A 72,089-nucleotide genomic window follows, 5' to 3' on the forward strand; every position below is an offset into this window, starting at 1 on the left:
GGAATCACATTCCTTATTTTAGAAAACTGCATTTTCAATGATTAATCTTGGACCTAAACCAGACTAGATCTGAAACCAAAAGGGAGTGGAAGGTTATACCTGATACGAAGTAACAATAACCTCCAATGAAGGTGTTCACGCCCAAGGAAAGATCGAAAGACTGCTTCCACTGACGATGATACGGTGCAGGATGAAGCAGAATTAGCAGGATGGCTCTTTAGCAAGAACCTGATTCTTCGGCATGAATCTGATGGAGGGCTAGTGAGAACGAATTCTGATTACCTTTTCTGCCAAAAAGTAATATCAAGAATACTTCTTGATTGCTCCCACAGGTGGAGATCGAACTGGTATGGCGGTAGGAATAGGAGAGAGCAAGAGCAGAAGACAAAAACAGTCAAACTGTATGTTGTCCTCTCTTTTAAATCAGTAGACTGATGAATGAACTGGAGATTCACCATGTTCCTCTATTTATAGCCTTAAAGAGAGGTTCTCCTAATCACATTAGGAGTTTCCTAATCCAAATATTGTATTTGGATCTGGACTCTCTTTAAGAGATAAGGATAATCCATTATCTTATCTACAGATAAAGATCAACCCTCTTAATCTAATTAGGAGTTTCCTGATCCAACTCTCTATTTGGATCTGGACTCTCTGAGTGGATAGGGACAATCCCTTATCCTATTTGTTGATCTAAATCCCAGAATCGCCCATCTTTAATTAATATTATTAAGATAGTTTGAATTAGGCTTTAGGCCCATTAAGTCTATGTGCTCACTTACCCTCCAAACTGTTGCCCAGTTGGATATCCTTGTATTGCATGGGACCCAAACATGGATCTACACATCAGCCACATGGGTTTAGCCCAACCTCTGTTACAAGGCCTGGCAGAATTCACTATAGGAGACAGTGAACCCCTGAGTCCATCACCATGGACTCTTAATGGGCCCAACATTTACACTAAATGGTCATTGGGTCAAGTCACCTTATAAAAACCCAAGGACTGTGGGTAGATGCAAGATTAGCCCATCAGGTATTACCCTTAATGGTCTTACACTTAACCTCTCAGCCCATAATGATCAAACACTGCCCGACAAGAGAGGACCTCTCCCTCGGCTGCAAAGTACAGTGTTGCACTCTCTACTCACATGGATCCCGGGAATTAAAACCTTTTGCAAACTTTTCTTCCTAGATTCTAAGTGTAAAACTTTTCTTCCTAGATGAAGAAACGAATGGATAAAATTTGCAAACTGAAACATTTTAGCTATTATTTGCATTTGGGAAGAGTGCAAATACAAATATGATTGGTGCAAAACCTTTTAAATGGCATTTCTAAATCTTATATTTGCCCTATACATATTTATATTTGCACTCTTCCTTAGAATCAGTTTGGGAAGAGTACAAATATAAATATGAATAGTGTAAATAGAAGGTTTAGAAATATAATACACAAGGTTTTGCATTGTACATATTTGTATTTATACTCTTCCAAACAAAGCCTTATACTCAACACTTTGTTTTTCTACAGCCTTTTAATTCATGTTTAACAAATAGAACCTGATAATAAAACAGTGTAACAAGCCGGTGGTCACTTCTGTTCAACTAAGGGCTCATTTGGGAGGGTTGAGCTGAAGATTCAACTACGATGGTTTGGCTACTTTGAAGCACTCCAGATGAACTATTTAAAGAGGCTGAACTCTGAAGCCTGATAGCCCTTCAAAGTTCAAATGACTGGTTTTCCGTGAATTTGAACTCACTGGGTTTTTTCACCAAATATAGCTTATAGGCTGTCCTAGCAGTTGCAGGGCCACCATGGAATGCCAGAAGTTGCTGCGCTTCACCCTGCCAAATGGGCACCAAATAAAAAATACATTCATCCACAAATACGCCTGAAGTCCAAAAACTCAATTCAACATCCAATCCTGCTACTCATTATCTGAACACATTTGCACATTTCTATTGCACTGATATTGCATTTTGATATTTCCTTAAAGACAGAAAGTATATAAATACATTGAAAGGATGGCATCCAATTGTACATTAGAAACATCTCCTCATGAATTTAATTTACATTATACAAGTACGGTTTGTAAGAGAGGTAGGTAGTAGCTAGTAGCTAGGTTGTATAGTAATCCGAAGGTCCTGAAGGACTAAGGTGGTGATTGTCTTAATGTTTCAAAATGAATCCCCTGAGGTTTATATAACAGTTGGCCTTTAGGGCCTCCGGATTGGTTATTCGATCATACCAGCTCATCATTTCTGAATAGATCACGTTCTCGCACAAATGCTACACGCGTGAAGTGTGCTTCTCAGGCCTAGAATCCATCCTCATCCCTTATTAGAGGTGCAAATTGGATCATGCCTCCCGTGGCCTAGCATGATGGAACACAGGCCGTGCCAGGCATACACGATTGTATGGGTTGTGCCAGGCCTGGGGGTTCAGGTACATGGGCCGGCACAGCACAGCCTGGTCAAGTTTATCAGAAAACTAATTTTGTTTTACGCTAGGGAAATAACCGTGTACATTGTCTATTTATACTGATAAAATTGAAAATAAAATTTTGAAGGATTTCAAACTCCCACCATGTGTATTATCAACCATTGATTGAAGTAAAAATCTCACCCAAAACCTGAAGATAATTTCTTTTCAATTAGGAAGAATGGTGTAGGATGCAAAGAAATTAGCATTTATCTTAATATCACGCAATAACTAATAGTAGTAGCTGAAAGGGTTTATATCAAAAACATACCATGTGGCTTATAGCTTCTTTTTTTTCTGATATTTGGCTTAGAAATAGAGCAAGGATAGAAATTAGGAATGTTTCAAAAATTAGCAAAATGGAAAGAAGCTCAGTAAGATGATAAATGGGATGGTTAGAAGTTTAGAAGGGTGATAAGAACTAGAAAACATAAAAAAGTGTTGGTTTTATTGGTTTTGACTTTTAAAAAGACTCGTATCTTAATATAAAAAGAAAATAGATATGAAGGAAAAATGAGAATGAGGGGAATGGAATATCACCATCTTGTCAATATGAGATTTCACCATCTCATCAAACATTGGCCTCTTTTATTATCCAAAAAGGAGAGAGAGTGTTTGGGGAAACATCCATGATTTCTCATACCATTCATTTCACAGTTTGAAACCAAAAGTGACTAGCTACACTTCGCAATCTCATTTGATGCCTATTCCATTCTTGAAAGATGATGATATTCAAAATCAAAATAAACAGAATGATACATCCGTGTATCCACAAGTAAGAAACTTAAGGCAAAATTGCTTATTTCTTTTTACACTCTACAAAACACATGGGAGACATGCCCATGGAACCTGAATCGTCCAGTAATATTCAGCTTATCAGAAACTGATTGTTACAGTTGAAAATTCTAAATTCGATAGCCATAGATAGAAGATTCTAGCATACCAAAATTATGTTGGTTATAATGAAGAACAACAACAGTTTTTGTACCACCATGAGAATGTACATCATTTCTTCAATAGGGCCCGTGAGAAAATCCTCTTGCAATATGGGCTGGTGCGTAGGATGGATGCATGTGGCCGAATTGCATCAACTAATGAAGCATGGAGAGGACCCTAGTTTTAAAAAGAAGAATCAGTGAAAATATATAAATAGAAGAAATATGCATCTCAATCCAAACAATAATTAGTAAAAATTATGTCAATTGCAGGTGGTGCACATACCTTGCTAACAAGTAGTGCAGATTGAATGACATAGTTTGCAAATGGATCTTGTAGCAAGTGCTCAAATTGAGGTGATGAGAGCAATTCATGAATAATACGGGACCTATTCTCCTCTCCAAATACCTTAAGACATTTTTCTACCACATTACTGCTGAACTTTTGTGTAGAGAGGTGAACATAATTCCCTTCAAACTGAGAAATCAAATTGGTGGTAGCAGATGGGATCTTTAGCTCTAAGACATACTGAACAACATAATTTCTGAAACACAAAAAGTTCAAAGTTGATAAGTAAGATCAAACTGTTTCTAGACAACAGGAAAGTAGATATATGGGATGCAAAATGATTGCAAAAGCCCAGTTTTATCTTTTCAGCAACAGTGAATAACAAGGTGACAAAAAAGGAAGAACACCATCATTCCAGAAAGGCAAATGCATTGTTTTATATTTTTATATATTTGGGGAAGGGATAAAAAATTCCAGTTTCGGAGATTGAAAGTTTGAACATATTACATATTGTAGTCAATAGAGCCCTAGCACCATTTGAGAAGGGCTGGATGACAGAAAAGCTTAACTTTGATAGGAGAATGATGGGGTTAGTAAAAGGTAATGAAGAAGTAATGATGAAAAGGGTGCAAAGAACACTATGATCTGTAATAGCTATTGTTGACTGCTGAGTGCTGTTAACATAGCCAAGATAAATGAATTATTTATAGGCTTCAATTTCAAGAATGAATCTAAAGTAGATTGCATTCAGAGACGATTCTTCTGGTGCCATTTTCAACTCTGAGGAAATGGAAAATGGGGGTTGACTAAGGTTTAAGATACCAAAGATCTATCTGATAATCTTGTTATTTGCAGCACAAGTACAAATAGCTCTTGTCTGTACATGAACTCTTAAATGGAGCCATAATTCTCTCTTTTCATTATTTATTTTTCTTTGTTGCCAAAATAGAACCGAACTGTAAAAACTCTTTACTCATATTTATTCAATAGGAAACATTGCAACATTCATGGAAACAAAACAAAAGAATATTAAAATATAATTTAAGATGATGCCTACAAATTTAAACAGAAGTGACATGACACTGAGTGAAGAAAAATTATTTGGTAATATTTCTGAACTATATATTGTCCATCTATAGGATGTAGAATTTCAGATTAGGGGTGATCATTTACAGCCTAGCCCGCAAAACCTGGCCTAGCCTGGCCCAGCCCACATTTATTAATATATATATATAATATTCATACATATTTATCTATATGTTTTATGTTATATTGTATGTTTTATATATTAAATATTATAATATGACATATATAGTTCATATTTTAAATCATATAATTCTACACATACTATATGCATATAATATAAAATATTATATATTTAATGTCTTTATAGATAAAAGTTATAGGCCTGGAATCAGGCCTGGCCCGACTTGGGCCTGTACAGTCCCAGGTTACAGCCCTTATCACAGGTGCAAAGACCGGCCTGGGCTCGGCCCAGCCCACAATCACTTCTAATGTGTATGTGAAAAAAAAAAAACGTTTGAAAAAAGGAAATCATGTTTGAGTGGTTTTTGTTTTTAATTTTTAAATCAGTGATTACCCAACTTCAGATTTCATTACCCAAACTTGTAATCTATTTTGAAACACATCACAGAAAAGAAGTTGACTGATAAAACTTTGATAGAAAGCCTTTGATCCATTTAAACAGACCATAATCCTGTTTGTGTGGTCTTTGTTTTTAATTTTTAAGTCAGTGATTCTCCAACGTCAGAATTCACTACACAAGCTTATAATTAATTTTGATAGACATCACAGAAAAGAAGTTGACTGATAAAACTTTGAATAGTAATACTTTGATCATTTAAACAGACCATACTCGTGTAAAAGGAAAAAGCCAATATAGATCAGCATTCAAAAAAAAGAACGACATTTCACATTGATTTTTTTTTCAAATTATTACCCAAAAGCATCCTGTGCAAGAAGTAGTCCATTGGCAGAAATTCCTGCAACCAACTTCTCTCGGTGTTCTCCAGTTGAATGAGCAATGCATCGTTGCAGAACACAACAGCCATGTCGATGAGTTGCAATATCAACACAAAAATTTGCAGCAGCATCAAAAATGAACTGCCAAAGTAATTAGTGGTTGAAAAAAGAAATCTTAGATAGCTGTTCTAAATACAATAAAGCAGACTACAGTGCATAAACATTGACAAGAACCAAGAAGCTTGGTACAGAATCTACCATCCAAAATAATACTTTGGCACTTGCATATTTCTTCATTAAAAGTACTGCACTAGTTAGAACTTTGTAATTGGCTTATTCACTTTAACATTCCAGAGAAATTTGATGGGCCAAAAGAACACAACAACCATGTTGATGAGTTGCAATATCAGCACAACTTTGCAGCAGCATTGAAAATGAACTGGCAAAGTAATTAGTGATTGAAAAAGGAAATCTTAGATAGCTGTTCTAAAATACAATAAAGCAGACTAACGTACATAAACATTGACAAGAACCAGGAAGCTTGGTACAGAATATCCATCATACAAAATGAGATACTTTGGCACTTGCATATTTTTACGTTCTTTACAAGTATATGCCTTCATTAAAAATACTGCATTTTGAAGGCTCTTTTGCAAGTTAGAACTTTGTAAATGACTTGTTCACTTTAACTGTTAGAATGTTAGAGTTATGTTCGGCTGATAAGTGTTCTTATTAGCCCATTCTTATGTTTAACTTATCTTGTAACTGGGCTTGTGTTAATGGGCCTAATCCTGTTTAATGATTTAAGTCATCTGGGTGTCCCATCACTAATCAGGGGCATCCCAGTAATTTCTTGTACCTTGTACTATATTCATCTATAAATAAAGAACTGGTCGACTGGCTAGTACAGTTCGACATTCTATTCTTTTCTGTCATTCTCTTTTCTTTCTTGCTACTTCGAGTATAGCACTTCAGATTACATGGTATCAGAGCATTAGCTCCTTCCTGGTTTCAGCAGGCGCACTCTCTTCTCTTGCTGTCTTTTCATCTTCTCTCTTCCTTTTCTGGGTTGTTGCAGTGAAGACCTAGGAATGTAAGAGAGTAAAGCAAGTTCGAACCTAGGGTTTCTCTTGGTTGTAGGACTCAAGAGAAGTAAGACCCAGAAGTAGATGTCCTACTAGATTATCTCCAGCAAAGAGTAGCTATTGGGCTACTAAGAGAGGTCTGTATAGGACAGACCTAGTTGAGGACTGATTTCAGCAGTCCTAGCACTAGCCGAAAGAGGGAGAGCTTCCTCTACAGTTGCAGCTTCGTGCTCCAGCAAGACTTGCACAGAACAAGTGGTAAAGACTTAGCCTTCTCTACAGTTGCAGCTTCGTGCCCCAGCAAGACTTGGGCAGAACTGTGGTAACTTCAGTTACAGATTCTCTTCAGGTTGGTTATCAGTCCTACTTTGTGAACTTCAGTTACTGCACTGCACAGTTACTTCAAGTTGCACAACAAGCCCTAACTGAAGTAACTTCAGTTACTAGCACTGTGAACTGGTTCAGCTACAGCCCTGTACTTGCTACTTCGGCCAGTCCTAAACAGCACTGTGAATTGGTTCAGTTAGCAGCCCTGTACTTGCTACTTCGGTTATCAGTACTGAACTGGTTCAGTACCCGAACTGTGAACACTTCTACCAGCACGGTGAACACTGTAACCACTTCGGCCAGTCCTAAACAGAATCAACTACAGCACTGTGAACAACTCCTGGACTGAAGTCAAGATGTCCTCACTATCCGGTGAAGTTTCCTCTAGAGATAACAGACCTGTTACAAGGTCCTCAAACCTGGAAAACCCTAATCTGCACAGCTTGCAGATTACAAGTGTGCTGCTAGATGAGTATAACTTCAGAGAGTGGTCTGTCTCAGCAATGTTGTTCATTACCTCTCGTGACCTCACAGGCTATTTGGATGGAGACAAGAAACAACCAGAAATTGGCAGTCCTGAATACACCGTGTGGCGTAAGGAAAATGCCACAGTCATGTCTTGGTTGCTGGCCTCTATGACTCCTAGGGTGGCCAAAACTGTTCATCACTTCCCCACAGCTGCTAAAATTTGGGAGAAAGTATCTAAGACATATGGCCAGAAAAAGAACAATGCTAGAATTTACAGGCTGAACTAAGACATTGCAGCCCTAAGGCAAGGAGACATGTCCGTGGCAACCTACTTTAAAACATTGGAAGGCCTCTGGGAAGAGCTTGACCACCATTTGATTTTGGATTGGGAAAATGCTAATGATAAGGAGAGGCATGATAAGCAGATTGAGGAGGGCAGAGCCTTCAAGTTTCTGGCGGGTCTTGACCCTGTATATGAAGGTATAAGGTCACAGATTCTAGGGAGAGATGAATTACCTGAGCTTCACCATGTCTACTACCTAGTGAGGAATGAAGAAGTAAGGAGAAAGGAGATGCAAGTTGACTCCCAGACACAGTCAACAGAACAACCTGGAGAACATTCAGCCTTAGTCTCCACTAAGGGGAATAGATTTTCAGACAAGAAGTCCCTCAAGTGTACACATTGTGGTGGTGAGAAACACACAAAGGAGAAATGTTGGGTCCTGTACCCTCATCTGAAGCCAGCTGCTCTGAGAAAGGACAAAAGGCAACAGAAGGGCCACACAACAAGTGGGAATCTTGCCACCAACAACAGTAGTGACAACTCACAGAGTATTCAGACAGTGTCATCTTCCACCGCAAAGCAGGCTGCCGACTCCTCTGGACCAAGTACTTTGGGCTTCACAGCTAGTGAGGTAGAGGTTCTCAGTCGGGCATTAGCCCGTCTGAAGAACAATTCTTTAGCTTCCACCTCTCTTGCCAAATCAGGTACAGCCTCTGCATTTAGTGCATCTAGTTCCATTAGTTCTACCTCTTGGGTGATTGATTACGGAGCCACTGACCATATGACACATATGTCCTCCTTATTCTCCACATATCATTTGTTGTCTGGCCAGGATAAGATGAGAGTAGCTGATGGGTCCCTCTCCACCATCTCTGGAAAGGGGGTGGTTGACCTAAGCAAGGATCTCTCTCTTAAATCAGTCCTACATGTTCCTAGTCTTACCTCAAATCTGTTGTCTGTTTCAAAGCTTACAAAAAACTTGAACTGCAGTATAACTTTCTTTCCTTCTCATTGTGTCTTCCAGGACAGATTGACGAGGAAAACGATTGGGAGTGGTCATGAGTATGGGGGCCTCTACTACTTTGATGAAGATGTCAGCTCAGCCATGCAAGCTTCTACTACTAGTCCGGAGAGTGTGGAGTCAATAGCTAGGCTGCACTTGTGGCATGCTAGGCTAGGTCATTTGTCCTTTTCTTCCTTAGCAATGTTGTTTCCCGAATTATGTAAGGGCATTTCGAGTCAGAGTTTAATTTGTGATGTGTGTCAAATGTCAAAACAATGTAGATCAATGTATCCAATTTCTAGTAATGAAATTCAAGCCCCTTTTGACTTGGTTCATTCTGATGTTTGGGGTCCTTCACCCATTGTTTCCATTGATGGCTTCCGTTACTTCATCAGTTTTATTGACCATTATTCTCGGTGCACTTGGATTTATCTGTTGAAAGGACGTGAAGAAGTTCCCCGGATAACTATGATGTTTTGCAAGATAGTTGAAACACAATTTGATAAAAAGATCAAGCAATTCCGTTCAGACAATGCAGCTGAATACTTTGAAAGATCCCTGAACTCATTCATGGAAGATGCAGGCATGTTACATCAATCATCGTGTGCTTACACCCCTCAGCAAAATGGGGTCGCTGAGCGCAAGAACAGACATCTATTGGAGACAGCTCGAGCCCTTCTTTTCCAGCACAATGTGCCCAAGCAATATTGGTCTTAAGCTGTTCTCACTGCATCATACCTAATAAATCGGATGCCATCTAAGGTACTGGGTATGAAGACCCCTTTCTCTGTTTTGTGTCCCACTCTTCCAGAATTTCCTCTTCCCCCGCGGGTTTTTGGTTGTACATGCTTCATACATGTGAAAGATCCAAAGAAGACCAAGCTGGATCCTAAGGCTACAAAGGGAATATTTTTGGGGTACTCTCCTACGCAGAAGGGGTATAAGTGTTATGATCCTGTCTCCAAGAAAAAATATGTCACCAGGGATGTAGCCTTTTTTGAGTCTCAATCCTATTTCGGGTCTTCTCAGAATCCTCTTCAGGGGGAGAGTAGTGGGTTGGAAGAGGATTCTCATTCTCCCTTCTTTTTTGTTCCCATTTCAGCACCTTCCACTACTACTAGCTATAACATTCCAGGTCAACCTAGTGAGACTTCCACTGTGCCAGTTGCTTCTCCAGATTCGGCTGATACTTCTGAAGGTTCCAGTAAACAAGAGAAAGAGATACTTACATACAGTAGAAGGAAGAAGGCCCCTCAACCTCATGATTGCAACCAGTTGAACTCAGATCAATCTGTCTCTGCAATCCAAGGTAATTCTGATTCACTCAATTCAGATTTGGATCTTCCTATTGCTCTCCGTAAGCCTGTTCGTTCTTGTACCACTCGGCATCCCATAGCCGATTATGTTTTTTACTCACACTTATCCCCTGCCTATCAGTCCTTTGTGTCTGCTCTTTCCTCTGTATGTGTCCCTTCCAGGTATTCAGAGGCGGCATCTGATCCAAGGTGGAAAGAAGCCATGAATGAGGAGATGAAAGCCCTAATGAAAGCAAGGACATGGGAATTGGTGGACCTGCCAGAAGGGAAAGGCACTGTTGGGTGCAAGTGGGTATTCACAGTAAAGCACAGGGAAGATGGGTTAGTTGAGAGGTACAAGGCCAGACTCGTGGCAAAGGGGTTTACACAAAAGGAAGGAATTGACTACAAGGAAACCTTTGCCCCAGTAGCAAAGCTCAACACAATCAGGGTTCTACTGTCACTAGCAGCAAAATTCTCTTGGGAACTTCATCAGCTGGATGTGAAGAATGCCTTCCTAAATGGTGATCTTCATGAAGAGGTGTTCATGGAACCCCCACCTGGATATGATGTTGGAAAGAAGGTATGTAAACTAAGGAAAGCATTATATGGTTTGAAGCAATCTCCCCGGGCATGGTTTGAGAGACTTTGTTTGGCCATGAAGAAAGTAGGGTACACTCAAAGCAGTGCAGATCATACATTGTTTACAAGGAGACAGGATGACAAACTTACAGCACTCATTGTGTATGTGGATGATATGGTGATTACTGGAAATGATGTGAGAGAGATGAAGAGGCTGAAGGAGTTCTTAGCTTCAGAATTTGAGATCAAAGACCTGGGAAATCTGAGATACTTTCTTGGAATTGAAGTTGCTAGATCAAGAGAAGGAATCTACATATGTCAAAGAAAGTATGTGCTAGATCTCCTAGAGGAAACAGGCATGATGGGGTGCAGGCCAGCAGACACTCCAATAGAACCAAGCCATGGATTACAAGAATCAATGGGTGAGGAATACTGTGATAAGGAAAGGTACCAAAAATTGGTAGGAAAACTGATATACTTATCCCTTACTCGGCCAGACATTGCCTATGCAGTACATGTTGTCAGTCAATTCATGCACTCACCAAAGACCCCTCATATGAGAGCAGTGGAAAGAATCCTCAGATACTTGAAGACTTGCCCAGGGAAAGGAATTTTATTCAGAAAAAACAGCAGACTTGAAATTGAAGCCTACACTGATGCTGATTGGGCTGGGTCTGTTGGAGACAGAAAATCAACCTCAGGTTACTGTACATTCTTGGGAGGAAACCTAGTCACATGGCGCAGTAAGAAGCAGAATGTTGTGGCTAGATCAAGTGCAGAAGCAGAATACCGAGCTATGGCACACGGGGTTGCTGAACTCTTATGGCTCAAGACTCTCCTTAATGAGCTTGGTATCAAGACAGATAGTCCTCTCAAGTTGTACTGTGATAATAAAGCTGCTATCAACATTGCCAACAATCCTGTGCAGCATGACAGGACAAAACATATTGAAATTGATCGACACTTTGTCAGAGAGAGAATTATTTCAGGAGAACTCTGTGTGCCTTATACTCCATCAGAGATGCAGATTGCAGATGTATTAACTAAAGGGCTGGCATCAACGAAGTTCAGGGACATACTTGGCAAGCTAAACATGATTGATATCTATGCTTAGCTTGAAGGGGAGTGTTAGAATGTTAGAGTTATGTTCGGCTGATAAGTGTTCTTATTAGCCCATTCTTATGTTTAACTTATCTTGTAACTGGGCTTGTGTTAATGGGCCTAATCCTATTTAATGATTTAAGTCATCTGGGTGTCCCATCACTAATCAGGGGCATCCCAGTAATTTCTTGTACCTTGTACTATATTCATCTATAAATAAAGAACTGGTCGACTGGCTAGTACAGTTCGACATTCTATTCTTTTCTGTCATTCTCTTTTCTTTCTTGCTACTTCGAGTATAGCACTTCAGATTACATTAACATTCCAGAGAAATTTGATGGGCCAAAAGAACACAACCGAAGATACCCCTTTGAGAAAAAAAAGGGAAAAAAGAACTTCACTAGACTGCTAAAACACCTTATAACTAGATGATTGAATGCAAAATTGCATATTTTGACCACTGTGACCAGGCTTCATTGGACCTCCAAGTGGTTCATCCAACCCCCCCCCCCCCCGAAACACACATATACACGCATAGGGATGTCAGTGGGTTGAGTTGACCTGACTGACCCTATTGCACAGAACTCCTGCCTGCATTTCGAGTCCCAATTATAATAGTTGGGACTGGTTTTACCCAGACCAATTATGTATACACATATACATACCTACATTATATATATATATGCTAAGTTCCAAACATATTAGACCCAGACTAGTTTTATATATGTTTCCCATGGCTTACCTGTAATGATTTTCATATGATCTTTCAATATTGTCCTTTTATCAGGGATATATAAGATCTTTTTTAGAAAAGAGAGAAAGAGAATTAGCAAACAAACCAATTAAATAATAGTGCTGGTTCTGAGTCTATTACTTAGACCTTGTAGGGCCTGGATCAGAACCGAGTCTAGGTATATTTTTATCAGTTTGGGACGAGGTCAATCTTGACTTTGACCAAACCCAATCTGTTGACAGCCCTACAGCAATACACACATGAAATAGATAAATAATAAACAAATAAATTTGATCCCTTGTATTTTAAATGTGGGTTTGAATCTGAGCAGCAACTTTGTGCAAAAGTTGCCAGAGATTGTGGAAATCAACACTCTGGATATCCTTTAGACAAGTAGACCTAATTGGTGGTTATCCCATTAGTGCACTCTCTGCAAAGCTAGTGGTGAAACTTGTTACCATTTGTTAATCTCCTGTCCCATTGGTTAGTTTTTCTCCTTGTTTGGTTGTGGATGTAACCAACCCTTTGATGTACTAGCTTGTTTGCATCCTCAACCTATTTTTGGCCAAAGAAAAGGGAAAGAATGGAGATGCACAATGGCAGCAGTTATTTGGGAAATTTGGGAGGAATGGAATGGTAGAATCTTCAAGGAACAGTAGAGAAGCAAGGAGGACTTAAGTTTGATGGTGGTAGTATGGCCAATCCGGGGCCCTCTGGAGTGGGGGGTATTTTTAGGAATGAAAGAGTTGTAGTAAGAGCCTTAGGGGCTGTTTGGCAAGTCTTTTTGGGAAGATCTTCTAGTAGCTCTGACAGTCAAAAGACACATTGAGTTCTTGTATTAAAATCTGAACAGCCTGAAGCCCATTTGATTAAGGTGTGTCTTTTCGCGCGAAGACGAATAGAAAAAAAAAAAAAAAAAATGCAAAAGCTCCATTTGGAGATTCCCGAAAATCGCCCGTTTGAGCTTCTCGTGCCTTTTTGGCGCACCAGATTTTGGCAGTTAGATCTACTGCGAACCAAACAGGAAAAGACCGAATCGTGGTCTGCCAGGCTTGTAAATAGCCGACAGACCGTGCGGAAAGACGCGCCAAACAGGGCCTTATTCTCCAGCCCAATAGGAGCTGGAAACCCTATTAGAGCTGAATTGTTGGCAATACAAGGAATGGAGCTGGCAAGAAACTTTATAGATGAAGGGGATTCTAAGATGGTATTATGCTGGGTGAAAAATGAAGGAATCTTGTGGTCTTTCAAGAATTAATTGACCAGATTCAAATAGCTTATGAGGGACATTCAAGTAAAAGTTCATTGGCTGCCAAGATCAGAAAATGGCATGGCTAATATACTAGAAAAACAAGGGGTTAATAGGGAAGAACTATTGTGGGCTGAGTTGTAATTGGCTTTAAATTTTTTTTCTATTTGCCATAAAGTGGGACCAACTCTTGAGTGTGGAGTCTATTGTAAACCTTGTTTGATTTACTTATGAATTCTGATTTACTTAATAAAAGAAATTGCTGGAGGTTGGGTACATATCTGGTCCACCCCTCCCAACACCACTGATAGTGAGGACCAGCAGAGGTGATGAACTTTATTTATATTTTAAATATGTTAGTAAAGTTTTATCCATAGTCATCTAATATCCATTTACACTTTTACATCATTATTCACTAAAACTTCACACAATATTTTGTTTTTATTTTTTGAAAATAAACTAAGTTGTATTCCTTTCTTGCTTTGTAATATCTAACAGAATCACTCCAAAAGCACGATTAAGGTGACCTAGAGATAGCTCCATTATGATGCTGACAGCTAGTGCATCTATGCTTATTATTACTATTCAATCTGTTGAAATCAATTATTTGAACTTCAACAGGAAAATTGGGCCCAACCAAAACAAATGCATGAAAACAAAGATCAAATTTTGGTCCACAGCACGTTAGCTTTACTCTGTGGTTCTATTTTGTTGTCAGCATTGTGATAAGACAACTCCACAAGGCAATAAACAGTGAAAAATCAGATAATTTGAACTGGTGCAACAGAGAAAAATAATAGCACTGGTGAGAGGGTGTTTAGATCTAATTTAAGGCCTTAACTGGATATTGAAGGCTGACAATATAGTCAGCTATGATGCATAGATACATGGACACAGATATGGGAAACAGGTTTATGAGCCTCCATTTCCTAGAATCTTGGATATACGGATATAGGTTTGGATATCCTACGAAATATGCTTATACCATATCTTTATATCTAGTTTTTGAAGCTAAATGTCACTTTTCAAGACTTGTGCCTTGCCAAATTTAATTAAATTTCTAACACGTGTAGATCTTTTTATACCATAATTTGTTAAAACATATCATTTTACATAATTTAAAAGTGACTATGTTATAAAGTTCACCTAGAAGTATCATGCAGTATCCAGTATCATATCCAACAATGGAAGACTAGGAATGTACAGTTATCTGGTTATCATAAATGGTTAGTGGGGTATCCAGGTGCATGTAGAAGCATCTATTGACTCATATCAAGTTGTTTGATTGGAAGCAGATAAAGCACTCACTAGAAGCTTCTGATGATATAAGTGGTTCACAAAGAAAGACAAAGATCTGAAAAACAAGCATCCTTTATGGTTGATCAAATTTTTAAATAAAACACTCAATAATCACTTATGCCATTTCTTGGAACCTCCTAATACCAAATGAGTGTATAATGGAGAGAGGCTTTGAAGAGAAAGCAAAATGGAGGTCAGCCCTGAGGGTAGAGGCTAAAGATCTCCTCTTTGAAGAAATATGGATCAAAGGAAGACTGAGTCTGAAAATAAGAGAACAGAAGATGGTCGCAATTCTTGTGGAAGGCTCAGAGATGATTGACTGGGTGAAAAAGTTTGTCCCTGATACAGCAGCTAAAGGGAAGCAGATAAAATGGAAAGAAAACTTCTCAGAGACAGGTAGGAGGTATGTGATGGAGAACAAGAGGAATGCAAAAGGTGCATTCATATCTCTTACTGAATATTTCTCTAAAGGAAGGAAGCAAATGGTTTGTTTCCCTCAAGGGAAGAATGGTCAAGGATGGATAGGGATAGCTGGTATACTAACAAATTTCCTAAATAGAAGAGAGTTAAAGAAAAAAGAGTTGTTGGAAATTGATGAAGTGGACAAAGACCAGAAGTTAGCAGCCAGATCCTGTGTAAGGAAGAGGAACCAAAAAAGAAATTTATAGCCATGGCAAACAATAGGAGGGATCCTTCCTTGGTAGCAGATGGGACAACAGGAAAATGGGAAAGAATGCTAGTGGTTGGTGATGACAGATTGGTGGAAAGTTGCAGAACTATTGAAGTACAAACTGGAGCTAAGGAGCACCTTTATTTTAACTCCGTTTGATCTTGCTAAGGCAGTTCTAGACCCTCTTGAAAACCAGGTAAATGTTGAAGCCTTATGTATCCAAGATGCCCTGGGGACCTTCTCAGTCTTTAAATGGTCTTCATCTTCAAATTCAAAAGTATTCTCAGTGGAAGATAATGTTACTGTCCGAGTGATTGGGTTGCCATTCCATCTAGGGATTCAAGAGACAGCAAACTCAATTGCTTTGCTGTGTGGAGCTCGCCTTGATGGTGTATTTTGGGGAGACCTGCGAAGTACATCCATTCTACTGGGTGGAGTAAAACCAGAAGATAAACCAAGGAAGGTGACCATAGCTGTGGACGGATTGTTTTTACCAGTTTGGTTAGTGTCCTCCATTGAAGCTATCCTTTGGAGGGAGGCCAGGCAGAAGGAAGATGAAAAGGCGGAGGAAATGGAGTTACATGGCAGATTGGAGTTGGTTGAAAAGAAGAAACAGGGAAATTTCACCAAAATGGAAACACAACCTTTTATGCAGCCCAAAAGAATTGGGTCAGGAGATTAATAGGAGATGTGTGATACAAGGTAAGGGTATGACAACCAACAGGACCTTTGCTCAGGTAGACTTGTGGCGCCAAGCAAAATATTTTGAATGGCTTGAGTGAGGGGAAGGGCCCGGTGGCAGCACAGATTGAACCACAGATTGGGGGAGGTAAACCATTGGGTCAGGCTGGGGTCTTGTTAGAATCAGGAAACTTTATGGTGGCAGACCCAGCAGGCCAAAATTCAAATTCATCTTCTAATCCTGGGCCCAATAGGCCCAAATCTAAGTTAAGTGGGCCAAAATCAATTGACCCAAGAATTAAGTTGGCACATGAGGACTTAAAGGAGCAAGTGACAAGAGGAACACCTCAGGTAGACAGCAAACAAGGTCTACCATCGTCTTCCTCGAGCTCCTCCTTTCACTCAAACAGTTCTGCAAAGGTGTCCAGCTCCTTACAGTGGATCCCATCAAAGAAGCTAGATCGATCTGCACAGGATCATCCATCTGGGAAGTATTGACCTCCAAAAACCAAAACATATCTTGGAGGAGGGAAGCGTAAACGTTGAACTTGAAAGTGTTCAGCCGAAAAGAGAAGAGAAGAGAGAGAAAGAAGAAAGAAGAAGAAGGAAGGGGAGAAAGTGTCGAACTGGTTAGTCTCTTCATCTAACCCAGTCGACCATATACTTAGCATTTAAAAAAAATAAGATACAAAAGACTGAAATGCCCCTGCATGCGAGGAGACATACAGCCAACACAATACATAAAGGAAAAAGACTAAAATACCCTTCTCTAACTGACTCTAACACTCCCCCTCAAGCTAGAGAATATACATCATATAATCCCAGCTTGTTACATATGTAGCTCACTCTCCCTGAACTCAACCCTTTTGTGAACAGATCTTCCCGTTGATCACCTGTTCTTACATGCTCTGTCTTTATCACACCATTGATGACCTTTTCCCTTACAAAGTGACAATCTACCTCTATGTGTTTAGTTCTCTCATGGAAAACTGGGTTGGATGAGATGTGAATTGCAGCCTGATTGTCACAATATAACTTCATGGGTTTGCTTACTGAGAACCCGATTTCCTGCAATAGATTCTTCAACCACACTAGTTCACATGCAGTGTGTGCCATGGCCCTGTATTCTGCTTCTGCACTGCTTCTTGCTACCACTGCCTACTTCTTGCTCTTCCAAGTCACAAGATTTCCTCCGAGAAAGGTGCAGTAACCTGTGGTGGATCTTCTGTCTGATACAGATCCAGTCCAGTCTGCGTCAATGTATCCAACTATTTCAAGATTACCACTGTCTAATACAGTAAACCACGACCTGGAGCCCCTTTCAAATACCGCACAATCCTAAGAACTGCATCACAGTGAGGTACCCGAGGACTCTGCATAAACTGACTTACCATACTGGCAACAAATGAGATATCAGGCCTAGTGATAGTTAGAAAATTCAGTTTCCCCACTAACCTTCTATACTTTCCAGGATTATCAAACAATTCACCTGTGTCACTTCCCAACTTCACATTCAGCTCCATGGGGGTTTCAGTTGGTTTAGCACCTAGTAACCTTGTTTCTTCCAACAAATCAAGTACATATTTCCACTGATAGAGGTTTATGTCCTGCTTTGATCTAGCAACTTCTATACTCAGGAAATACTTCAACTTCCCAAGATCTTTTGTTTGAAAGTGATCTTGTAGGAAGGTCTTCAATCTGTCAATCCCAACTTTATCACTACCAGTTATGACTATGTCATCCACATAAACTACCAGCAAGATCTTCCCGACCACGGAGTCATAGCTAAATACTGAATGATCAACTTGACATTGTCTCATTCCAAACTCCTTCACCACCTCACTAAATTTTCCAAACCAAGCACAGGGAGACTATTTAAGCCCATAAATTGCCTTCTTGAACTTACACACCTTACTATCCTCCCCCTGAGCAACAAACCCCAGCGGTTGCTCCATGTACACCTCCTCTAGAAGATCGCCATGAAGAAAGGCATTTTTAATATCAAGCTGAAATAAAGGCCAATCATGCATGACAGCTAAGGAAATTAACACGCAGATGGAGCCAATCTTTGCAATTGGAGAGAAGGTTTCAACATAGTCTACACCATAAAGTTGAGAATACCCTTTTGCAACTAAACAAGCTTTCAGGCGTTCCACTATTCCATCTGGTAGATACTTGACAGCATACACCCATTTACAACCAACAACATGCTTACCTAGGGGGCGAGGGGTGAGTTCCCATGTCTGATTGTGATGAAGAGCAAAGAGTTCCTCTTCCATGGCCTTCCGCCACCCTAGCGATGTAAGAGCCTCCTGAACATCCTTAGGAATGGATACAAAGGACAACAAAGTAATAAACTGGCGATGAGAAGCAGAAAGGTGAGATACAAAAACATAATTGGATATGGGGTGAAGTGTGCAACTACATTTACCTTTCCGCAATGCAATAGGAAGATCAAGATCAAAAGCCAAGTTAGAAGTGGAAGAGGCTGATCTGCCGCCAGAGTAGAAGGTGGTGGAAGTGCTGGCCTTTGACGATGAGTATACACTTGACGAATTGGTGGTCTGTCAGGACGCTCCTGTAACAGAACCGGGGAAGACCCAAGCACAAGAGGAACCACCGAAATGGAATCGTCAACCGGAAGAGGAAGAGAACCTCCGTAGGCAAAGAGTATGTATCAGAACCTGAGAAGTAAGGCACTGATTCAAAAAATGTAACATCAAGACAAACAAAGGATTTCCTGGTAATAGGATTGTAACATTTATGCCCTTTCTGGGTCCTAGAGTAGCCAAGGAAGATACATTTAATAGAGCGAGCATCCAACTTGTCTAAACCATGACCAAGATTCAGAACAAAGCACACACACCCAAAGATTCTGGGTGTCAAGGGAAATGGAGACAAAGTAGGAAACAAGATAGAGAATGAAGAACGACAATCAAGAACGAACGTGGGCATGCGATTAATGAGAAAACAAGCAGTAAGGACTGCATCACTCCAGAATCGTTTAGGAGCATTCATATGATGAAGAAAAGACCGAGCTGTTTCAAGTAGATGTCTATTCTTTCTCTTAGCTACCCCATTTTGCTGAGTGTGCGCACAAGAGGTCTGATGAATTATACCATGTTGTTCCAGGTATTGCTGAAAGGAAGAAAGAAAATACTCTCTACCATTGTCAGAACGAAGAATTTTAAGTGAAACACCAAATTGTGTATGCACTTCAGCATGATATTTTTGGAAACTGGAAAATAGTTCACTTCTTTCTTTCATTAAATAAAGCCATGTCATTCTAGAATAGTCATCAACAAAAATTACAAAATATTTGTAACCATTGTACGATTCAATTCTAATTGGACCCCAAACATCCAAATGAACTAACTCAAAAGGACTCAACATACAACTATCAACTCTAGAACTAAAGGAAACCCGATGGTGTTTCCCATACTGACATGACCCACGCTGCAAAGATGACAGACTACTCAATGATGGAACAAGCAGCTCGAGAGCTTTAAGAGATGGATGGCCGAGTCTACAATGCCATTGAAGAGGAATCAAGGAGGTTTGAAGCGCAACTGTAGAGCCTCCACCGTCAAGATAATACAATCTGCCAGCTTCATGCCCTCTACCAATCTTCTTCCCCGTCGTTAGATCCTGAAAGACACAAGAGGAAGGGTAAAATGTGATAGACAATTGAGAGATTTGCTTTAACAGACATAAGATTAAAAGGAAACTTGGGAACATATAAGACAGAAGACAAAGGTAGAGATGCAGTGGTAACATTACCAACACCGTAGATGGGGGATGTAGATCCATTAGCAAGGGTAACATTATTTGATGTAAAGGTTGGAGAAAGGGAGGAAAACACACCTGGAGTCCCGGTCATGTGATTAGAGGCTCCAAAGTCAATTATCTAGGGTGAAGGTTTGGATGCTAGGCAAGCTATACCTGAATGAGTAAGGGTGGCAGTGTTTTGGTGTGCAGTGGCCTAAAGAAATCTCTCATACTCCTCTCTGGGAATGCTCATCATCTCCCTCCCAGAAGTAGTTGTGACTATAGAACATACTGGATCAACTGGTTGAGTATCACTGACTTCACCACCACCAACAGCTGCATGATTAGCCCATGTGGATGGTGGGCCATGTAAATCATAACAAAAATTAATTGTGCGTCCTCTTCCACAATGTGTGCACTTCCTTGTTATGCTCCCCCTTCCTCTGACACGGCCCCCCTTAACTATACGGCCACCTCCTCTCTGCCCATAAGAACCACCTCAAGTACTAACCAGTGCTGATCTTTCGAAAGTTATGTTACTCTCTGAGGGGCTAAGAGATATCCTACAGAGATGGGCAAACACTTCTTCGAGAGTCGGGAGAGCAAATCCTCCCAATATCTGTGCCCTGACCAATTCATACTCTACTTTCAGTCCCACCAAGAACCGCGTAACATCAAGTTGTTCCCTTTGTTGTTGCTGAATTTTAACATCCGAGGGATGGATGTCAAAGGGAACACTTCCACCGACTTGGCCCACGGAACAAAGTTTTCACCATTGAGTTTGATGGATGTCATTTGTACACTTAAAAAATTAGGGAATATCATCACACTCGATTTCTGGTCACCACAAGAATCACCCACAGACACCATATCACTCTGCGAAGCTGGTCACAAAAAAAAACAAATTCAGCTACAGCATTACTGTCCTTCTACTTCCACACCAACACACTTAAAGTCACTACTAGCTTGCCCTAGCATGCATTCGACCACTTTGAACACCACTGATTAGTACACAGGCAAATTTAAAAACACCCAGAATCCCTCTTGAAACTGCTCATTAGAGGGTCAGACCACAACCACTACACCTACTCGACCACCATAGCTGTCACATATAGTGATAGCAGTCACACACACAGACAAAACCTTGGATTTCTTGTTCACTCAAACTGCTGTAATTGCCTACTGTCACCAGAACCAGAAATCTGGGTTACTTCACAGTCCTCTAACCCAGATTTCTCACACCATAAAAAAGAGTTGCCGCAGAACCCTTACTGTCGTGAAACCTTAGGTATTATTGCAGAAACATAAACCCTACTGTCACGAACCTCTAGATGTTGTCGTAGAGACATGGGTTTCTTCTTCTCTAATCCAGATTTCTCACACTCAGGAAAAAAAAAAACAAGAAAATAAAGAAGAAGGAGAAGACAGAAGGTTGCAGTCTGCTTTTAATACTGGTGCTCTGATACTATGAAAGTGTTCAGCCGAATAGAGAAGAGAAGAGAGAGAAAGAAGAAAGAAGAAGGGGAGAAAGTGTCGAACTGGTTAGTCTCTTCGTCTAACCCAGTCGACCATATACTTAGCAATTGAAAAAAATAAGATACAAAAGACTGAAACGCCCCTGCATGTGAGGAGACGTACAACCAACACAATACATAAAGGGAAAAGACTAAAATACCCTTCTCTAAATGACTCTAACATAACTTTTATTTCCAGAAGAGGAAATGGATCCACAAGATTTTGGCAATGACAAACAACAGCGAACAGATATCTTCCAGTCCAGGATTTCCATACAAAAAACAAATGGTGTTGGAAACACTTGAAGAGGTCTAGCAGATTACATCTCCGCCAATAAACGAGTCTACTCCATTTTCACAGCCTATTCAGGACATCGGGCCAGAGAGACAGGAAGCAGATCTTGCACCTTACCTAAGGATTCACGTAGAGGGAAAGACTAGTGAGGCATCTTTGACTGTAGGGGGTGAAAAAGTCTTGGTTGAACCTAGTTCACCTCCACAGCTAAGTCAGGAACAAGGAATGGGTCTGGTCTTGACTTCAAGAGTTGATACCTAACATGTGGTCCCATTGCAATCACCTCTGCTACCTTCAGGTAAGCCTGTCCATTTGTTTTTAGATACTAATCTGGATTCTATGCCTATAACAGATATCCTGGAATCTCAACCAGACCAACCAAGTGGCAGCAGGGGAGTGATGAATGATAGTGTTGGAAGTCGAACTGAGAAGGGGGATTGTTTAATAGAAAGGAAACAGGAGGAACTGTAACGGATTTGGGAGCAGATTTGTACACTGTTGGAGGAATATAAACAGAAAGAGGAAATGATAGAGGAGACCCCAAAAAAACCTAAATCAGATGCAAGCCCCAACAGATTGGGGCAGGAAACAGGAAATAAAGGGTCGTCTAGAAAGTTAGTGGGTAATAAGGGTAGGAAAAAGAAGTCTGAAGTAGAGAGACTAATTTTGGACATTGAAGGGGATATCAAATTCAGTGGAAGAGGGGAAGGAAAAAAGTTTCTAAATGAGGGGAAGATAGTGTCTTGGAGGGCTTAAATCATGAAGGTTATGTTAGACAGTTTTGTATGCCCTTAGCTTCAATCAGAATGATGTACTTTATGAGTTTATTGTAAATGAATAAAAGTGCATATTTGATTCATGTTCCCTTGGTATGTTTCTGTGTAATACCCTTAAACTGGACACCTAATGAGACTCATGTTAGTTTAGAATGTTCACAGCCAGTGGGTCGGTCTGGGGAGACCTATCCTGATAAGGTTGACACTTTGGTGCCACCAAGTCGGTTGGGGTGGCCTGTCTCAGCTGCCAAGGTGAGACCCTAGGCACATACAGTGTAGGATTGATTGAATCTTTGAACTGGACCAGATTTCCAGTATTGCCCTAGACCTTGAAGATTGATGGGCAAAACTGGAAAGTTACACCCGACCCCTAGACTCGATTATGATACTGCACTAGGTGTCGGATTGGGCTGTCTTTGATGTACCAATCAGTGAGATCCTTAGCGGGGGTCAAAACCTGGGTATGTTAGGACAGTCTGAGAATTCATCTGAGTGGGTGATCATAGTGACAGAATCAGCCCCTTTGTCGGACAAAGGTAATGATCGGGGATGCACTCTCACTGATGGAAACCAAGGCTGCCGATAGCCGATTTCAACCGTTGAGATTTGTTTTGCAAAGTATATTTTATATGAGATATAAAAGTATATATATTATGGTTTCTAAAATGTTTGCAAGAAGGTTTTAATTCCCGGGATCCATATAAGTAGAGAGTGCAACACTGTTCCTTGCAGCCGAGGGAGAGGTCCTCTCTTGTCGGGCAGTGTATGATCATTATGGGCTGAGAGGTTAAGTATAAGACCATTGAGGATAATGCCTGATGGGCTAATCTTGCATCTGCCCACAGTCCTTGGGTGTTACAAGGTGGCTTGGCCCAGGGACCACTTAGGGTAAGTGTTGGGCCCATAGAGCCCATTTGATGGGTTTCAGGGGGGTGCACTGTCCATGACAGTGTATTCGGCCAGGCCTTGTAACAAAGGTTGGGCCGAACCCATGTGGCTGATGTGTAGATCAATGATTGGGTCCCACGCCATACAAGGAAGCACAACTGGGCAGCAGTTAGGAAGGTTAAGTGAGCACATAAGCTTAATGGGCCTAAAGCCCATTTCGAACTGGGCTATTTAATTAGTTAATTATGGGGCGAATTCTGAGATGGATTAGCAGATAGGATAGGGTCTTGACCCTATCCACTCAGAGAGTCCAGATCTAAATGTGATTCAGATCTAGAAACCTCCTAATGAGATTAGGAGAAAGCTAATCTGATCTACAGATAAGATAAGGGTTTATCCTTATCACCTAAAGAGAGGGCTGATCCAAATATGATTTGGATAAGCAGCTCCTAATTGGATTAGGAGCTGATCCTTTTGGGTTAACAAAAGAAGGAGGGGGCGGCAGCCACAGAATCATCTTCTTGAGATCTGAAATCACAGAAGAAAGAATTAAGCAACCCTGTAGAATTCTTTCTTGCCGCCTCCCTGTTCTTGCAGCCCTGTTTGCTAGTTCGATCTCCAGTTGTGGAAGAAGTCAAGATTCGATCTTGACATCAGTTCTTGGAGGAAGAATTGATAGGAAGCTGTGCTCACGTGCCATCCTGCTATTTCTTGCGAAGGACAGAGTTCTTGGAGAAGAACACTGCTGATTTTGCTCCATCCTGCACTGCGCCATCTTCAGTGGGAGCAGTCTTTAGATCCTTCCTTGGGTGTGAACACCTTCGTTAGGGGATACTGTTTCTCCGTATCAGGTATAATCCTCTCCTACTCCTTTTGGTTCAAATCTGGTTCAGTTTATGGTTCAAGAATGATCCTTGAAAATATGATTTTCTAAATAGGGAATGCGATACCCAGTTGAAGGGAGAGAAAAATTTTTGAAATTCGCCCCCTTATTCCACAACCTTTGGGCGTCCATACAATGAATCTCTCATCCCTTCAGGTTAATGAAGATAATCAGTTGGAATGTGAGGGGTTCGGGCAGTGCTAGAAAAAGGAGATTGATTAAGGAGTTACTTAGGAGAGAAAGACCTGATATTGTGAAGCTACAAGAGACCAAAATAGCTGAACTGGATAGGAGGTGGGTCAGAGAGATTTGAAAAGTAAGAGGGGTGAGATGGTGTTCAGCTCCCTCGTGGGGAAATTCGGGGGGAATAGTAACTTTGTAGAGGGAGGATTTCGTAGAACCAATAGAGGAGTTGATAGGAAACTTCACCATATCCCTAAAATTCAGGATGGTGGAAGATGGCTTTATATGGGTACTAACAAATGTGCATGGGCCAAATAATTACAGAGAGAAATGAATTATGGGAGGAGCTTCATGGCATTCAAGGTTTATGGGAAGGCCCTTGGTGGTGGTGAGTGTGTGTGTGTGTGGTGGGGGGGGGGGGTCAAATAATCCCAAACAGGCCATCACGACTAGTATGAGGAAGTTCAATGACTTCATTAACTCTTGTGAGTTATGAGAGCTTCCTTTACTACAAGTTATCTTCACTTGATCCAACTTCCAAGAAAACCCAACTTGTTTGAAGCTTGATAGATTTATTTTTAATGAGGGTTGGGAGAGCCATTGGAGAGGATTGGTGGCTAAGGCCATACCTAGGATTACCCCTAATCATTGCCCCATAGAATTAGGACAAGAACCTCTTGGAAATGGAGTGAAGAGATGAGGGGAGTAAAATGGAATGGGGTTAGATTCCACAAAAAATTAAAAAGGTTGAAAGGCAAAATAAAAGAATGGAATAGGGATCAATTTGGAAGAGTGGATGTAGCAAACTAGATTAATGATTCGGATTGAGGATTAGATGCAAAAGAATCCCAAAGGATGATGGATGTGCAAGATAGAGAACTGAGATAAAATTGAAAAAGGAGTTAGAGGAGGTTTTGTTGAGGGAGGAGATCTCGTGGAGACACAAATCTAGACATAAATGGATCAAGGAAAGGGATGGGCATACTAAATTCTTTCATGCTATGGCTAATGGGAGAAGGAAAAAATTGATACTTAAGCTTGAGATTGATGGAGTTGAGATAACCTCTCAAGAGGAGATTGTTAGTAGGATTGCGGATCACTTCAAATCAATCTTCCAAAGATCCTTGGAGAATGGGTTAATAGTGGGGGAGGAGGATTGGCCAATATTGAACCAGACAGACATTATTAGGATTTTGGCAAAAGTGCTCTCTAGGAGGATCAAAGCAGTTCTCCCTTCTCTCATTAACCAATCACAAGGAGCCTTTGTACAAAATAGACAAATTATTGATCAGATCCTCATTGCAAATGAGAGTGTGGAAGAGATGAGGAGATCTGGCAGAAAAGACTTTGTCTGCAAATTGGACTTGGAAAAGGCTTATGACCTAGTAGACTGGAGTTTCTTGTTGGGGGTGTTAAGAAGGCGTGGATTTGGAGACAAATGGTGTAATTGGATAAGTGGATGTTTAAATTCATTTATTTAGTCTTGGTGAATGGAGCGGTTAAGGACTTCTTTCCAACCAATAGAGGCTTAAGACAAGGTAACCCACTTTCTCCTTTCCTCTTTACACTTGTTGTTGATGTTCTTAGTCGATTGATCTCCAAAGCAGATGAGGAGGGCCAAATAGAGGGTTGGAGAATAGGGAGGAGAGGCATTCTAGTAACTCACCTTCAGTTTGCTTATGATATTGTTACTTTTTGCGAAGGGAATGATTTAAGCAAGGTGGACAACCTTAAGAATTTAATAAGAGCCTTTGAGTTTGCCTCCAACTTGAAGATAAACTTTGATAAAAGTTGTGTGGCTGGAGTAAATATGGAGGATTGGAAGATAGAATCCATTGCAAAGTGTTTAGGTTGCAACACCTCTTCTTGGCCTTTGACCTATTTAGGTCTCCCCTTAGGAGCTAACCCTAAAGAAAGTAGTTTCTAGGCCCCTATTGTGGAGAAATTTGATAAATGTTTGGCGGCCTGGAAAAAGAATTACATCTCAATAGGGGGTAGGGTGACTTTGATTAGGGCCACACTTGCCAACCTTCCAACCTACTTCCTTTCAATTTTCAGGATTCCCCCAAGGGAGGCTAAGAAACTGGAGAAGGTAACGAAGGACTTTCTGTGGGAACCAGGAGAGGTGAATAAGGACCATCTGGTTAGATAGGAGATAGTTAATAAACCTAAGGAAGAAGGGGGCATAGGGATAGGGAACATAGTGTTGAAGAATGAAGCCCTCCTAGGGAAGTGGTTATGGAGATGGCCTCGAGAGAGAGAGAGGTTATGGCATGAGGTAGTGTCAAGCATCCATGGCTGCTCAATGAATGGTTAGGATGCCGGGATATCTCGTCGAGCTACCCTAACAACACCTTGGAAGGCTATACATGGTATTCTCCCTCGCTTCCTCAAGTTTATTAGGTATGATGCTTGTTCTAGTGATTCTATTTGGTTCTAGGAGGATGTTTGGGTGGGTATTCAACCCCTTAAAGATCGATTCCCCATGCTTTACTCTCTCTCCCTTCACAAAAATGAGACAATTGCAAATTTTCTCCCGAACCCGTTTATTCCCATGTCTTTAAACTGGGATTTTGGATTTCGTAGGGGATTAAGGGATGGTGAGTCGATTTGTGTCACTGAGCTATTTCACTTACTTGAGTGAGTTTGTTTGGACCCCACATCTTCTAATCAAAGAGTTTGGACTCCTCTTCCAAAAGGTACCTTTACTTGTTCTTCTTTTCTAAAATCCCTCAGTTCCAACCCCAATTCCCAAGGGTTCCCCTTCAAAAAAGTTTGGGTGAGACCTATTCCTCAAAAAAGTGTTGTATTCTGCTAGGAAGTCTACTATGGGAAAATCAATACTTTGGAAAACTTGCAAAAAAAGAGACCCTTTCTTTTGTCCCTCCCCGAACTGATGTTCCTTGTGTAAGGCCCAGAATGAGGACTGTTTCCATTTGCTGATCTCCTGTTCTTTTGCTACAGGCTTATGGAATTGGAGCCTTAGTTTATTTGGAGGTATGTGGTCTCCGCCATCTGATTTGAGTTTGTTATTTAACCCATTTTTTTTGTATGGCACACTAGAAGAGGCAAGTTCATGTAGAAATGTATTAGGGCAGCCACCTTATGAACTCACTGGGAGAGGAAAGGAATGCAAGAGTCTTCTTAGAGAAGGAAAGAAGCTTAGATAAAGTGAAGGATTGTATTCTAACAAGAGCAGTACATTGGCTGAAAACTTGGACATATTTGCTGATTTTGCTTTTGATGACTTGTGGAGGAATTGGTTAATAATAGCTAATACTTCTACAAAGAAGAATAGAAGTTTGTTAGAATGGAATCCACCTCCAGAAGGTGTCATCAAATTAAATTTTGATGGTAGCAGCCAAGGTAACCCTGGGCCTTCAAGTATAGGGGGTGTCCTGAGGAATAAGGACAACAACATCATCTCCTTATTCTCAAGCCCGGTTGGAGTGGGGAACTCTACAAGGGCAGAAATACTAACTGCAGTACAAGGAATTCAGATTGCTAACCAGCTTGGGGTGGAACATCTCCTAGTTGAAGGGGACTCTCAAGTGGTAACAAGGTGGCTTCTAAACCTAGATGCTACCATTTGGGGCTACAAAGACCTCATCAAAAAAGTAAAGTGATTAACTAGTAATATGAGAGTTGAGGTAAAATGGGTAAGCAGGTCAGCTAATACTATGGCTGATTCTTTGGCCAAACAAGGGGTTTCCAAGAAGGATCTTTTTTGTGCTACATTGTAACTGGTTATAGTATATTGGAAAGTTGTACTTAACTAGCTTGGAGAGGTTGCATCTCGTGCCTCTCCTTGGGGACATTGTACTATTTATATTTATCATTGCTGATTAATAAATTTCTTTCAATTATCAAAAAAATATTTAGGAAGAAATTGGAACACCCCCCCCCTTAACTTCACCATTGCCTATTGCATCTTTTTAATAGGTACCACCTTTGTCTATGTCAATGAAGGTGTGGAATCATTATTTTGGGGGGGAATTTTTGGGGTTAGTTGGGTCATAACATGGTGTTTACTAATGTCATTCTATCATGGCCTATATTGGATAAAAGGGGTCAGTTTCACATCCTTTGTGTCTTACTCACTTTCTCCTATAACAAGAGCTGCATGTTGGAAGACCTGGAAACCACTGTATTCAATCCTTTTGTTGAAAGAACTACAGCTCCACACATTGATGGGCTAGTTTGGAATTTGAAGCCATTTTTTACTGGATTATTCATGTTCATACTGGCTATTTTCTAAGCTTGCTATAATGAGGTTCCATCCATGGCAGAAAGTTGAGATAGACAAACAAGATTACTGAAGTACTTCCACATTGGCTAGATTGTTACCTTCCTTTGGTGATAATTAAGTAGATGTGGAGGGAAATTCTTATTTCATCATTGGGTAAATGTCAGAGGGGGTTTTTGAGTCTAGGGCTTCAGCATCCAAGATGAACATCTTAGTTAGATGGATTCCAAAATTGGCTAATGCTTTGGCCGGCTTGATAGTTTGGCAATGGTGGGAGAAATAAATTGTGTTGTGGTCCATGCCTACTGGGGTACCTTAAATATTTCTTTTATGTTTACAAATTATTTTTAGCTTCTAAAACAGCATCATTGGAAATTTGTTGTCATGGCCTTATCTTCTAGAGCTTGATGACTGTACATCTCTCTCATATTGTTGTTTGTCACTGATTAAAAATAATATTTTGAAATAACTTTAAACTTGAATTATTTTTATAACTACCTAAGGGGTAATTTTCTCAAAATGTTGGGCAATAAAGCATCTGGAGCACCAAAGCAACTGAATTAGACAACACTAGGGTTATTAATGGGTCGGGTTAAACAGTAAAATTGGCCTGACCCAACCCTATAGGGTCAGATTTATTCAGGTGTAGGGTCAGGTAAGGGTTTTGATTCTTCAACCTGAGTCAGGTTCGAGTTTTCTATCTTGGCCCACAGGATCATGATAGCCCTGAATAATATAGATGGTATTCTTGTAATTTGGTATGACTTCTAACCCCATAATCTTAAAGTTTAGGATTTCTTTTCATGTTTATTTTGGTTTTCTTCTTTCACTATGGAGGAAGTGACACCTAGGAACCCATATATCAACTTCAAATTTAAATTAATGAGCCTTGGGTAATTAAAATGTGTGATAAAAAAATACAATTGAAAATCTGTGTCTGGTCAGGTCGGTATCAGGTTGAACCCTATAAGGTTGAGGCAGGTTTGAGGACTGCATGTTAAAAGTCAGTTTCAGGTGGGATCATTGGAGAGGGGCAAGTTAGGATGAAGGCAAACCCGTACCAAATCCAATCCATTGGCGTCCCTAGACAACACCACATAGAGAAAGAAAAGAATTTAGCATATACAACTGAACAAACTCCTGAACTTGAGCTTGAGGGCCTAGTCCCATTGGAAAGGCTATCTTCTTGGTGCCAGATGTTATGGGTAGAATGCACAAAAGCCAATTTAAAAGAACCTCTTTTCCAAAAACAAAACATACACCTATCCAGTACAACCACTCTATACACAAAGCTAGATCTAATATCAACTACATGGATACTCCTACCGATATTTACCTCAATCCAAAGAGTGTTAATCCTAAAGAATAATGGTTGATGCCATCATACATCAAAATGTGTGACTGGATAAATGTGGATTATATGACTACCCTTGGCAGTTTATTATAGCAGAATGTGAAATTAATTTCAGAATAAGAGCCATGAATACATAGGAAATACATCCGAAGTTTAACATAGAGAAAGGAGGAGGGAGACTGAGAGATTGAAGACAATGAATAGTTGTGCCTAAATATACTTAATGCTGAAGGGGGATGGAAGTATAAGAGCATCCCCGTAAACCAATAACTCTATGATCATACTGAGAGAAGGAAATAAGAACTATAGACTCAGGACCAATATGAAGGATAAACTGATCAAGATAGAATAATCTAGACAAGCAGCTACATCTGGCTACCAAGGAGTCACGTGAACTCTGTGTAGAAAATCCTGGGTTCAAATAACCATGGTAAGCCTTGTTTTTTTGGTAATAAAACAACATTCAATAAAAAAGACAGGGGGAGAACATAGAACAGGTGGCATGGTAGGCCTTGCTAATGGCAGGTTATTTCCAGTTAAAGTTTTAAACATGACCATTTGAAATTATCATTTATTATCTATAGTTATCTGTCAGTTTAGCAAAGGCAGAAGCAACCATACAGGTTTTTGTATAGGGTTTACCAGGGCTGGGTTCTGCATTATATATTTGAGATTATGGTTGTCTGTGTTTGACAGCTGATCAGCTATATTTGCTTGTCCAGTCCCTGCTGTTTTGGGACAGTGAGGGACTTCTTTTGTTGATAATGAAAGGTTAATTAATAATAAAAAACTATTAGTTGGAATAGTTGCTTCAAGTATTTTATTCAATTAGCAAAGTAATACCAAAGATATGTACCTCAAGAGGCACAGCCAAGCTAAATTGTCCAAAGTGAAATAACAAAGAAATCATGTTCTACAATGCTCAACAAAGTTCCATCTTGGCAACTGCATGGGAGTATCCATTGCTATGGTGAGCAAAGATCTTCAAGACATCATGGATACTTGTGAACCTTAAAATAGAGGGAATTGATTTTTTTAATCTGTAACTTAAGTATTTTATTTAAAGGATAGGCTAGAACAATCTACTTATCCTTTTTTTCTTTATTCTTTTAATATTTACTTTTGTTTCCATTTGCTGACCTTTGAACCAACTGACTAGTTAACTCCAAAGTCCTTGTTTGTCCAAAGACCTCCGAATTCTTTGTCATCCATTTAACTTCCTCAATCACTTGTCTATACCACCACATCACCTGTCTATAATAAACCATATGATCATCAATTTGAATCACCCTCCAACACTATATTAAAGTTCAATTCTGTTGCCAATCCCAACCCTTGTAAGATTGCCAATAACTCTGCTCTTATGGAGTTACCATGCTAATTAAATCTTAATATGCAGTCAAAACAATATTCTCTGTCATCTCTAAAGTCTAAACACTCTGCCAACTCCAGATGGTCCCGGTTGCCAATACTGCTACCATTGAAGTTGAGCTTTATGATGTTTCTACTAGGAGATTGCCATTGCTTTTGAGTTACAACTCTAGAAGATGCAAGTGGCCACCTCTCTCCATCTTTCAAAGATGTCTTCCATAGAAAAATCAGTAAAATAAGTTCAATGTCTTTATCCAATGCGCTACTCTCGCTGTTATACACTCCATAATTGCTTTCTTTTGAGTATCTATTGTCATTTTTTTAGATGAATGAAATTATCACTAATAAAGATTAAGCGAGTGTACAAACAACCTAAGAAGAGGCACGAGATGCGACCTCCTCTTTAAGGATGAAAGCAAGAACCCACACTAGATAAAAATCAGAAAATAGCCCAATACAAAGAAACCCTTGAATCCCCTTTTATAGCAAGAAGAATCAGACAAAATATTTGCTGACCTGCTAACCCACTGAAAACTGGCTCACATGTTTCTTGTAAGCCATTTAATTCTTCTTAGGAGATCCCTATAAACCCAATTAACAGTATCCATATTCAACAACCAACCCACAACCACCTTAGAGTCTCCTTCAGTTAACAAATTCTCCACTCCAAGTTGGTTAGCAAGCTATATTCCTTGTACAGCTGCTAGTATCTCAAGCTTTGTAGAGTCTCCAATTCCCACTAGTCCTGAGAATAAGGAAAGAATATTGTTGTCATTATCTCTCAAAATCCCTCCTATGCCCAAGTGTCCTGGATCACCTTGGCTACTCCCATCGAAGTTCAATTTCACAACACCCCCTGGGGGGGGCAGCCAACTAACTTGTATTCTACTCTTTTTAGAAGAAGTGGAGGCCACTGCTTCCCAATTTCACCTGAAATCATCATGGGAATAATTCTCAAAAAGTGCTGGAGTTTTCAGCCAAAGGATTGCCCTTGTCAAGATGCACCCCTTTACTTCAGAGAGACTCCTTTCCTTTTCTTGAAAAGTTCTGGCATTTAATAGAGTATTTCTTGTCATTGAAAAGCCTTAAATTCTTTTCTTCCCAAATCATCCACATGATTTGTCCCTTTTGAACTGATTTGAATTCCATCTCTTTGAGAATTACCCATTCTAACTCTTGACTTCTCCTTTGTGATTGCTCTTGAAGCAAGCTTTTTCATTTTTTTTTTTGAGAATGTACACAGGGATCAAACCTTCAAAAGTCTCAAGTATACTAGGTAAGGTCATAATGTTATAGATTGAGTAGAGGGCAAATATATTTTTAGTAACAGGTTAGATTCAATTGCAGAACTAATTTAAAATTTCATTGTTCAAATGATTGCTTTAACTTTATAGAATATAGACAGTTTCCTATGCTTTTTTTAGTATTCATATAAAACCTGCTAGAAATAGAAATTTGTGTTTATAATGCCTTATATTTGTTAATTGCAAACATGTTTACAAACTGCAATGAGTACAAATAGAATCAGTTAAAGAATGACAACTTTTATGTCCAAAATAAATGTAATAAAATAATAAAAAGTAATAGAAGAAAGAATAGAAAATCTACATCTTCAAGATAATTATCAACATAGGTGCCATTTGGCAAGTCTACTTAGAAAGATCTTCCAGCAGCCCAAATGGCCAAAAGACATAGTGAGCTTTTGGGGTCTTGTCTTTAAAGACAAAGACCATTTGGTAAGCGGCTCGGTCTAGTGGGCTTTTAGAACTGCATTTAGAGGCACATAAAGACCAGAAAGCTTCATTTGAAGCTTCCCGAAATTCAGTGTTTTCGGGTCTTTCCACACATGCATCTTTTCATCTTTCCGGCTTTTGGTTACCAAACGGGAAAAGACCGATTTTTGGTCTTTCAAGCTTGCTGAAGCCCAGAAGACCAAGCAGAAAGACTTGCCAAACGCCACCATAGTTGTCAAGGTGACACCTAGATGGACACCTTGTGCCTCATCTTGATGTTTTCAGATGTGTAATAATTTTAGGTTTAGTGCAGCTATACCATATAGCGATATCATATTATTTAGGAAAGGTATAAAGGCGTGGAAAGATATTGTAAAAAAGAAATCATCCACTTAACCTTTTTTTCTGTAAATCCTCTGTTATCACTCTTCATTGCCTTTCTATGACCAGAATAAGGGCTCTGCTCCTTAATTCTCTTACTTTTTACTGCAACACACACCCATACATTCTCACCTCTATACCTTTGCCACATTTAAAATAACAAGCACTCCGCCTTTTCATATGTTTGTTTTCTTATATTTTTTTTATTTAACACAGCCACAGGCATAAACACAATGCGTACACACATTTTTCTTTATCTGCCTCTTGCAATAACAAGATAGGGATCAATTTCTTAGTTCTTTCATAGGTTAAGTGATGCCTGGGTAGATAACTACTGCCCTAGCAACAAGGTGGCTCCGCTGTCACCCAGTCTTGACTTCACACCTTGACAGCTATGATCATGAAAATCTCCTAATGAAGAAATACAAACCACCCATCAAGTGCTAACTTTAACTGGTGCAACGAAAATGATGATCCAAGCATAGTGCCTTGACAAGTTTCCTGGCCACAACAATTATGGCCAGATAAAAGAATGTGATGTGATAGAAATTTATGGACAATCATCAATCTAATAGAGCGGATGTTACACCAGATACACAAAATGGGAATTGTGGCTTGTAGATGAGTCTTTCCATGACAATTAATGACAGAAGGGCATGAATTTGGGAAATAAATCATTCCCTGCTAATAGAATGTGGCATTATAGAAATATATGAGCAATCATCAATCTAATAGAGCTGATGTTAAACCATACAAACAAGATGGGAATTGTGACTTGTACAAGAGACTTTCCATGACAATTAACAAGAGGGCAGGAATCTGGCAAAACCATTATTCAACAAATGTAAAACAACAGGGATGCATTAGCCAATCACAAGGCTTGGTATTTGCATTGTTATAACAAATTGCATAAGAGTCAAATGGCTAGTATGGAGATATCAAAAATCTCTTATGAGAAATTGAACAAGATATGATTGCTTCAAACAACAAGTAGTTTAAATAACAATGAAAACTTAAGTGGAAAGCAAAAACTGTTCAGTTAAATCTTATGCACAGTTTGGAAAAAGATCATCATCATGGAACAATAATATTGTCATTTGTCACTTAACATCCAAAAACACCAAAAAGCATTATATTCATCAAAAAAAAAACACCTAAAAGCATTATGAACTAAGACAAGCAAATTTTTGAACCATGACAACAAACAAGCAAAATTTTGAACCCCATATTTTCAACCTTAAAATATGAAAGCAGAACCACACCTTATTATCTTCAGTGCTAAGGCATTGCAAGCAGCGAGACACAACATGATTCCCATTAAGATCCTTAATTAGATGAAGGAAGCCTGGTTCAAGGGCTGAGATAACCATTGAAATCTCCTTTCTGGTTCTGAGAGTTTCAATCAACTTCTGTACCGCACGGGTGCTAATACAAAAGAATATCATGTCAAGGAAGCTAAGGAGTATATATGAACTCAGGGAAAAGGTTTTCTGACAAATAAGTCAGGGAAAAGATTAAGCAACACATTTAGAACTTACCCATGTGTATTTAAAGAGATCTTGACAAGTTCTCCTGGTTCTTCTGTTACCATGAGCAGAATCTCCATTCTCTGCTCTTCATTGCAGACATCAAGAAGTTTCTGCATAAGGTAGTTCCCAAATGGATTCATCATAAGTTCTACCACATGATTGATAATTTCATTAAATATTATTTGCACATCCCGTGGTGTCCCTTCGTCAAATATCCTTTGCAAAAACCGACAACCATGCTGATCCTTTGCTATGAAGTATATATAGCCTTGGACTTCCAGCAAGGAATTATATTTTGGTGGCAGAAAAGGGCAATAAATCCGTGGACTGCAACCATTTTCAGAACTCATAGTAGGGATTCCTCCAGAGCGGAATTGACCATCCAACTCAGAACTCTTATCCCATAGGTGTCCTGTGACAATTGCATTGCCACAACCTTTTTTATGTCCTCTTGAGTGATCATTTCCCTTGTTGATCACATAGTTCAATCCTTTTCCCTGTATGATGATGCTATCCTCACAATTAAATGCCTCAAGATCATGCATATTTCTCATTGATGGTACAGATTGAGCAGCCCAACTGTTGGGAATTTCTCCTGCCCTTCTGTTTAATATTGGAATGGTGTAACCCAGTTGATTGTCTACACCCGAAGGCAGCTTTAAATGTGTCAAATGAGAACTTGGTGAATTCAATGCAACCCTGTCTCCACTAGAATTTATCCCATTTTGCTGTGAGAATAGGAAAGAATCGTTAGCAGAAGGCCTAATTAAAGAAGGGATTACATTTGGTACCCGAATTCCCCTATGGTACGAGCTCCTACCAAAAGCAGAATCTGCTCGGAGTTGCAAATTATTTAAGGTTACATTGTTTGCATGCTCCCATGGAGAATTGATTTGGTCTACGAAGCAACTTGGCTGAGAAAATTGCACATCAGGTCGACGGGGAGAGAAACAGGGCCATGATAAATTACCAATATGAGATCCCTGTTGCATTCTCCACAATGCCGACAGCATCTCCTCGTCTAAATTATTTTGAGCCGTGGAACCAGAGTAGTTAAGGTCTCCATAATCAGAAATTTCTCTGGTACAACCTTCAAAAGAACCATTATTCTTTTCCACATTTCCATGATTTCGCCTGACTGGTGAATGATCATTATACCAAAACCCACTGTAAGGCTCTCTCTGAAATGCTCTGTTCATCGATAGAACCTCTTGATCATCTCTTATATGCATTTTACTTAAGTCCCCAGACAGACTCAGTTCGTCCATCAAGTTCTCATCGGCTTTCTTCGCCGCAGGGGAATCTAAGAATTTGGAGTCCGGCCACAATACATTTGGATAATGGGTATTCCTGGGTGCTACCTGGGATTTAATCTCCTCCAGTGGAGGAGGAGTTGGTGATCCGTCGTCAGGTGAGGACAACCCACCAGAGAATGAACTCGAAGACGAAGAGCCTTGGGACTGCAGCGAGACTCCACTAACAGGGGAGGCACACGTATACTTATGATAACATGATGGGTCATCCTCATACATGCCATAAACGCCATGAATTGTCTTTGTAGTAGAGCCGTGACAATGGCCACCATGAACAGGTACGTGATGATTCTGTTGGTGAAGAAGGTTAAGAAGATTGAGAGATGTGGCATGAGGGATCTCATTCAACAGTTTTTCAAGCTCCTCTTCGCCCTTCATACCTTTTCAGCAATATTTTTCTTCTATCTCAATTTCTTCAAGCTTCAGATAACAAAAACAAAGACGGATTGAGATAAAAACAACAAATAGACAAGAACAAGATATATCAATCTCAAAAGCCAAATACTCACATCAGAAACCGATTCAGCAAGACTGAATAGCAGATACCCAAAAGAGATTACCAGCTCTTCTGGGCGTTCGCGCCGGTGACCATCCTTGAAATGGTGCTTCAAAATTTAATCCCATTTTATTTTCATTTTGTCGCATTTGGGCTTGTGTTATCAGAGGAGTCGGTGAGACATGCAAAGATGCAGAAGAGCAGAAAAAATAGATTTCCAAATACGGTTACTCTGCCACATACGTATTATACGCACTCACGCCATTAAAACGAGGGAGAACAGAGATGGTGCCTGTGGAAAGAACATCGAGAGAAAGCAGAAGAGAGGACACTACTGTTACTCAGTATATATATATTCACTATGTATCATTATTATTATTATTATTTTATAATTGTTGTTATTTAATTTGAATTTTTTTTTATTTTTGATATTTTCCGTTATTGATATCTCCAACTCCAACAGACGGCCACCCAGTCTTCTTCTCCAACAAACCTCTCAGCTAAGATATCTTTATTTTCTGATTCCTCCACATCTAACGGACCATTTTCTTCCACGTCACTAAAAATATTGCGTAAATTGAGCTGAACAAATATAGCAGAACACCCTTTTGATATTCCTTAAGTCGTTATGTGAAAAACCACGTAATAAGATTTTAGCCGTCTGATTTCCACGAAATGTACGGTATGATATCAGTCAAAGATTTGGGTATGATTACAGGGAGAAGTAGCTAATTTACGCCGTTACGCGCCCCGCAAAGGCGCAAATGTCACCCTTTTTTCTTTTCTTTTTTCGCCTCTTAATTTTTTTCATTTTTTGTTGCTTGCCATCTAAGAAAAAGATTGATTTTAAATTTTTGAAAATAGGTGCGTAGGTTGAGTGGATGCGCCCCAAGCTTAATATAAAGAAAGGGAGAAATATATTGCAAGCTCAAATCTGATTCCCCGGTTTTCCCTAATCGAAAAGGGCGTAACTTTTTTTAGGACCCCACAGTTGATTTCGCTCGCAAAACCAGTCTTGTTATCATATCCTTTTGTGCCTATGAGAACACGACGCGTAGCATATTCAATTACCAAACCCAGCTAATTCCCCGCACTAAAAATCTCATTCGCGAGAAATTGAAATCCGTGCAATTAGGGGAAGGATTGAATCGTCGTGCAGCTCGTGATTAGTCTGCTCCTATGGGAACGCGAGACGTGGTGGATCAACGGGTGGGACCGCTCTAAATAGCCAGACGGAGCAGTGTCGGTCCCACCTAAAAGATCTAGGTGTATGAGTGGGTCATAGGTTGACGTACTATTTTCATTACAGTAAAAAAAATGGGAATCAGACGGTCAAAAAGCAACCAATCTTGGCTTTTGAACCAGCAAATCTCCCTAGATGCCCATCCACTCAGTCTCAGTGAGCCTTCGATGTTGCCTTGGTGCATCGAACCTATCTGACTATCTCATATGCAGTGGAAGAAAAGCAGCGACAGAAACGGGAAAGTCGGATAAAAATAGGGTCCATGGACCGATTTGTTAAATTGGTTGGAGAAAGGAACTGGGAAACGTTTCTAGTCGACTGCAATGCAGTTTCTAGTCTTGTAAACAAAGAGGAAAGCTGTAGCCGGTAGGCCCCCTACTGGGAGACGTTTCAAGGTGAAAAAAGGCAGCACTTTGGTGGAACCTTTTAAGATGTGGTTTGAGGGTAGAGAGTGATCAGAATCAGACGATTCCGATTCCGACTTAATAATAATGCACCAAATGACCGTCCCTCAACAGCCCACAGCCACTGACTTACCAATTCACAAATCTATATGAAACCAATCAAAACATGTTAACCTTCTGATTGGAAGAAAGAAGGAATATGGTACATAGATTCACGGACATTTGGCAGCCACCATCACCGTCCACAGCTGGGGCCTAGGTGTTTGTTAGCGCCTCTTTAGCTACAGGCAGCCTGTAGCTAGAAAGTACTGCTGCAAAGAGAAAGAGCTCGGCAATGGACATCTTTTGAAACAAATTATCTGAGAAAGGAAAGACACCTATGAAGTCACCACATAATAAAGGAAATGTGCTCGGTTCCCACTAATAGAACTGGATCGGGGACCAAACCTCTCCCGCATTAAATTCCGCATAGGCCTATCAGTTAGCCTGTTGCTAGAACCTCCAGCTCTTGGATTGGGGAGGTCTAGGACTCTAGGGGTTTGGAGGAGAGCTACCCCTGTTGTTGCCCATTACCCGAGTGAAGGCGGGCCAAGCTGTTAACTAACAAAATAACCATCAAACTTTACAGAACAATGATACGGGCTTACCTAAACTGAACACAAATAACTTCTTACTTAATACTTGGCTTGGTTTGGAAGAACTAAACATATTGTATCCGCACTCTTCCCAGACTGAACCTTTTACTGCAGTTATGAAGGGGGGTCAAAAAGCAGTGCCATGGTAGTGATTAGTGAACCCAAAATGAAACAAGAACGCGAGGTTATTGAAACTATAACTCCTGATTGACACAGAAAGTTGGGAAACCAATTAGCCATCAGTTCATCCCTCCGGTTTGGATGTTAAACCCTGATATATATATATATATATATATATATATATATCACATACTTGGCCAAAACCCACACTGCTACTCATTATCAATCGAGCATATAGGAAGAGGCCCTTCAGCATTCAAACATACAAACTAACCCACGAAAATAAGGAGAAGACCAGAACATGACGGACGGTAATAGGTAAGAACGATATAAGTTAGACACTAAAATTAAACCAAGGCGATGCTGCTCTCCCCACCTGGAGGCTTGCGGACGCCACCCAAGTAGTCTCTGGAGGCTGCCTTCCCATCAGCAAAGATATCACTGCCACTCATCTCCCGCAGCTTTGCCGTACTAAGTGACTTCTCAGCTGAACTTGGAGGTACATCCCCTTTGAAGATGTCATTGCCAGTCAGTTCCGCAAATTTCTGGTTATGTATCTTCTTCGCAGTCTTAATCACAGGTTCCTCACTGAACATGAAATTGCTGTGACCTCCAGCAGGCTTTAAAATGTAAACCAAAATCAGAACCAACTTAGATGTCTAAAGCTAACAAAAAATGTGATGTGCAGAGGTAGGAATACACCCAAATCTGATTAATTAAAAACAAATAACAAAAGGAAGACCAAGTGGAGTGGGGAAGACCCAAGCTAGGATGGGTACAACCTGTCCTCCCCGTTGGTAATGTCCACATGGCATGGCCAGTTGTCTGTGGATGATGACTATACTATCAAGTATCAACACAAATTCTTTATACTGCTTAGAAGAATGCAAAACTCCAAACAACTAAGGGGGAGTTTCATTTCATAATATACATGCTTTTATTTTCTTAAAACAAAAACAAATGCCACATAAGCAACAAACCATGCATATTAGGTAACACCACCAAACTAAATCTTTGGTTCAGCAGGTCATCAAGTTCATCAAGTTGTTCAACACCCCCCCCCCCGCGGGCCTCAAGCATGTGCCAGGAGAGCACAGTAGGCATCAAAAACTTGTTCATGCCCTCCACCATTGGAAAGTTAAACTCCCCCCATTGTACCAAAGTATTACAGCACAACAGGCTGTAAACATATTGGATTCAAATCTGATCTCAAATTTGATCCTACTAATATTCCTATTCTAGTCAAATTTATATGTTGGACTCCAATATATTTATATTATTGGACATTGATAAATTAAACTAAAAGTTATGGAAATATCATATATAGTTAACAAAATGAACTAGAAATGACAGTGATAACCATATATCATGAATAAAATGACTTGAAAATAATTTTTTGGGACTTGAACCTAAGGGCTATTAAATGTTGGTCCCTGCCATCTGGGATCTTAGAAGGGGTCTGGATGCTGACCTAACCTTCAGCACTTTCTTCCAGAAGTGGCTGCTCTCAGGCTCAAACACACGCACACACACACAGGAGGGGGGGGGAGAGAGAGAGAGAAAGAGAGAGAGAGATTATCAAATAGTCAAATCAAGTGAAGATTGAATTACAAAAGAATCTTTCATGTGGAAAATTGGTTATGGGGCTAAAAATGGCCCCACATAGTTCTCTCTCTATCTTCTATTGATGGGCCAAGTTTGAGCCCAAGGACCCTTGCCATGTAGTGGAGGATTGCACAAGTAGGTGCCCAACCCAGAGGGTCCCCTACCTGGTAGGCAGCTCACACCATCCTTCAACATGGAAGAATGGGGCCACTTAGGGTAGGTAAACTATAAAAAGATGACCCAACTAGTTAACCTAATATGTTTCTGTGTGCCAACGTGTCTGTGCCTCTCTGCAGTTTATATAGATGTTGTATAGATTCAAATCTTATAAGATTGAATTGCAATGTGATTCATATTCAATCCAATCATGAACAGAACAAATTCAGATTGGATTTCAGCTTCAAACTCAGACAAAAGCAAACTATTTACAGCCCTAGAAGAAGAGAAATGAAAATAATAAGTGAATTAAAAAGTAAAATAAAAGGTAACTAGGACATAAAATGGAACCCACTTGTCTGAATTCAAACTTGAATCCAATACAATTAAGTGATCCAAATTCGATCCATTTATAAATAGGTCAAATATGGATCTACTCTAATTTGATCTGATCCAATACAATAATATTTTATCATCTAAAAATATGTTTACAACAGAGTCATAGGTTCAAGTCTCATAAAGTAATTTTCAAGTTCTTTTATTTATATACAATATCAAATACATTTTTTGTTTATTTTATTAATAATGTATTATATTCTGATCATTTTTGTCTAATTTATTAATGGCATTCAATATCCAAATTTGATTTGATTCCAATCTAAATATGATGGATAAGATCCAATTCAAATTGGAATGCTAACAAATCAAATTTGGATCAAGGTATATCTGACTCAATTCTACTCTTTTGCATCCTTGTAGGTAGATGTAGGAAGATTGGAAAACAAAAGAAGGAAAAGGAGGAAAATAATGAAAGAAATTTAAAGAAATATCAAAAGGCATTTCCGACCCCCACACACAATTAACTCACTCACGTTAGACACTTTGACGGATGTGCGTACATTTCGTGGTGCAGGTTCCCCCATGTCTTTGCTTTCTTTTTCCAAGGAGCGAGCAGCCAATGGCCGAGGTGGAACCTCGGGAGGAGGGCCAAATATATCATGTCCACTAAGCTCCTTGCACTTCGCATCTGATAACTGCTTCTTCATCTTTGCCTCTGCCTCAGTTTCAAGTGTCCCACTTAGTTCCCGCTGCTTTGCCACCTCAGGAAGTGAGGTTGGCTTCTTAGGAGAAACACTCTCTTCAGCACCAAATGATATCTGGCTAATTCCACTAAGTGCTTGCTGAGACACCCAAACATAAGACATATTTCAGACAGACATATGAGCATGCATATGTGAATGAAAAGGGGCAAGTTATAAGCAGTGCTGCCAATGTAATGGACTTGTTTAAGGAATTCACACCCTAAAGTACCTTAAAACTTCAATACATAAATAAATACCTGGTAAATTCGTAACCCTGTTTTGTTGTTAGAAATAGGATTAGGACTACCGGATTCTGCTGCACCATTTTCACCATCAGCTGCAAAGATACCACTACCAGTCATCTCCTTCAATTTAGAACCTGAGCATGGTTTCCTGAAATTTGCAGAGATAGTTTCAGAAGGCCTTAGAAAGACATAATCAAGCATCTCATCAAGTTTTAACTTACTAAAGAGGCATTCTGATTTGTCCATAGTCAAAAGTGTTAGCAAATTATGTAATGAAATAAGATTGTTCATATAAGATTGGTTTTATCTCTCTTTAGTCTATAAATTGATGTAATTATCATAGTTGAGCCATGCAATCTTTTTAGCCTTCTCTGATATTTGACAAAAGGGTGCTTGCAATTTTCCGTCCAATTAAATACTTAATAATAAATCATTTTAGCCTGTCATTTCAGTTTATACATTCCAGTAAAACAATGGACTATAAATCATACAACAAAGTGTTCTTCATCCAGATTACACAGGAGACTTAAAATTTTTCAAATATCCAGATAGAAGTTGAATGAAAAAAGAAGAGCTCTAAGAAAAAAGATTTGCACCAACAATTTGAGCATGATTTGTATACAATCTTGACCTAGCATTTTTGCATCCACGAGAGTCAAGCTGCCTAAAATGAATACTCAACAACATGTCATTAAACTGCCCAACAGACTAAGAGACATGCATAAGATGTAATGCATGCACCAACAATTAGTGCACGCATGATATGTATAATGTACCTGATGTTTGTAGAATCTACAAAAACCTAATAGCCTGGACTCTCAAAGTCTAGTTTTACCCAGATCAACTACTCATGAAACATAACATATGCATGTCAGAGATTCCTGGAAGTATATCTCTGAGGGAGCTACAGAAAGTATCAACAGGCCAAGAACCACAATAGGCTACTACAAAATACACAACCAACTGATGGCATTTTAGGTTTTATATTAATTGTGTACCATTCTTTTATATTTTACAAGGGATATAAAGCACTCTATTTCAAGAATACTATCATCAGAAAAGTAAGTATAACCATAAAAAACAAAAAAATTCTCTGTGCTTAAATGTTTTCAATTTTTTATTATTTTGAACGTTATGTTGTAAAAATAAATAAATAGGATACTTGCACCCTACTCTTTGATCGTAATAATATCAATAAAGTGAAAGAAGATTAGAAAGGAATTTACATTCCCCAGCATCACTTATTGTACCTACACAACCAAAATATATTATCATGCAAAAAGTAGTATTTTACTCTTTCTTAATTGGTCACGATTTCATTAAGATTAGAAGATAAATTAAACAAAAGCAAAAGAAAGGAGAAATAAAAGAAACTATGGAGATCCTCACGCTTGACACAAGCCCACATATACAAAATGTCCCTAAAAACCAAAGAACTGGAAACCCCTAAAGACCCAGCCATGACATAAAATCCAGAAGAACACCTAAGAAAATTTCCGCCCAGAAATGCATGGGCAGTGGATACAACAAAATAAACACAAGAGGTCTAGAGGACAAAAACTTGTTAATGGCTTGTTGTTGGAGACAACACAAAATATTGAACCAAGCAGGAGAATTAGTGACAACAAAAAGTATTTACAAAAAGAAGGGTGGGAATCATCTAAAAGATAACCCAGAAATGCTGAAACACGGCCTATCATATATGACAGAAATGACTGTTTTATAGGACACTAAGTGCCAATACTTAGTTGGAACTATAAAATAGAACTAAATAGTAAAAAATAACCACAGGCATTGTTGATAGTTCAGGATGCAGTGCTCTCTTTAACTAATTCCAGCTTTTCTTACTTGTTTCAAAATAATGTCATGTATTAACAAAAACCAGCATCTTACATTACATCACTGTTACTGATTACTAAAGTGCAGTGGCTCAGTGGCTCATATAACGACTTTATAAATACAAAAGTAAGACTTAATTAATAGACAACCTAAATAAGTAGGTCCAGGTTACTCAATTTTCATAACTTTCAAGCACATTAATTTAGAAATATAATGAGCCACCTTGTAATTAGAATTTACACCAAGCATGAAGACATTTTGTGAAAGTATCCTGGTTCCTCTTTCTGTAACTCATATTTTATTATGCCCATTAATTAATAAAATTTAAGGGATATATAATATATAGAGAGACTAAAAAAGAAGAATAGGCCATTACTATCTTCACATATAACAGATCTTTAGAGCTGAAAGATAAATTGGGTCAAGAATACTTTATAAAGAGCAATTTTTCTCATATAATCTTTGAAAAATATAATTCAACAAGAATTAGGGCCAACCCTTTATTTATTGTAATCCTCCTAGCAAGAACCATTATTGAGCTGTATAAATTAACTAGAACAAATCCAAACTACTTGTCTTGTAGATACTTGCAATGTAACTGTCCTATAATTATACAATGTAAACTCGTTGTAGAACTTCCCTCTCAAAAGTCAAACTTGATAGGTCAATGTTTTTAACAAATGAATGCAGTAATTTTTATTTTAACTTCTTCAACACTATAATTGTTTGGAAATGCATTACTGTTAGGCATATATGATATGACAAGTATGCACACCTAAAAATCAAAGATCTGAATTCTATATGATGCCAAACATGTGCCAGATAGAAAGCTAGACAATGAAAAGACCTTGTGGATAGGAAAAGAGGAGACACCCTTTAACTTGATCTACCAGCACATAGAAATGTCATCCACAATCTGAACTTCCTAAAAAGTACAAACGAAGAGGAGATGGAAGGCATCTAGGAGTAAAAAGCTTAGATTTTTAACTTTCTAAAACCAAATGTAAGAGGTAATTAAACTATAGGTAAATAAAGTGGACATGTCTCCAGCAATCACTCCATTGATGCAAATGGGACAAAGTTCCTCTTCTTCATATAAGGGGAAAAAACAACAGTACAACAAGCTACCAAGTCTGCGATATATTTTTATTCTTAATGAAATTTCATGGCGAGTTCAGTAAAAATACTCAGTCATAGGAGAGAGTATAACATATCCAGGTGCACTGATCTGGCTATAATTCATGAGAGAAGATCCACGCAGAGAGAGAGAGAGAGAGAGAGATTATGAATGTCATTAATCCATAGAGCATATTACGGGGAAAAGTTAAAACATTTAATTTATCGGCAGATCTGAAAAACAGTGTACAAGAAACCGGAGCATAAATTTGTAAAAGAAGGGAAAAAAAAAAAGAAAAAAATGGAGAATGTGATAACCATCAATAATGCAGGAAAAACCAAGTAATAAAAGTCTTTTATCCAGCTTATCATAGGAGATTTGTTATTACGACCAATAGAAACTCCACAACCAAAGAAATTTCGAAACTACAAACAGGAAGAAAGAGGGAGAACTAGAGAACCACCTAAGTTTGAATCAGATAAAAAAAATCGACCAGATCTTACCTTTTTAACAAAGAATCAACTTCTTCATCAGTAACCTGTCCTCCGAAAAGAACCTTACTGATCCCGTCGGACGGCTGAAATTTTCCGAAAAAACACTCTAAATAACCGGAAAACCAGAAAAATATCAAAAAGACACCCTAATTTCTAACGGAGAACACCTACCTGATTATTGCGGATCGTCGGTCGTGAACCAGAAGCTGCGGAATTTGTAGCAGAAGAGTCGGCGGGAGGATTCTCCGACCATGTGAGCAGATCTGCAGTAGAAGTGTGAGGCTTCCTCACGGGGGTAGCTCTCTCCATTTCCTTCGAAACTCTATTTCTCTACTTTCTTTTTCTAGCTCGAATGCTCAAAACAAGGAAGACAGAGAGGGAGAGAGAAAAAGAAAAACAGGTTTCCAGATCTCTCTGTTCTTAACTTCCTTGCTTTAATTAATGGTTTTCAGGTTGTGGATCCTCTGGTTCTGTGTTTTCTCTCTCTTCACGCACGAAAAAAGCTCGATATCCAAAATGACGTGGTTGTCCTCCCTCTCCCTCTCTTACAGACTCACAGTCTCACTCACTCACTGTCTCAAACAATCTTTTTCTTTCCCCTTTTCTTGCTTGCTCGCCACTACGTGTAGAAAGTCTCTTCCAACTCTTTCCCTTCTTAAAACCAGACGATACCGTCGGTCGTACTTCTACAACTACCACAATATTTGAATTTTCATTCGCCTCGCATTTGTTCCTTTCACAAAACCGACATGTGTGTGTTGTTCACCGGCTCCACTCCTAACATCAGCCAACTCTAGCTGCTTGGAACCGGTGTCAACGGTCCAAATCATCTTAATAAAAGTTCTAGTCGTAATACTGGGCCAATCACTACAGACCACGTCAATCCCGCTTAATGGAACCGGCAATTGTCAGTTGCTAGATATGACGTGGCGCTTATTGATTGGTCCAGTAATTTTAAATGTTAATTGCGAGGAGGTGGATTAGATTCGGAGTCGAAGCTTGCCTTGCTAAAGAAAAAATCTAAGGGTATTCTCGTCAACGTATGCTTAAGCTTGTTAAAGAGAAGATCTTAAGTTATCCGTTAACAGATAAAGTTTGATAAATGGCAGATTTATCAAACTTGCGGCTCGGCACAACTTACGCCAAACCGACATTTTAAAATTCTGAAATAGAATTACTAAAAAATCCTTTGAAATGATTGGAATGACAAAATTACTATTTGGATGAGATATGAATTATGATGAGAACTGCAGGCGTTTATTGATGGAATCGACTTGGTTGAAAGTTGAGAATCTCGAGCAAGGACCACGTGGATTTGAAGATTTTTTTTGGTTTCGATGGGCGGGGATTGATCTTGATGATTGTGATCGGAAATAAATCAGTGGTCCAACAGAGCAGAACATCGGTGGGGTACAGCTTCTGCTTGTCATGTACGAATAAAAGGACCCCTCCTCCCCCCTTGGCGACTTCGCCCAAATTCTTTAGCGTTGAACGGTTGAACCATTTATCCAGCCATCTATTCGGTTTGTTTGGTTATTTGCAAGGTTCTAAATATATATCCGATATGTCAGTAGAAATGTATCGGGCAGTTTTTTTTTTTTCAAATTTGGTTCAGAAGGGCTAGTTTAAGATTTGTTCATCCTCTGAACCAATCAAAACTCCGTTACATCTTCTATAAAGGCATATTGAGAAACTCCCAATATAATACGTATTAACCAATATAGACCAATACATATCAATACTTTGAACCTTACACATTTGCTGCAACAGTGTCGTAGGGTTAGCATTGTGCTCACTGCTTAAACAATCAAAATCAAAACCATTGATGTATTATTGCTATGGCTCCACTTGGGGTGAGAAAAAAAACAAAAATCATTCGAATTGAAAAATCTGATTAATCAAATCGGTCAATTTAGTATTTTAAAAAAAAATAAAAATATCAATTTGATTTTAAACATAGGCCCATGATTCGGTTAAACCAAGAGCACCCCTAGCTATCGCAGTATTGTAGCAAAAAATGAAATAAATGAATTCCTAGAAAAAATAATAATTCATGCGTATTGACAAACACCCCTACAACATTCATTTGGGTTAGACTATGATATGGAAAAGATATAATATCCCCAAAATAATTGACTAATAAACTAGAATCGTAAACCCGGTAGTCAATAAGGTGTTATTTATCAAAATTCATAAGTATGTTTTAATTGGTCAAAACTCTTTCCATACCATATCTTTCCCGTTTCATAGATTTTTTCCATTTATTGATATTATGTTTCCATTTTCTAAATAAGAAATAACTACAGTTCTTAGGTTTTTCTTTGGTAACATTGATAATTCATCCAGTCCTGTACATTATGGGTGTTGTTACTAGAAGCTTTAGAAAGAAGGTAATTTTTTATAGGGTTAAATATTAATACAAATTTATCCTACTATTTAAGAAATTACTTAAAGTACCCCAAACATTTAAAAGTTGACGGAAAAAGATAAAAAGACCTCACTGCCCTTCTGTTAAATAAAGAGGTAACATGGTGACCATTGCAAAAACACACCAGAGAAGATGACCGCTGAAAATTCCAACAAGATCTATGGTGACCGTTGCAAATCTCGGCAAGATCTCCAGTGACAACATTTCTTCTTTCTACAATTGACAGCCTTGGGATGCAGAGGTGTGCAGAATTTGTTGTCCTGATTGTATTTCGGAGCCAAACCCATCAAAGAAGGCTTGATGATTCCTCCAACCTCAAAACCAGATGCAATGTGGACTCTTTTGGATGTTGTAGTCAGCAAGGGTCCAGCCATCTTCAAGCAAAAACAACTGTTCATCATCTTCTCTACTCGAACCAGTAGTGGCCGTTAAACCTTCCATAATCCTCTCTCTCTCCCCCCTTCCCTTTTTTCCCCTTTTCCTTTCCATCTCTCATTTCTTCCATTTTTTGGCCATTGTTCATCGTCTTCTGATGAGAACAATAAATCCTCAGCAGTGATCTTCTTTCAATCTCCCCCATCATCACCATCGACAATGACTTCTCTGTTTCTTTTTCTAATCCTTTTCTCCCCACCGTTCTCTCTTCTCCTTCCCTCTCAATTTCATTCTTCTCTCCCCTTCATTTTGTTCCATCCCTTCCACCATTCTCTCTCATTTATCTTTCGGTATTGTTGATCCACCTAAGAACAAGTGAGAGGTGTAGGGCTAAGAGAAAGAAAGAGGGGAGACCGAGAGAATGACCATAAATGCTGCCATTGTTAGGAGTTGCAGTAGCAGTGGCACTGATGCAAGAGGTAGGGGACGAGATAAAGAAGATAGATAGAGAGAGAGAGAGAGGTGTAGGCTGAGAGAAAGAAAGAGGGGAGACCAAGAGAATGACTAAATATGTCGGCATTGCTAGGAGTTGCAGTAGCGATGGCGTTGATGGAAAGTGACAGGCGACGAGATAAAGAAGATAAAGGGAGGGAGGGAGAGAGAGAGAGAGAGAGAGAGAGGGAGATAAGAGAGTAGAGACTGGAGGGAGAGAATTCATTACTGCCTTACCGCTGCTCCCCTTATTGAGAGGAAGGGGGAGACCAACAATGTATCGGAGTTTTATTTTAACTCGCTGAGAGAGAGGGAGATAAGAGAGTAGAGACTGGAGGGAGAGAATTCATCACTGCCTTACCGCTGTTTCCCTTATTGAGAGGAAGGGGGAGACGAACAATGTATCGGGGTTTTATTTTAACTCGCTGAGAGAGAGAGAGGAGATTGTGGTGGGAGAGGAGTTGTAGTGGTGGGGTGGTGCTCTATATCCAGACATAATCAAAAAGATAGAAATTGGTGGCGAAAAGAGAAGGAAAATGAAAACAATGGAAAAAAAATGGACCGAAGACTTCAACTCCTATGGTTGGTTGATTTATAGGGTTTTAGAATCGCCTACGAAACCCGAACTGAAGACTCCTCCCGTTGGTCGATTTACGGCCTCCCGTCAATCGATTTATAGAGTTTCAGAATCGCCTGCGAAAACCAAACTGAAGACGATCGTGTTGTAAGGATTCGTCTTTGAGCTCTACATTTTCTAAGCCTCAAGGGTCTGGACACCATTGCAAAACCAAACGGTATTTTGGACCATAAAAGGGTAGTTTAGGCATTTTGAAAAAAAATAAAAGTGTTAGGTGGCAATCTGGCATCACATGTGAATGGATTGTAATGGTAGGGGAGGATTTTGTCCATTTTCAGAAATATTCAAGGGACTTTTAAGTAATTTCTTAAACAGTAAAGTAAGTTTGTGTCCATTTACTAAACCATAAGGGCAGTCTAAGTATTTAACCCTTTTTAATAATGTTCAGTCAAGAGTCCAATGCTCTATCAGTTGGTTGTATTATTTTGTATGTATTTGTACTACTTTCAAACTAAGCCTAAAGTGAGATCTAACACTTTGCAATGGGATCTATAGTTCAGCATATTTTTGCTTTTACACTAACTTGGAGCAAACTTACTATTATATTGGATTTGTTAAATTTGTTTCTTTTGAGAGAAAATGTCTGAGAAGGTTTGGATCTACTACAGATTTTTTTTTAAAGAGAAAAAAAAAAAAATATATATATATATATATATTAATTTTGGAAGTTTTAGGAGCATTAGAGAGTGATCCTTTAGATTTTAGTTCAAGTGTTCCGCCCCTTACAGCTGCAAACGGTATCCGATTATCTGATTTTGAATCCGAATTCGATCCATTAATAACTGGATCAAATATGGATATACCCCTATCCGATCCGATTTGATTTAAATATATATGTTCATATATACTTAAAAAGTATATAAATTTATCATTGAAGTTGATCTTAATGTTGTATTTTTGTCGCATGTTCAAGTTTTATACAAGTAATTTTCTATTCATTTTGTTCATAAAATATATTATTAAAGTCATTTTTAGCTCATCTTATTAATAATATATAATATTTTGGTTATTTTTAATCTAATTTATTTATACTATTTAATAACCGATTATAATCCGAATAATTAATAAGATGAGCTAAATTTGGTTATTTTTAATCTAATTTATTTATATTATTTAATAACCGATTATAATCCGAATACGATCCGAATCCACTAAATATTCAATAGATATGATCCTATTTGGATTCAACTGTTAACAAATTAAATTCATATATGCCTATATTTGATTCAATCCGATCCGTTTACAACCCTACCGCCCTTGGTTGAATAAATGTGTCTATAGGATTCAAAAATAAAAATAAAATTATTATAATAAAGTGGGTGTCTGGGACCATAGGGTGTTTTTTATACCATTTGAACTGTTTAGGCTATGTTTGGTTTGAAGGAAAATGTAGGGAAAGGTAGAGAAACCTTTACAAACCTTGTATTAGTTTCCCTGTCTTTCCCTTCCTTTTCCTTTAAACGAAACATAGCCTTAAATTTTTTTTTTTGAAAAAATAAAAAAAAAAAATCATGTTTGATGGAGATACAAGCTTGAGCATTTAAAGTGTTTTGACTTCTTTTAATAGTATTCACAATGACAAATGTTGGGCATCTTAAAAAACTGTTAGATTTTTCAAATTTCATTGAACCAGGCCATGTTAATTTCTTGATTCAAATTCAAGATCAATTTCAAGAAACATCAATTCACTATTTAAATACCTCTTTTCACGAATCCTAAAGCTAATAATTGGAAAAATGCTTTTTGGAAATAATTCCCCAAAATTCCAAATAGTTATAAGGTGATTGCTGTGACACTGAATCGACACCGGAGAAGCTAAACCTCATGTCCTCCCTAAGAATTATAAGGTAATGACTACTTGAATTTACATTTGCGCCCCACAAACGCCCCACAGCATATCCCAACTGTTGATTACGAGCATCTATCACTAACAACTTCAAAAGATATTCCCAATGCATGCTGAGATGTGCATGTGGGGCACAGGTGTTATCTCTGATACTTAGAGTTGAATGGTACTTTCACCATTGATTTAGGACTGAAACCCAACTAGATTGGTTGGAAATCATGAAGGGGATTGGTTGGAGATAAAATCATGCACATCAGGCTGAGCTACCTATCATGATTGAATACACCAGTGTTCAGTACAGATGGGGCCTGCAATTTGCATTGGTGTATTCACTCGTGATAAGTAACCCAGCCCGATGTGCATGATTTTGTTCATCTGGGCTGGAGGTTAGAAAGACCAACCATAGTTGGCCAATTGGGAACTCAATGAAACGGTCTTGGTTGATATGTTTTTATTCATATAAAAACTTGAGGCTCAATTTGGAAGGAGTACAGATAGAAATATGTAGAGTGCAAAACTTTGTATTTTATATTATTTTCTATGTATTTATATTTGTACTCTTTTCAAACTGAGCCTAAAGAATGACATAAATGTGCGCTTGGTAGTTGGACTGAATGATTTTTTTGGCTACTTTTTCAAGATCTATGTGTCATAAGATTGTTGCCAAAAACATCTTTTTGACTTTTAAAATAATAAAACTAAAATAATATATATATATATATATATTATATGCAAAATATATTTTGAGTATACATAATTAATAATATTATTTATATATTACATGATTATGCATATTGCATATATATATTAATATATTATATTATATAGTTATAAAATGACGCTACAGACTGACCAATTTGACCCAGACAGTTAAGTTTGTAGCCCACGACCCAGGGAAAAACGGTTCAACCGGATCAGTTCTCTAAACATTGGTTTGGAAGTAAAGATAATAAATAATGGCAAAATATTTGATTATAAATATGACACTAATGAAAAGAAATAATAGCAAAATAGGATTCATGTTATATAAGACTTAGTCGATGATGATGAGTGGCCAACAGATATTATTGATGCTTAGTTTTAGATGAAACTTATTAATTGGTGGACATGAAAGAAAGGAAGGCAAGTGACAGAGCTTTTTAGAAGGGAGACATCATCATTGTAGAATGGCAGAAAAGGAAAACTGTTATTTAGCTATGAAACAGTTGTAATTTATTTGTAATAGTGATTAGTGACCCTACAACCAGCACCAGCAGGACGAGGTGATTGTAGAACTTGCTACCGAACTAGACACGTGGCAGTTGCCAACCAAGGGTACCGGTTGAATTGAGAAGGCCCGGCCCACATAATATTGTACAATTCTAGGGATCAACCTGTTCAACAAGTAACTTTTGGAGATGGGCCACCATGTTTTGGTAACAAATTCTACTAACTACCGCCTGATTGATTTTACGGTTTAATTGTACTCCTCAGTCTTATGAAGTTTCTATTCACCTGGGATTTGATTGGTTTTAATTCTTTCACGTACTGTACCTTTCTGGTACCATATAAATTGCTCGATAGACGATTGGTGCACCATGCGTTTTCATTTGACAATGACATAATTTCACGTTCTTTTTCTTTTTCTTTTTCTTTTTTTTTTTTCAAGTTTTCTAGTCTAATAAGAGCCAAAAATAAAAGTCGTTTCGTTTCTATTACATTTTGCCCAACAACAACGAGGGTTGCCGAGTAAAACAGAAATATATCCTTGGTATTCATTTTGAAACCTGAAAGTGTTATAATAGTGTCTTTTCTTATATAGTTAGTTTAATCATAAACCACCTCTCACGTAAAATCAGTGGTGAAAGATACATAGATGTTTTTCGACCTTTTAGAGGTTCTCATCAGAGAGAGAAAGTTGTTTGTCTTGCATTAAATTTTCAGTATCTAAAATTCTTTAATTTCACTATCTTACCCCTAGAATAGAATATTTAGTAATTTTGAGTTCAATTTGTATTATTTCATAAAATATAATTTATTAAATTCAAAATAATATTGAAAAAATATAAATATATTATAAAAATTAAAATTTATTAAAATAAGAATAAAATTGAAAATATATATAAATTTATAAATTAAAAATAAATTATTGAAAGTTAAAATAATAATGAAAATAGTAATAAAGTTCATGAAGCAATGAAAAAATATTTAATAATTATCAAATTATTAAATTAAAATTATTAAAATATTTAATAATTAATAAAAATTCAAATAATTAATAATTAATACCAATACAATTATAAAAAATAAAAAAAAAATCTTAAAAGATGTATAAATTGATAAATTAAAAATAAATCATTAAGAATTAAAATAATAATAATTTATTAAGAATAAAATTCGAACATCGCTACTGAGAGTTGTAGCGACGGTGGTGGAAAGACAAGGGAGAGAGAGGGAGAGAGGGAGAGGGAGATGGAAATCGAACGTCATTGCTGAGAGTTGCAACAGTGGTGGTGAGAAGACAAGGAGAGAGAGAGATCGAATGCCGTTGCTAAGAGTTGTAGCGGCAATGGTAGGAAGATAGGAGAGAGAGAGAGAGAGATCAAACGCCGCTGGTTCGCCGTCAATGAAGAAGAAGAAGAAGAAGAGATAGGGGGAGAGAAAGAAGGGTAGAGGGAGAAAAAGAGAGAGAGAGAGAGAGAGAGGGGCATAACGAGAATGGGCATTTTTGTCTTTTAATGTAGTCTGAAAAGTATTTGAGCACGTTAAGCCACTTGCCCGTCTTTTACAAATTCAGATCCGAAGATACATTTCAGATCATTTTTTCAGACTCAACCCAGACATAAATGGCGTCTAAAAAACAATATTTTTAGAGTTTAAAAATTTGAAAAATATTATCGAACACCACCTAAATACACATCTAGTTCTCTATACGAGAAGGGTTATCATGTCGCTTGCCCAATTGATCAATACGATCAAATCTATTAAATGGTGGGAGCAAGCTACAAAGCTACATGGTTGGGGACCCACATGTTTTGCACCCCGGTCTTCTTGGGCCATATTCTAGCTTAAAAACCTAGGCCACGTTGAGGAACATCAATGTAGAAGAATGGGATTTTAGGGAATTGATGTAGACACATCCCATTCTTTATGAAAGCACTTATATCTCAATTCCTCCCGTGAAATTTTAAAAGAAGTTTTTGTTTAATTAATGATAAAAAAAATTAAAGGGAGAATGATCAATCAACCCAGATCAGAATTTTATAACCCTGTACTACATCTGACCGTAAATAGATGCTAAATTTACGGACAGATGTGGTTTATAGGGGGAGAGGGGAGAGGGGGTAGGGCTGGAATTCAGGATTCTGCATCGTGCGTATCCGATCCGTACTTCTCTCCGAAAAATCAATGCATGGAAATGATGTCTTTTTTAGATTTGTACTTTATGACTAATGATTACCGTCTGCCCTCTTTGTTAAAAAATTAGAAAGAAATGGATGTTATTAAATAAGTTTCATTATTTTAAAAATTTAAATATTAAAAGATTGGACAGCTGGCATAATTTGGAAAAAAAATTGGGAAAATTCTCATAGGAGATGGGATATATGGCTCACATAAGAAGGGTCCCCAGTCGGCCTTGCGTTGGATTCTCTACTAGTTCTAAATTTCTATTGAAAAATATGAACGCAGATTTCTGAATTTCATTGTAGATCTATAAATATTTAAAATGTTAAATATCTTTATTTTATATATTAATTTCTACTCATGAATTGACATCAATTCCGAACTGGCACCTACCCCAATTATACTTTAGACCTAAAAATTCTAATCCGAGGCTGAACCATTATTCTCCCAAATTTCTAATTATGAACTGAGATACTCCTTTTACCACAAAGTGAAACTTATCATGCAGGAGGTGATGACAAACCACTTCGAATCAATGTTTTTCAATGGAAGTATCAAATTAGAGTTGCATCAACAAAGAGAAGAAAAGAACCAAGAACACGCGTAGTTTCTTCGTAAGCGTCTAGCGTATATTCCAACAATGACCCAGTGGAAACTCTCATAGGCTGAATGGCGTTGAATATTTGAATCAAGTTGTTATGAATCCAACTGATTCAAAATCGATCTAGTGGGAAGAGCAATTTGATCTTGAGGTTGTTTGTTAAGGCTGCGTTTGATTGCAGTGCAATTTTATTTAAACTAATACAAATGGATGGGAGTTCAAAAAAGAATAAATTTCTCGTTTAATTTTGTTTTTGGGTTTTACTTTATTCTGCTTCATGTCTTAATTTGCTTTATTTGTATTGCAATCAAACAAAATAAGCAAAATGAAAGGGGAGGGAAGAAGAAATAAGAGGTTGGGGCATCAGGCTTTATTATTCTCGTAGAAAATCTTCCAAACAATGTCAAAAACTTACTTTGTAAGGAAGGCTTAGTTTGGAAGGAGTATAAATACAAATATGTAGAGCGCAAAATCTTGTATTTTGTATATATTTGCACCGTATATATTTGTATTTGTACTTTTATCAAACTAAACCTAAGACTTCATTCTAAAGAAGTACAAATGCAAATATGTGGAGTGCAAAATCTTATATTTTGTATGTATTTGCACTGTATATATTTGCATTTATACTCTTTTCAAACTGAACCTAAGGCTCAGTTTAAAAGAAGTACAAATACAAATTTGTAGAGTGTAAAACCTTTTATTTTGTATTATTTTATATTATTTTGTATGTATTTACACTGTACATATAACAAAATCATACACATTGTTGAACACGCCCTAATATTCTGAGTACCCATTGTATGGTGGGTCCAAATCATCTAATCTTAGACAAGTGGCAATTTATGGCACTGTAGCAATTCCATGGATCCTTTTTCCTAGTTCTAAGCTTTTGCCTAAAAAACCATATAGCCAAAATGGAGCCACTCATGGGTTGGGTTTGGATCGGGCTTTGTATATGTATCAACAGAATACATTCAGGTCCAAACGCGCTAGAAATTTGAAAATAGAATTTTTTTTCTTTTTTTATTTAATAAAAAAATATTTTATTTATATTAAAAACCTTCAAAACTCAAAAATAATAAACATTTTACTATTACTTGCAAAAAAGAAAAGAAAAACAAAGAAAGATATTATATATTTTTATTATTTAATATATAGTATTAAGTTGGGCCAGTCCGAAAAAAGCCAGGCCTAATACTTTTGGCTTGAGCCCGAATCCGCAGGCCTAAATTTGTTACTAAACGTGACTTATAACAGGCAGGGCAGGGCCAGCCCGTCGCACCATCCGGCTCATGAAGAGGTCAGTCACAGACAGGTGACTTGCTAATTCAAGAGCTGTCAATGCGTCGGGCCCGACCCGACGGACCCGAATCGGTTGAGTCGTAGCAAAAGTGAACTCAGATAAATGTTGCCAAAATAGTTTTTATTTAACTCAGTTGTTTCTGTTATGCTTGGAAAATCTCCACCTTCGTTACTTTCCTTCTTCCGACTTAAATCCAAAGCAAGTTTTTTGTTTTGTTTCGTTTTTTGTTTTTTTGTTTTTGTTTTTGTTTTTTTGGAAAAGTCCAAAGGCTACTTCCATTCAACTAAAAAGCAAATTACATTTCATCATGAATTGATGACCCAAGGAATTCCGGTGTTGAAGATCATGTCCTCGGGGTAGAGTTAGATATTTAGACTAACTTAAGGGGTTGCTTGGCAATTTTTTTTAAAGATTTTTTAGAAATTGTGACAATTACGGATGTAGTGAGCTTTTATATTAAGATCTTGTCAGCCTGAAGACTGTTTGGTTAAAGTGTCTCCCACGCATTTTTTTGTGTAAAAATAAGTTGAAAAAAACTGATAAGCTCCATTTGGAGCTTCTTGAAAATTGTCCAAAACGAATTTTACGTATCTTTTCAATGCAACGTCTTTTGGTGATTAGATATTTTTACAATTAAATGGAAAAAGACGAAAATGCGAGCTGCAAAACTTTTAAAAAACGGATAACTTGCATGAAAAGATACTCCATACAGGGCCTTAACTACTCTATGAGATAGAGTATTGCAATTAGAGGTGTAACGTGCCCAGGCTACAGGCCGTGCTGTGGGCTTGGGTCGTGCCAGGCTGGGCCATAGGGCAAAGGGCCTTGGGCCTAGGCCGAACCGGGATAGACTCAATGAATGGATTATTGTCATATCAGGGATTCAGGATCATTGGATTAGGATTCAGGAATCAAGACATGAAACAAATAATAAATTAATAACAGATTTATGATTACCCAATAACCCGAAGAATAAATAAATAAAAGTATAAAACAATTCAAATAGGAATTTAAGAATTTTATTTCATTTAAATTTGAATGAATAATGATACAAATTATAAAGCATACAATTATACAAATATTGAAATTATGAAATATACAATGGTTGGATACTTCATAAACTTCATACTTGGATGAATGAAATATGAAAATGGAATAAATTAATAAAATATAAAAAAAATACAATATAGATATATAGACTATATAGTTACAAATTGAAAATACAAAATTACATTATTAGCAAATAAATTAAATAAAATTAAAACAAAATTTATAATAATTTGACAAAATAAAATATTGTGGATTATTTGTTAAAATTTACAATTTAAACAAAACTTACATATACATTATGATGAAAGCATTCACATGCACATCCAATCATCTCCTTTGTCTTGTAATTGTAAAGTTGTAATTTTGCATCATGATTCATGACTACATCTAGCCAACCCTAGTAGGCTGGTACAGTGGTAGTGTCGTAGTGTGGTACCTACAGGTCCTGCACTAAAACAACTAAACAAGATTCCAATGGAACTATAGCCTGTAGACACCGGAGGGGTTAGTAGATCACAAATCACGTGCCATGGCAGGATTGGTGGCGAGAAATGTTCTCCAAGACTATGACTTCTCCCAATATTTTTAAAATTTATTTTCCATTAATATTATTTCAAAAATTCATTTAAGTTGTGGGTTATATCTTCTTCCTTCTCATGTGTGAGAAAATGTCTGGTCAAATGGCTAGTACCACCTTTACTATAATAGGTAAAGTCTTTTCTACATTTTTGGCAAACTGCTCTTTTCCCCTTCCCCTCAACATTTTCTATTTTAAATATTCTCCAAATTGGGCTACTAAACTTGGGGTTTTGGGAAGAGCTAGCAATTTTTTTTTTCAATTTTTAAAAATATAAAATTAATTCAATTGGACTTACCCCGGAATCCCGTATTGCCGGTTCAGAATCCCATATTCCCAACTTTATTTCAACGGTTAAAGCCTTTCAATGTGACAACGTCCAAGGCTCTCCAAGCCTCCCAAATTGCTAACTTGGAGAATCAGACAATCAATCAATCAGACTATGAGACTATCAGAGTTCACTAAGATTGCAGAGAATGTATGAGAGACTAAAAGAGACTGAGAGAGGAAAGACTAAAGAGATTAAGAGAATAAGTAATAACTTAATAGGAGAATTATTGAATGTTGATTCACTGATTGTTGAATTGGTGTGATGAGAATGGTGGAGGATAGTTGGATAGGGCTAATGGGCTATTTATAGGAATTGAACATAATTTAATTGCCTAAAATACCCAAAAAACTATATGTTATTTAGTTGTTGGGAGGGGTACTTTGGTCATTGTAAAGTCACTTATAACTTTACCCAAAATGCCCCCCTAAACTAGTTGTTATATAGCTGTAGGGGGGCATTTATGTCATTTTTCCAATCCCACACGAGCAAAATACACAAATACCCCCCTAATATGACTGTTTATAGCTGTTGGGGGGTATTTCTGTAAAACCCCCCCAAAAAAGCTGAAACTAACCGTTGTGCCCCTTTGGGGGGGGGGGGGGCAACGACTATATTCTTGGGCGGACCGAGCGTGGCCTATTACGGTTCTGGCAAGCCATGCCATGTTGGCCCATGGGGACCGTGTTTTGTGCCATACTACAGACTGGACTATGCCGACACATGCCATGCCATGCTGACCCATGGGCCTCAAACCCCCGGCCCAGCATGGCACGGACCTCTGTGCCGGGCCTGACACGGCCCGTTAACCTTCGTGCCGTGCCGGGGCCGGCCCGATTTACACCTCTAATTACAATAGCGAGAGAATCTGATTGTAGAAAAAATTTTGACATGGCTAGTGATCAATACAGCCCGCAATTACACTCAACCGCCATGGCGGCTCTAGAGAGAAATCATCAGTACTAAACAGACAGATGATTGTCTTTACGTCCTCACGATCCAGACAGGGTCAAACTTCAAGGAAACTGCCAGCTTTAAGATTCCTACTACGGTCATTTGCTGCTACCCGTGTCGGGTCCTCAATTTAGACTCACTGCACGAGATGGAAACAAAGGCAACCTGATCATCCGGGATAGGGACGTCAATGTATGGGTTTTGGATTGGACCTCGTCCAAACTAAAATCAAATTGAATATATTGGAAAGACCCAAGGATATATTAAATTAGACTAATTCAGACTTAATGGTTCAAAAGTATTTATTGGATTGGATTGGACCTGATCCATTCGTAATGAGTTTATATTAAATTGGGTTGGATTGAACTAATATCTAGTCTATTGATAGAAGATAAGAATATAAGTGTTAATCTATTATGTTTGAGTTAAAACCAATTCAAATTAAACAATTTTGAACAGATTAAACGATCCAGACATTGAATTAGATTGATCCAAAATGATATAAAATATTTATTGGATTGGATTGGATATGATCCATTTGTAATGAGCTCACATTGGATTGGACCGGATTAGACCAAATCCAGTCCACTTGACACCCCTAATCCCGGACTACCACGCTGAGACTGTGCTACTGAACTAAGGCCTTCGTCAAAATTTATCTTCAGTCAGAGTGGCCACCATAGGGGGTGGGTGGAGGTTGTCCCTGGTCCGTCGTTAGCTGTAGAGGAAAGTATTTTACTCCAATCCTTGATCGGGCCGTTGAGGAGGGCAATAGCCCGGTGGGGATTGAAATGTGGTCGTCTTTGAACAAAGTCATTTCAGATTCAAAGCAAGTTTACATCTTCAGTAATGAAGTTTGACAACATTGGGCCAAATGATAAGGAGATCACATTGACAAAAATCCACACAGTAGACCCGGAGCTTGCATTGCAACCCAAACAAACGACAAAATATGGGACTCATCAAAGGCATCGTCTATTTTCAGGTCTAGGATTTAATATCTACTAGTCAGGACCTGTGCTAGGCTTTATTTATAGGAAATTGTCTAAAACTCACTATCACTTTTCAGCATTTCTCTTAAATTCACCATAATTTTTCAAAAAGTCTAAAATTCACCATGTTAATAAGTTTTTACTTTCCAAAACTCACCTTCCATTAGTGCACCATTAATGTTTCTTAACAGAGGTGTCCACGTTAGCATAAATAACAATTTTTATGACCAAATCACCCTTGAATGGCTAGTTAGAGGAAAAGGGTCTTTTCCATTTTTCAATTTTCTTTTTTACATTTTTAGTGTTTTGTTATAATTTCTAATGTTTTTTTATAATTTCTGTTTTTTTACATTTTCTATTTTTTTTTACATTTTTCTATATTTTACCATCTATAAAATTTCCTGTATTTTTTGTTATTTATTTGCAATTTCTGTGTTTTTCTATAATTTTTGGTGTTTTTTCTACAATTTTTATTTTTTGATTTTGTTTTTCAATTTCTATAGTTTCTATAATTTGAAAATAAATTTTTATTTTGTGTGCAATTTCTATAATTTTTTATACTTTTTGTAATTTCTGTGTTTTTATATTTGAAAATATTTTTTGAACTTTTTCCTTTTTATTTCATGTCTAAATATTAAAATATATGTATATGTTTTATATATATATATATATATTTTATATTTTTCTGTGAAGGTTAAAATGGTAATATATTAACAGCCATTAGTCTCTTTAACATCAAGTTAGTGACATGGTGAGTTTTAGACATTTTGAAAAGTTGTGGTGAGTTTAAGAGAAATGCTGTCATGGTGAGTTTTTGACAATTTCCCTATTTATAAGTAAAATTATAGATGGTTCAATTAAGCGGTGCTCATTTAATTCCAATTCATATATTATTTTTGGGTTATCTATAGTTTATTTGATACAATTTAAGTTGCGCTTTAGTGGGAGTCACTAATTTTCTATGCTCTAGATCAATTTGTATTCTTTTCTGTATCTTAACTTTAATTTTTTTATTGGGTTGTTATTATTTTTAGGCAAAATTATAAAAAACCTCTTCTTATTATAACAATTCTATAAACCATCTTTCTGTTTTGACCCTAACAAAGGCCTCCCCTATAGTTTTGAAAAAAAAGTGCAAATACCTCATTTCTCTTGGCTTTTGAGTAACAAAGGCATTTAACTTACCAAAATACTCATATAATTTTTAAGGCATTTTCATACACAATTTAAAGTTTCAACTTTACCATCCACAAATTTATTTTTCTAGGCAATTTTTAAAGAGTAATTCTTCCTAGTCTTCTTGGACCAAGGTAAAAAGGCTAAAGTGGCGTAAAGGAAAGCAATTTTTTTCAAGGTATTTTAATAAATTTAAATGTGAATGAAGTTGGTTAAGGTAAATTTGGTATTTTTAAAAAATTAATGCATTTCTTCAGCATTTTTTATTTGAAATGCTAATGAAAGGAAGGTATTTGCACATTTTTAAAACAGTAGGGGAGGTTTTTGTTAAAGTCAAAACACAAGGGAGCTTTATAGGATTGTTGGAAAACCCAAAGAGGTTTTTATAATTTTTTCTATTTTTAAATGGAAATTAAGATTATTTTAAATTAATTAAACTATATTTAAAATTAATAATTTTTAATAATTTTTGTTTTTATTAATCCTTATTAAATTTCATTAACTATATTAAGCTTTTATATTTTAGTGGAACTTAAGTTGGTTTTAAATTAGTAAAAATTAATTATAAAACTAATAACCGTTAGATAGTTTTGTATTAGTTTCATATTATTTTAAATTGATATTAGTTTTTAATTTATCTTATTCCTTTTTATTAATTGATTTTTTATTATATTAATAAAAATATTTTTATCAATAAAAATGATTAATAATCATTTCTATTTTATTTAAGTAACTTACTAAATTATTTTTTACTATAGTTAATTAATTTTTATTATTTTCAAATAGAATATAAATGGATTATAATTTTTATGATATTTTATTTAATGTTTCAACATGTCGTTGATCCAGACATTTGAACCATTCAAACTATCACTTGACCCTATTTCTATTTCCATGTTTTCTAAAACCCACCCTGTTTGACCTGGGCAGTTGAACCATTTATCATTTTGACCTAGTCATCTGGTCATAGGTTGTTACATTGTACAATATATACAATGTATTGAAAACTTATGGAGAATTATGGATGATTTTTCATTTTTAAGCTCTTATAGTTATAAAAAAAAATAAAAATAATAGACCTTATATTCTACATATATAAATGGATGATGTGTCACAGTTTGACTCATCCAACTTGGATTGTTGAACCATTGACTTGTGACCTAGAGGTTAAAATTATTCATCCTCCAAATCAGTTTTTTAAACACCAATTTTATTTGTTGGGTGAAGTAAATAATATTTATTCTAAAATACAAATTACTTGATTAATTGACTTCAAAAATTAACTATCTTTTAAATAGAAATAGATTATTTAGCCCAATAATATGTCATTGAATATCTTCATTTGAATATAATTAATTTTTACTAAAAGTTATGATTTATTGTGAATATATTTAATATATATATATATATATATATAATTATAGTTAAATTGAAATGGGTATAGATATAGATATAGATAAAGTTAATGAATTTTAGGCATTTTAATGGTATAATGGAGAGGAGAGAGAATTAGTGGCATGAGTTATTAAAGGATAGAGTTAATAGCATAATTAATGGGGAGAGATAATTAAAGAGTTAATGTGTGTGTGAGAGAGAGTTAATGATGCTACAGGTGATTATCCACTTGAGTTATTTTGTTCAATTTTAAAATAAAAAAATTAAAAAAAAAAGAAGAAAAAGAAACCATGAGTTAGAAAAGTGACTAATTGATATATTCCATTTTAATATATAGAGGATGTAGATATAGATATTGTCTTTCTAATACAATGTCTTATTGAATTTTTTTAAAGAATAGAAATATACTAAACACAATGGGGATGGTACGTCACCAAAAGTCAGCAGAACAAATAAGAGAAAAGAGAGAAGAGATGTGATGTTAAAATCTAGAGAAGAAGAAGAAGGAACCTTACCAACAAGCCAATCAATCGCCTGATTTGCTTCATTGAAAATATATTGCTGTAAGAATAAGCTAATCTATATATATAACATGGATTCGTGGCAGCCTGTGCGTTCAGTAAATGGCATCTCTACAATTGACCATAAAGTGTGTGTGCGAGGTTCTTCATTGTTTACGCACGTGATATCTGTTCCAACGTGTGACTCTTCCACCCTCTTCTCTCAATTTCTCTTTCCTGTCCGACTGCTCCCCACCCCTGTCTTTCTTCCTATCCTACTACCCCCATTTCTCCCCTTTCGTCAAATAGCAATAGATTTCCCTTTTATCTGCCACCGGTTTTTGGGTTGACAGTTCGATTGTCCTGTTTGAACGGACAACCTGTTTTGACAACAAAATTTACAAGCAAAAAATTATGTAACTGTTCTAACCACCAGTTGATGGTATGATCGTCCGGTTCGAATGGACATCCCGTTTTGACAACAAAAATTATAGGCAAAAAATTGAATATGTGAGGTCCATTAAGCAGTATTATACGTGTTATGTCATTCAAATGTGTGACTCATACGACCCAAAAATGGAACCGTTCAGGCCACCAGTTTTCGGATCAACGGTTGACCCGTTTTGACAACAAAATTTTAAAAAAATAAAAAATGACAAAAAACCACTGAATGGTTCAATGGGTTGACTGCTCGGGTCAATGGGTTGTAGACTGATTCAATGCTTTTTTGCCAAGGACCGGGGTTGGGGTAAAACGGAATCGATTACCTGGATGGTTCCCAATTAAAAAAAAAAGCAACAGTCCGTCCATCCGATTTGAACGGATGGCCCGTTCTAACAACAAAAATTAAAAAAAATAAAGAAACAGCCAAAAACCATTGAACGGGTCAATGGGTCGATGGTTCAACCGCTCAAGTCAATGGGTCATTGACCGGTTCAACGGTTTTTGGACAGGGACTGAGATTGGGATAAAATAGAATCGGTTGCCTAAACAGTACCCAATTAAAATAAAAAATAAAAAATGGCCAAAAACCATTGAACGGGTCAATAGGTCGATGGTTTGATCAACTGGGTCAATGGGTCATTGACCAATTCAACGGTTTTTGGCCAAGGACTGGGATTGGGGTAAAACGGAACCAGTTGCCTAAACAGTTCCTAGGCCAAAATGTTTGTCTGTTCGGGTCAACGATGGTTTGGAAACCATGGTTTTTTATGCTTTTGGATTTTCACTATTCAAAGGTTTTGATGTTTTCTCTTTTGGCAGCACCCTGTTGTTCAAGCTACTTCCAGGTGGCCGACGACTCAGGGGCCGAAGTGGAGGATTTTTGCTGGATGAGGACTTGGATACCAACTTGACTAGGCTGAGCTGGGGGTAGATTAGGTGCCGAACTGGGTTGATTGCTGAGCTAGGTAGCTCTTTAGAGAAACCTGCAAGGAATCAATGTCAGAGGACCCGAGGTGCCTAACCCGGCGAGGTCGCTCCGATGATTAAGTTAGTACTCTTATAGTAGATTGTGAGCTAAAAAATCATAAAGTATGAGAGCTAGAATATGCTTACTTCCCCCCCCCCCCCACCGTGTCATTGGGGTTGGTGCCTTTATATACGCATTGTTTGGCGTGGGCTTCACGCACCGCATCCGAGATTTCCGAGAGGTCACCTAAGTGGTCCGAGATCCCTAGAGGTAACTGCCACGCACGTTGGCCATCCTTCGGAACACTCGATGCCATATGTCACAATGCCGAATTTTTCGGCGAGCATGTATCGCAGGTCGCCACCTGAACCTCAGTCAGGCCAGCACGCCCTCGAGGGAGGTCGCTCCTCGCATCGAGGTCACATCAGCCAGTGACGAGGTGCTACAGGTCAGCCCTAGACGAGGTGCTCCTAGCCGGCCTAAATTGTGGTTGAAGTCGTTAGGTTGGCGGTAAAAGCAGATCGCCAGGTCAGGGCGAAGACGAACTACGATATGGGACTCCAAATTATCGCTTAGGTGGCGTCTAGGTGTCGTCCAACTGTTTCGGGATGCCATGTGTCACAATGTCATTGGAGGGCCAAATCCGCCCTCATCAGGTTTCTTCTATTGTGGGCTTTATTCAAGCGTGTGCGGTATGTTCATTTTTTTTTCATTTTTTGTTTGTTTTTTTTTTGTGTTTGGTCTTCTTCTTCAAGATCATCCAAAATGGTCTAGGGTTTACTACCATTTTGTTTTTTCTTTGGGTTTTCTTATACAATGTTTTTTTTTTTAATTTTCTTACAAGGTGATTTGCTTTGTCTTTTTATTTGATTGCATGTATGTTTAGCTCCATCTCAAAGCAGAACTTTGGACTCGATTTTCTAATTTTTTTCCTTGGTTTTTCCAGTTTGGTGGATTTACCGCCATTTTCTTTTTCTATGTTTAAGGTCACTTTAGATTTGTCTTTCAAGATTTTTGGAATCCTTTGTAATGTCCACCCTTCCCATGACCAACCGGTCCATCCGATTCGAATGGATGGCCCGTTCTGACAATAAAAATTAAAAATTTTAAAAATAATTAAAAATAAAAAATGGCCAAAACCATTGAACAGGTTAACGGTTCGACCGCCCAGATCAACGGGTCATTGACTAATTCAACGATTTTTGGTCAGGGACTAGGTTTGGGGTAAAATGAAACCGGTTGCTTCAACGGTTCTTGGGCTAAACGGTCTTACCATCCAGTTCAACTGGGAGTTCTCGATGTAAAAAAAGGACAACTAAATCAAAACTATCATTGTATGATCGTAAGCTGAAACAATATTTAAAAAACGAATACACGATAATATCTTTTAAATCTTTATATGTATTTCAAAACTTGAATAGTTACGAAACCATTTGCAGGGCCCTCCGCCCCTCCGCTAGTTTACTATTATTACTATTATTGAATCTATTCTCTACGACTTAGGCATTAATTTACTATTATTACTATTGGTGTAAGAATAAGTTAGAATTAGATAGATAACACACTGCACAGCTGTTCGTCCCCCACTTAAATTAAAAGGTATACATTTACAACAATTTTCAGTGATTGGTCACCGCTCTACAAAAACGAAACACAAAGCAACCAAAGCCATTCACACTTCACAGTCTGTGCTTGCGTGGTAAGTGGTAACTGGTAAGCGACGAGTCGCGTTCGATGTCGCCCACAGTTGGTGAAACTAGCAGAAATATCACAGTCGTATTCAGAGCCCTAGCTGCACCGACACTTCTGGTGGAATATGTGGCTTCATGGGCATTATGACAAGTGGTCTTATCGATGATTGGTTATTTAAGAACGCTTGGTTGGGCAGGTTTGGAATGATCTAACTTGCCACGTGTTAGATATCTAAAAGATCAAGACAGATTCAGTCACCGGTGATCTTTATCCATCTGATTTTTCTTCATTGAGCGTAATTAGTTAGGATATGACTTTTTTCGGTCATACAAATATTATTCTTTTTTTTTCGCATAAATTCTCACAAGGTGGAAAATTAACAACAAGGGTGCGCAAAAAAATTCGGAAAATCGAAAAATCGAGTCGAATTAATGAGATTGAATCGAAAATTCTGGTTAATTGAACCGGTTAGTTCGGTAGTTTTGAAAAATCGAAGGTATTGATTTGATTTCGTTTAATCAATATAAAAATAGTATATATTTATATATATTATATTATATATAATATAATATTTTATATGTATTTCCGGTTTTTTATTATATATTTATTTATAAAATATTTTATAAAGTATAAGACTGAAAAACCGATAAATCAAACTGATGGTTAATCAAATTGATCAATGGGTTAAACGATCAATTTCAGTTCAGTTTCGATTACAGATTTTCTAAAAAGCCGATAATATCAATTCGATTTAAATTTAGATCCACCAAATTGTGAGCACCCCTAATGGTAAGAAAGGAAAAAAATTAGGGCTGCAAGTCGGGCTGGGTTAGGTCAGGTTGAGGCCAACCTTAGCCCAATCCTAAGTTCTAAACCCCAACCCTAACCCTAACCCTAACTAAATTCCTTCAATCCTAACCCAATCCAACCCAACCCAAAGTCAATTTCGGGTTGGGTTGGGCCGAACCCAACCTTCTTTCCATCCCTTAAAACCTCATAGAATTTCTCGATTTTAGATCTTAACTTTCACTACATAATCCCATATTTCATTAGTATTTGTTTGTTGACGTTCTTTTATTTTATTCTTTTGGTACAAAATTCAGAAAAACAAGTATTAGAAATGACTATAGTTTATTATGAGTTATGACTTACGATAGATCTTTTTTGGGCGGCTAACAACATAGAGGAGATGAAGAATAAAATTTTCAAAAAAACATAAAGTAATGTTATTAAGGTTTTAGTCTTTCTGATTAGGATTAAGTGAGGTGATTATCTTAAAAGAAATACATGATACTATGTAGTGGGGGTTATACAAATATCATGCATCTAAACAAATCAATGTATATTATATATTGCATATAACATATATTTATATATTATATATAATATAGAGTCGGATTTGGGTTGGATCGGGTTGGCTAAGGGGTCAACCCTAACCTTAGCCCGAACATCAACCTGGCCCAAGTTGCAGCTTACAAAAAAATACAATTGTCAAAGTATATTAAACTTGTTGAGACAAAAACAGGTAACCAAGAGAAGCGGGAGAAAAACAATTTGAGAAACTTCTTCAAACGGCAAAAAATAAAAAAAACACCAAAAATGTTTGCCCCCAACAGAAATAAATTCATCAAGTGTGTCTTCCTATCATTTTAGTACCAGCAAATTCATAAAAAATCCAATAGAGATGAATTCAGCTCGTTGCTTCAAATATTAATTTTTGGGAGGAAGTAAAACAACGGCTAGTGTTGAGGGAGGAGTTGCTTCAGACGCGCAACTGTAAGGGGATTGCCCACCCCCTGACAGTTCAAAACAAGAACAGTCATGGCGAACAAGGTGGTGCATTAGGGACCACCACTTCAACAGTTCAGCCCCAACATAGTGATCAATAGGGATATAAATGTGCTTCATACAAACTTTCTTCTTCAGTCATCGATCCGCTCAGAATGTAAAGAGTGAGGGGACAAGCAGGGAAGAATCAGTAGTCAAAAAACTTTGTTGTTGGCCCAACAGCCCAACAGTCATAGATTTTCCCTTTTGAAAATGCCCCATGTTACCATGAGAATCAATTGACGTTTGCACGCTGCATGAAAAAATTATGTATTTTGTTGAAAACGATTAATAAAAAGCAACTAAAAACACGCCCACAAGGTTAAGAGCCTTGCGCTCTACCGACTGAGCTAGACGGGCATTTGCACATCATTGCCAACTATCATATTTTGTATAAATGCATCCAATATATTAGTATGAATTTGCTCAAGTTTAAATACGATTGTAGGCTTTTGTCAAGGTAAGAGAAGAGATGGAACGGAGCTAGAGAAGGGTGGATAATAGGTTAAAGAAGAATAAAAAGTAAAAGCCATTATACTGCAACATATCCCACCACAATAGTTCAACAAGAGTGTATATAGGGGTATACTTGCCTATTTGTTTATATATTGGGGTTTATTCGAATTCAATCTGATTAATAATCAGATTGCTTTCTTGATTTCATTCAATTTGTTTAAACCTGAATGAATATTTGTAATCGAGATGGACTCATCATATTTAAATTCAAATCAGATCAATGCCCGATTCATTTGCAGTCCGAATTGTAAGTTCGGGTCATAATGTCTTGTAGAGCAGATTTGTTCCCACTTTGTTTATGCATTCGGAGTTAAGACACAGATACTAAGTTGGTTGCAAGGGCCATTTGATAACAGCTGAAGTTGCTGAAAAATAATCTTTTGAGGGTGTGAACTTACTAATAGCTAAAGCTGAAATTGGTAGGTTATTATTATCATTGACGGCCTGTTATTTTTCTTTTCTTTTTTTTTTTTAGATTATAAGAGGGGGGGGGGGATTTTGTCAATAAGATTCAGTTCACATTGATCAAGATATCCATGTTCATTTTTCATATTTATGTGGGGACTGAAAATTTTATTTTTCCTGAATATCACTTACCCGAATAAATGATTTTCTAAAAAATGAATGAAACTTGAGGATTTTATTATTTAATCATTTTATCCAAATTAATAAGCAGCTTGGTTCGGCAACTTTACCCATCGATCATTGTCAATAGAGCCCTAGAATTAAATTTGAACAGGTGTAAAGGTTGGAAATGAAGAGTTGATTTTCTTTTGCTTCATGTTTGACTCTTTTGTTTGTGATGTGGTCCAACTTGATATATATGAAAAATAATGAAAACAGGAAGAATAAGGTTATTTGTTAGAGAGTAAAAAATAGGAAATAAAATGTTGTGGTCCAACTTTACATTAGAGCAAATTAAGGTCGAAAAAAGCTACTAATTTTGCTTAAGTTTTTGAGATATGAAATTTATACTGTTAATATGTACAAATTTTGCATTAGATGGGAGTGTAAATAATAGTTACAAAACATAAACAGGTGTCGGTGCAAAAACTGAGTGCAAAGTTTACATCTGATTGAGATTTGTACCACAAACAAAGTAACAAACAGAGCCTAAGGAATGCGCACATAATAGAAGAGTCCAATTATAGTACATTAGGAATATTTGTTGCATGTTAAATCAAAGTTTTGACTAATTATGTTAAAAACGTTGAATGATCAATTTATTTTTGATTGATTCATATTACATAACATATATTTTCACATTTTATAAGGTGTATTTATCATCATGGTTTTCAAAACTGAACCAGACTGGATGGTTGAATTAGAAAACCGAAAACCAATCAGGTGATCGGTTCTGGTTTTTTTCAAAACCGAATTTTCTATAAAAACCATTGATTTTGGTCAGTAAAACGCTGACCTGAGCGGTTAATCATTCGAATGGTTTTGACCGATTTTCATTTTTTTAATTATTTTATCAGAATAAACCGACCGTTCAACCTGATAATCGGACCCCTGACAGATTCGGTCTCTAAATTAATTTTAAAAACCATACTTATCATTAAAGACTTTAATAACATTAAAAATGCAATTACATATTAGTTTATATCGCATCGATTTCTATAAAATGTACCATAAATTTTGCCATGATCGAAAATCCACATATTTTTTCTTCTTTTTTGGATGAATCAATTTAGATATGCTAAACGTAACCGTGGGTATAAAAACGGGATTCCATCAACCTATTCCAAGAATGGTGTAAATGCATTTCTACATGCAGAACGTGAGGGCTGATGCATTATTGACATGCCAACCACCTTTGCCGGGTGGTTGTTTGGCATCATGAGTAGTAGGTTTGAGACAAAGCAATGAATTTGTCAATGTAAGTCCCCTCACTGTTGCCCCCGCCCCTCAAAGCACCTTAATGCATGAGCCTGGTCTGACCGACCTGGTAGGTAGGTATAATCGGGGTTTCGTTTGTACAGTGTACTCCGGTTCAATTAATCTGATCTAAGCATCAACGACATTTGTTCATGAAAAAAGTGCCATTGCCCTACCTTTCCAGTGTTTGCTTCTGCATAACTGCATTCCCCATTGCAGTTATGTTGCTCTTTACCGACTTTTTATTTTATTTGCTTGTGTTGGTTAATTAGTATCTGTTTCTTTGTAGTGAAAATCTGAATAGGATGCAAATTTTACATCTAATCCATTTTTGCATTCTTTTTGTTTATAACCATGATTTGCATTCCTTTCTCATGCAAAGTTAATACTTTTGATCTCATTAAACTTTCTAGTAGTGCAAACTTTGCAAGTTTTCCTATCTCAACTCTCATTCATATAAAATGTGACCATATCATCTTGCTTCCTACTTCACCCTTAAATAGAAAGCCCTCTTACCTCCATTTGCTTTCATATAAAATAGGACCACATCATTATATTTCTTATTTTAATTCTCACAAATAAATAAAAATAA

At 37.7% G+C, this 72,089-nt stretch overlaps 2 protein-coding genes across 3 annotated transcripts; both read right to left on the bottom strand.

Moving 5' to 3' along the window:
• Positions 1 to 3,163: 3,163 nt before the first annotated feature.
• On the bottom strand, positions 3,164 to 37,509 carry LOC104605971 (uncharacterized). The gene is made up of 6 exons (XM_010270942.3): positions 37,203 to 37,509; positions 35,390 to 37,113; positions 35,114 to 35,276; positions 5,661 to 5,824; positions 3,698 to 3,956; positions 3,164 to 3,589 (listed from the first exon to the last, which is right to left on the bottom strand). Exons 2-6 carry the CDS (start codon positions 37,069 to 37,071, stop codon positions 3,482 to 3,484), a joined length of 2,376 nt encoding a protein of 791 aa, XP_010269244.1. The 5' UTR covers positions 37,072 to 37,113; positions 37,203 to 37,509; the 3' UTR covers positions 3,164 to 3,481.
• A 2,147-nt stretch (positions 37,510 to 39,656) lies between these two features.
• Positions 39,657 to 46,474, bottom strand: LOC104605970 (uncharacterized). 2 transcript variants are annotated; one of them, XM_010270941.3, is made up of 5 exons: positions 46,301 to 46,474; positions 46,139 to 46,212; positions 42,692 to 42,827; positions 42,252 to 42,533; positions 39,657 to 40,211 (listed from the first exon to the last, which is right to left on the bottom strand). In XM_010270941.3, exons 1-5 carry the CDS (start codon positions 46,436 to 46,438, stop codon positions 39,939 to 39,941), a joined length of 903 nt encoding a protein of 300 aa, XP_010269243.1. In that variant the 5' UTR covers positions 46,439 to 46,474; the 3' UTR covers positions 39,657 to 39,938. The 2 variants fall into 2 exon arrangements, with proteins under 2 accessions (XP_010269243.1, XP_010269242.1); XM_010270940.3 differs by having other exon boundaries at positions 42,225 to 42,533.
• Between the last annotated feature and the right edge of the window lie 25,615 nt (positions 46,475 to 72,089).

Source organism: Nelumbo nucifera, chromosome 1, assembly GCF_055504915.1.
Source record: "Nelumbo nucifera cultivar China Antique chromosome 1, China Antique-T2T, whole genome shotgun sequence".
NCBI lineage: Eukaryota > Viridiplantae > Streptophyta > Magnoliopsida > Proteales > Nelumbonaceae > Nelumbo > Nelumbo nucifera.

Excerpts from the sequence above, each read along its gene's own strand:
- LOC104605971 (XM_010270942.3), bottom strand. The coding sequence starts at position 37,071 with ATGAAGGGCGAAGAGGAGCTTGAAAAACTGTTGAATGAGATCCCTCAT. Across the intron at positions 35,277-35,389 it reads ATCTCTTTAAATACACATGG|CACCCGTGCGGTACAGAAGT; the intron begins GTAAGTTCTAAA and ends CTTTTGTATTAG. Across the intron at positions 3,957-5,660 it reads CTTGCACAGGATGCTTTTGG|AAATTATGTTGTTCAGTATG; the intron begins GTAATAATTTGA and ends TTTGTGTTTCAG.
- LOC104605970 (XM_010270940.3), bottom strand. The coding sequence starts at position 46,438 with ATGGAGAGAGCTACCCCCGTGAGGAAGCCTCACACTTCTACTGCAGAT. Across the intron at positions 46,213-46,300 it reads CGACGATCCGCAATAATCAG|CCGTCCGACGGGATCAGTAA; the intron begins GTAGGTGTTCTC and ends GGAAAATTTCAG. Across the intron at positions 40,212-42,224 it reads CATCCGTCAAAGTGTCTAAC|CCTGCTGGAGGTCACAGCAA; the intron begins GTGAGTGAGTTA and ends TACATTTTAAAG.